This window comes from Chelonoidis abingdonii, chromosome 1 (assembly GCF_003597395.2).
Source record: "Chelonoidis abingdonii isolate Lonesome George chromosome 1, CheloAbing_2.0, whole genome shotgun sequence".
Taxonomy (NCBI): Eukaryota; Metazoa; Chordata; order Testudines; family Testudinidae; genus Chelonoidis; species Chelonoidis abingdonii.
In genome coordinates, this window is record NC_133769.1 from 59,993,726 (window position 1) to 60,065,814 (window position 72,089).

The 72,089-nt window shown below is 42.5% G+C and overlaps 2 protein-coding genes across 2 annotated transcripts; one reads left to right on the top strand and one right to left on the bottom strand.

The window, feature by feature from the left end:
• The first annotated feature begins 25,919 nt into the window (after positions 1 to 25,919).
• LOC116821697 (prolactin-like) lies at positions 25,920 to 34,554 on the top strand. Its single transcript, XM_032775062.2, is given in 6 exon segments — positions 25,920 to 26,030; positions 26,032 to 26,080; positions 26,172 to 26,356; positions 26,778 to 26,885; positions 30,550 to 30,729; positions 33,979 to 34,554. Coding segments are annotated over 6 exon segments (828 nt in total). The 3' UTR covers positions 34,174 to 34,554.
• An 8,052-nt stretch (positions 34,555 to 42,606) lies between these two features.
• Positions 42,607 to 54,986, bottom strand: DBX2 (developing brain homeobox 2). The gene is made up of 4 exons (XM_032775061.2): positions 54,977 to 54,986; positions 53,076 to 53,171; positions 48,038 to 48,225; positions 42,607 to 45,340 (listed from the first exon to the last, which is right to left on the bottom strand). Exons 1-4 carry the CDS (start codon positions 54,984 to 54,986, stop codon positions 45,011 to 45,013), a joined length of 624 nt encoding a protein of 207 aa, XP_032630952.1. The 3' UTR covers positions 42,607 to 45,010.
• Between the last annotated feature and the right edge of the window lie 17,103 nt (positions 54,987 to 72,089).

Below are 72,089 nucleotides of genomic sequence, written 5' to 3' on the forward strand. Positions count from 1 at the left end.
CTAAGGGTGATATTTTCAAAGACACAAAAGGCAATTAGTTCTCCAACTCCCCCTGAAAGTCAGGGGGAGTTGGAGCTGGCGACCTAACCCCCATTTTGTCTTTGGATAATCTCCTACAAATGTTATACTATACATGCCATTTAGTTGATTATACTACACACAAAACACGGAAATCTCTCCCTAAATATTCTCAAAATATCACTTTTGCTGGGATGAGGGACTCTACCAGTATAACCTTTAGTCAATATTATGTTTCATCTCTACTTTTATAAATTATTATTTAGACAGTAAAGTGGTGCCAAATTTTCAAAAGAGCTCAGCACCCAAACTGCTTTAGAGTGACGACTGCAACATGGGTGGTCACAGAAAGAATCAGGAGTCAGGCGAGGTCAGATACCAGGAGATCAGAGCCTGAGATATGCTAGTGGGCAGACTGAGAGTCAGGTGTCAGGCAGAGCCATGTTACCAGGTCAGAGGCGAAGACAGGCCAAAGAGCAAACTAAGGTCTGGTCTACACTACGCGTTTAAATCGATTTAAAGAGCGTTAAATCGATTTAACGCTATACCCGTCCACACTACAACGCCCTTTATATCGATATAAAGGGCTCTTTAAATCGATTTCTGTACTCCTCCCCGATGAGAGGAGTAGCGCAAATTCAACACATATTACATAACTCGGGATACGGTTAGTGTGGACAGAAATCGACATTAGGCCTCGACGGGATCCCACAGTGCACCACTGCACGCTTGGAACAGCAAATCTAATCGGATGCAGCAGGCAGATAAACAGCGAAAAGCCCGCGCAATTTTGAATACTTCCTGTTCTGCCCAGCGGAGCTCTGACTCAGCACGGGTGCGGATGCATCCCAAATCACAAAAGAGCTCCGCATGGACCGTACGGAGAGATCTGGATCTGAATGCTTAATGGAAGACAACTCTTCTATTCAGAGCTCCGTACAGAAGACGAAATCCAAGCGGTTTGAAAAAATTTCAGCACACAGCGCTGCAATGACAGTGTAAGGAAAGCCAAAGAATCAAATGGATGCTCATGGAGGAAGGAGGGGTAACTGAGGACTCAACTATTCCCACAGTCCACAACGCACTCTGAAAAGTATTGATTCTTGGCTGAGCTCCAAGTCTCGTAGGTCAAACACAGTGTCTGCGTGTCGGGGAATAGCTCCTCATTTCTTCCCCGCCACCACCATAGTGAAAGACAAGGAAATGAAATCAATTTCTTGACTTCCTTCATTGTCACCTCATGTGTACTGAATGCTGCTGGAGAACCGCGAGAGTCTGCAGCAGGAAGAGCTAATCTGCTCCTCTCCACTCCTGGTGTAGACGGTGCAATAGGACCTGGTAAACCGTCCTCATGAACCCCTGAGGCTCCATGCTTTAACTGAATAGGGGGCGCCATGGGTAAGAACAAGGAAAATATCCTGGTCATCTCCATAGATAGCAACATAACGCGCTATAACGTCTTCATCATAGCAACTGGGGCTGAGCTTCAATCAGCTTCCCGCCTTTCCTGTGTAAAGAAAAGATTCTGTACTGGCCTGGACTGTCATAGAGCAGCAGTGTGTCCCTCTCCCACTAACCGCGTATAGTCCTGCTGGACGATCATCGCGCCGGGAAGCGAGCCTCCCCTGCATTTAATCACCTAAACACTCAGTGTTCTATTCTGCATTCTTTATTCAATGACACAAATGCTGCCGAACTGCACAGTAGCACCAGAAGTTGGGGCGAAGATAGCAACGGTGGGTGTTGCTAGGGCATCCGGATACTGACACGGAGCAGCTGTGCTCATCTGAATACACTGCCCTTATCTCAAAGACGACTTATTTTTGAAACCATAAGGAGGATTGACATCGTGAGACAACCCAATTGCTTTTGCGTTGCGCCCGCCACAATTTCTAGCAGGGCAAACTCATGAAATAGCGCGCATACAGAGGAGGAGAGATAACACGTCCATATCATTGCCAGTTACCCGGCAAGTAGCGGTACAGAAGACTGTAACATCTCTGCTATCATGCAAAAAGCAATGAACTGCTGGTGTAGCTGAGTACGCCTCTCGTCGCGGCCATCCAGTACATATAACGGTGCGCAGAAAAAAAAAAGTCGTAGCGGCTCCAGGTCCGCTATAGCGTCTGCCAGTCAATTCCAGGGAACATGCGCACAAAAGATGTCTAAGCGTTCCGCTAAGAAGAAGAACTGACGACATACCAAACCACCCGCGACAATAATGATTTCATCCCGAGAATCCTAAGGCGGGAGAACTGCGGACTTATGGGATAGCTATCGGAAGAGCTCCCACAACAACGCTAGAATTCGACGTAGCCTCGACCAATGGACGCTACAATGCCGAATAAGCTGTGCCTATGGCCGCATGAAATCGAATTTATAATATCAGTTTTATAAAACCGATTTTAGCTAATTCGATATTATCTCGTAGTGTAGACGTGGCCTAAGAGTCAGTGACAGAAGGCAGGCAGGGTCAGGTTACCAGGAGATCAGAGTCAGGCAGTGGGAACAGGTAATGCAAGGGAAGCAGTTCTAAGCAGGGGAAACTCAGTTGCACGGACGGCTTCCTGTTCCTGTGCTTGGTTCCATTAAAAGCAGGGAACCAGTCAGAACCTCCAAAGTTCCATCAATCAGAGGCCAGCTCTAAAGTCCTCTGTCCAAGTTGAGCTGCTATTTCTGACCACTGTTAGCAGGTTGGAATATACTAGCTCCTCAGAGCCTTGGAGACCTGCAGTCCCTGACATTTAGCTTGGCTCTAGGGGTAAGCCCCAAGTCCAGAGATGAACTTTGAAAATCTTTCATGTATCTTTAACTGAATTTTGTTGTGAGGGCTGGGAAATGACGATACTTTCTAGAGTACTGATGATGGCTCTCTCTAGAATCCCCAGTTCCCGCCCCTCCAGAACAGTGAGACCACACAAACTGACGGATCTGGGACTCCCCAGCTGCAGAGGTGGGGATAGGTTCAGTCTCTAAGATTTCAGGCCCTGATTCAGCAAGCTGTTTAAGCAAATATAAATTTGAGCATACAACATCAGGGTACTCAGGGGGACTATGCATACACTTATAGCATGCATGTGTTTAAGTACCTGCCAGACCCTGAAACTTATATTTACTACTTTACTTGACAGTTGCGTTTTTCCTTCAGTGCATAAATTTTCATTAAGACTTGAGCTTTCCTCAGCAATGGAAGATGGCCATTGAATCATTCAGTTACATTATTTCAGCCATACTGAAAATGTTTAGTCAAATGCTTATTGTGTCTCCATATGGCTCTTTAATGTCTTAGTCTGTCACTGAAATGTGAATTTATAGTATAGATCTGTCAGTGACAGGCTCTGAGAAAAATATTAAAACCACCTCAGAACAAGAGGAATTCACTTTAATTTCAGGTGAACCATGAAACACTCACACCAATTTATATAAATACGAACACAAATTTAAAAATAACAGGACCGTTGTTTTTAATGGTCCTTTATTTTAGCTCAAAAGTTGTAGTATGATCATTAAAGAAACAATGGTCTTATTTAAATAAGAAAGATGGTCTGACAGTGTATTTGCCTCTAAAAGTCCTCCACTGTTTGCTTCAATAATTCTAAATACATTCTTGGCAATTAAGTTTCACTGTCAACATGTTCAGTCTGTAGTTTAAAGAAATGAACATTTGCTAATGAGCCTATCTTCAATAGTTTCTTCAGGGTTCACACGTTCCACTACCAACTCTATGACAATTTTGCTGATAGGCATTGTCTTTCTTACAGATCATTGATAGCTGGTGACACACAATTATCGCTTATTTCTTAATGACGTATATAGTTTTCCACATGATCCCATGGTGAATAATTCAAATGCGCACACGTCTAAAAATACCTGCTTTTCCAAGAATAACCAAGCAGTTTAACCATGCAAACCATGATGACGCATTGATCACACAAATTTAAGAAATGCATAGCCAAATAAATTACTGTGTTTTTCCAGAAAACTCCTGTCAGTTGATTATGCAAGACATTTAAAATCCTAATTAATATTGTAAATTGTGGGGTATTGAAAACTGTATTAAAATTACAAGCTACCATTTTAAATATAAAAAAGTTTACCAGTCCTGCTTGCTGGGGTCTTTAGGGAAGCCTGCATCTGAGTCTAGTGCAGACAGTCAGCAAAGAGCCAGCCTAGAGGAAATTTGGTTGAATTGTGCTTGTCTATCTTATGGAGCAGCCTGCTTTGTCTCTCTCTGGTTTTAGTTTTTATGTGCTAGAGTTCAGGATTCTCAGAAATAAAGTAGTGTTACATTGCAGCTTTCCAGCAACAGTATTTATTGTTTTTTATCTAATTTTTCTGTATGCATTCCATGAACATAACATGAATAGTAAATGCTGCCTGTGGAAAAATGGGGATGCCAGCATTAGCAAGATAATACCAAAATTGCCACCTACTCTTAAAATGAGACTCATTTTAAAATAAAAAGGAGAGTTTTCAGCTGTCTCTGCTATCACAGAAGCAGAGCCCAGTAGCTTCCATTAGGTCCATGCATACATTATTTCCCATTATATGAGCATGTGTGCAAAAGACAATTCTCCACGGAAGCTGCATGGAGGTGGCACCACTCATTCATCATCTGCTAGATAGTTAGATGCAAATCTGGTGAATTTTAGGTTATTTCTCTGTTTTCTCCTCCAGTTAATTAATAGGTAGCAACATTAATGTGGGTTAAAAATAACCCTCGCGTACCATCCTTGCCACAGAAACACAAGAGCATGAACGAGAGATGGGTTTAAGTTACAAAATTCAGATCCATTAGCAGATTTCAAACACCCAAATTTCAGAGTTTTGGTTTAGGATCATTATCAAAGGCAAGGGACATTTGGGAAATTCAGATTTCTACACTCCCACCACAAAGGTCAAGTGTGTTTGGATCCAAGGTTTTGAGTTTATTTCTAGTAAACAGACAGAATTAACTGACCTAAAAACCTAACTCTGTGAGACCCATGGTGTACAATGGCAGAGTGATCACAGCAGGAAACTAAAAGGAAGATGCACTGCAGAGCAGGGTTGTGGGGAACAAAGGCCCTCTGATCTCCCTAAGTTAGGCACAGACTGGTGGTAATTCCAGAGGGCTCAGGCAAACACAAATACACCTCACCCCATCTGATTCCTAGGTCTCTCGTTTCTCTCAAGGAAGCCTAGAGGGGCTCAACAAACTGTTTGAAAGTCAGAAGAATGCATAACTCAAATCAGAGGGAGAGGAGATCTAAACACAGCTAGTCTTCATGCTTTCCCTCACCTCAAAAGAACCTGATCCTGTTTTCCCACTTGCTGAATGGCAGAACAGTGTGCAGGCTGAGCTGCTCCTCAAGCAAGTCCCACCGCCCCTTCACACTCTTCTAAGAGGGCTGTAACTCTCAGACCCCTAGAGTCCTGTTCCTCTGGGGCTTTAACAAAGGAAAAGATCATCCCTTCACCAGAACAGCCAATCCTCCAAAGTCTCTTTCCTCCCTTTTACTCTGATTAGTCCTTCCAGGCTTGATATTTCTGTCTAGCTTTGGGGGATGAAGCCAGCTGCAGCCTTAGCAGCAGGTAAGACCATTTACCTCTTCCTGATTGGCCAATTACTCAGGCCTGATCTACATTTAAAATTAAGCTGAGCTATGGCTCTCAGGGATATGAAAATCATTACCCCGAGCACTGTAGCTATGCCAATGTAACCCCCAAGTAGACACAGCTAGGTAGACATAAGAACACCTCTGTCAACCAAGCTACCATCACTTGGGGAACATGGTGTTCCTGCTGTGATAGAAAAACCCCTTCCATCTCCATATGATGGGTCTGCACTATGGGGTTAGGCTGCCATAGCTATGACTCTGTAGCTGTGTCACTGTCAGGAATAAGGCCTTGAATGCACCTGTTCAGTCTCACCTGACTGTCTCATGAGCACAGTTGGGCTGCACCAGCTAGAGTGGGCAGAACACCCCTCTTGATTGGCTGAGGAAGATAGCAGGCTTTCTCTGCCTTTCTCTTGCTGCCCAAGCATTTCCCTTTGGCTGCAATAGCTCCTATACCTGCCTGGCCCCTGCCTTGTTCCAGTCTTGGGCCCAGCCCTGCTACTGCTTTGGCCCAACTTTGCCAGGTAACCCAACTCTAACCGTTGGCTCCTACTCCTGGCTACCAACTCCTGCTCCAACCACTAGGCCCGACTGCCTATGTCCTAGTCCCTGACAGCTTGAGCAGCACTAACAAAAAATGGAACAAGGACTGCTAAGGAGTCGAGCCCGGTGGCTAGAATGGATCCCTCACAGGCCAGTATCCCCGTTCAATAAAGTGGTGCCTTACAGACCCTGCTGGTCCCAGTCACCACCTTGCAGGTGCAGAATGCAGTGCTCAAAGGACAGGCATCAGTGTCTCAAATACCAATCTCCCCTTCCCTGAGCCGAAGATTCCCCTGCCCAACAAATGTAACAGCAATTGTGATAAATTCCAAGGGTTCTTAATCAGTGCCAGCTCCTATTTCTGCTCCGTCCACAGTCATTCCCCACTGACCAATCCAGAGTGAGACTGATTATCAGTCTGCTGATTCGGGAGGCTCTGGCCTGGGCAGCCCCATTCCTAAAGAAAGCAAGCTCACTCCTGGGCCAGCTTGAGAACTTCATTGAAGCCATGACTGTGATCTTCAATGACCATAACCATGAGCAGACAGCCGAGGCCGCCCTTCAGGTATTGCAGTAGGGGTGATGGCCTCTTGCTAAGTATGCTGTAAGGTTCCACTGTTTGGTGGCAGACACCAGGTGGAATGAGACCATGTAGCAATATCATTTTCATTTCGGCCTAAATGACAACATCAGAGGTGAGCTGGCACACGTGGTCTCCCCACTTGGCCTGGATGCTTTGACTGACCATATGTGACGGTTATATCAGTGTATGGCAAGGGACTGTGCAGTCCTAAAACCTTACACGCAGAAAGGAGCGATGGACAAGGTCCCTGCCCAGAGACAGGTGATGGATGGAGACCGCAGACATGACTGGGCATTCCTGGAGAGGACCACAGAGGCCCAGGGGGTAGGGCAGCTACAAGTGCAGTTACCCTGAAACTGTGACTGTTACAATAAAGCCTTAATGCTTCAGCAGAATAATTCTATAATATTTTTTTACACTAAATTAAATAGAAATAGACATGCATGTGGATAATACATTTACACTGATTTTATATACACATACGCTGCAATTTGTTTTATTATTTTTCATCCTTGTCAAATAAAGCATACAGCTGTGGAAGTGAATGCTTTGCTTTTATGTGGTTGTGTTTTTCCAATTAGTTTTCACACAGATACATGACATGCTTACAGAGCCTTATAGTCCACGTGACAATAAACAAATGATGAGAAAGCTGTCTCTCTCAGTGAACTATTTGCATCATACTATATAAGAAAGTTGAAAGTTGGCCACTTATTCCAATCTATGAAATGGTTTGCAGCAGTTTAGTAAGAAAACCTTCAGGCTTTCTCACTGTCGTTTGTCGTCATATGGCTGCAGTCTGAGAATAATGGAAGGGTAAAGCCCACCAGCATGTAAATATAAATGGAAGTAGATGTCAGTGATTTGAAAATAAATAAATAAGAGAAGCAGAATTTAGAGATAAAGATAATCTGACATATTTTATGGCTTCTAAATAGAAGCAACATTGCTGTTTTAAGCAACATATTTTAAAATTTATGGAGCATAATTCAGATGCTTACTACAAATTACAGAACAAACACTAGAAAGAGTATTGTATGCAACAGTCCTGCACTGGCAAGGAGATCAGTTGTATCTTTCAGGAAGGATGTTTTTTGGATTAGAACATAGGACCCAGAGTCAGAAGATATGGATTCTAGCCCTGGTACTATCCCAAAACTTCCTATATCGCACTGGACAAATCACTTTACCTCTGACTGGTTCAATTCTCCCATTGGTAAAATGATGTTTGGCAAACCCTTTCAAGCCTCTGAGTGGTACAGAAGTGTCCATTATTCAGTTTATTTTCTATTACAAATTTCTCTGAAAAGATGAAGGGAGGTATTTTCCCTCAAACTGAGGGTTCTGCACACTCCAGTGGTGGTAAAGAGGGGCCACAAAAGACCCTTAGCCAGGCCAGGGAAGTTACTTACCTGTAACTGTAAGTTCTTCAAGATGTGTGATCCCTATATGTATTCCACTGAATGTTTATTCATGTGCACCATGCATCCAGAGACAGAGAATTTGAAAGTAGTAATGTCTATTGGTCCATGCATGTGGCCTGATTAACCTCCTGGTTTCATCCAAGGTGATAAAGGGCAGGGAGGGCCGACCATATCTCCAGTTCCTTCTCCACCACAAATCCAACAGATCTGGAGCAGAGGAGAAGGAGGGCGGGAAGTGGAATACAAATAGGGACCACGCATCTCAAAGAACCTCCAGCTACTGGCAAGTAACCTCCTTTTCTTCTTCTTCGAGTGATGCTCCGTGTTGTATTCCACTGAGGCTGACCAGCAAGCAGTACCTAAGTTGGAAGGATGATGCAAGGATGAAGGCGGGAGAGATGATCAGAGGACAGCTGCACCGAAGGAAGCATTTGTCACAGAGTCCTGCACTAAGGCATAATGTATAGCAAAGGTGGGTAGCAAACTCCACGTGGACGCTCTACAAATATCCCAAAGCAATACATCATAAAGGGAGGCCATGGTCAAATCCTGGGCTCTCGTTGAATGGGCCCGCACCTCTGAGGCTAGATGATGATAGCAGAGCATAATGAACTCCAACATCCACTTACATATTCCTTGTGTGGAAATTGACTGCCCCTGAACTTTTTCAGCTATTGCACCACACAATCTGGGGGAATCTCCTGATCAGTTTTGTCCTCTGCAGGCAGAAGGCCAAGGCCCAACGGCCATCGAGAGAGTGGAGTCACTGTTCCTCTTCTGAGGCATGTGGCTTTGGAAAGAAAGCACGTAAGTGAATGGATTGGGTAACATGAAATTGGCTGATGTCATTTGGCCAAAAATTGGGATGCACGCATAGGGATACTTTATCTTTATAGAAAGTCATGAAAGGAGGGTCTGCATCATAGCCCCAAGCTCACTGACCCTTCTCATTGACATGATAGCAATAAGGAAGGCCACCTTCATAAAAAGCAGGGACATTGAACACAATGCCAGCGGTTTAATTTCATTAGTACAGATAGAAACAAGTTGAGATCCAATTGGGGAGCAATGGGTTGTAGAGGTGGGCAAGTTCTGACAAGGCCTTTCCAAAACAGAGCAGTCAACAGGTAAATAAAGATGGAATGTCCTTCCACTGGGCGGTGAAAGGCTCTAACTGCCAGTAAGTGGGCCTTGAGAGAGCTAAGGGTGAGACCTGATGCCTGCAAGAACAGGAGATAGTCCAGGAGGAAGGGAATCCCCACTGCTTCTGTATTCTGCCCAGGAAGCAAAGCGTGTCCACTTGACTCAGAAACAACGTCTAGCAGATGCCTTCCTGCTGCTGGAGAGGATATTGTGCACATCTAGAGAAGATGCCCATCCAAATACCAAGCTCTGATGTGACTCACCTGTGGATTGGGATGCTGATGCTGCCATTGTGTTATGTCAGCAAATCACATGGGGATTAGAGGATGGACAGACATACAAAGGAGGTCAGGAAAACAAAACTATAGTGGGCAATCAGAATGACAGTTGCTTTGTCCCATCTGATCTTGTGATGGAACAGGAGAGGAGGGAAGGTGTAACTGAGTTGGTCGGACCAAGGGACGATGAGAGCATCGCCCTGAGAGTGGTGTTCCAAACTCCCTCTGGAGTCAACTCAGCTACACCTCTGTAAGGGTCTAAACCAATGCTCACTGAAGTCTTTGAAAAGTCTCCAATATACTTTAATGGGAATTAACTCAGCTATGTATTTCTGCAGATATTAGGGCCCTGATTTATCTTCTTAATTACTTCAAATTCTGAGAGTTCTGGGTTGATCACTTTATCTGAAATTTATGTCCAAAGAATTTTTGTTAGGAAAGTAAAAAGCAGCTGTCCTTTATTAATAAATAACACACATTTTCCAACCTTTAATGGTCCCTTTAACAGATCATCATATAGAAGGCATGTTGTGTCAAATATAAGCATGCCCTTATTGAAGTTTAACACAGTTTTTGCAGGACTAGCTATGGACACAATTCTGCAAATTTCATGGATCACTGAAGTCAAAAATAGTTTCCGTGATAATCTTTTGTACTGCATAAGCAAATATGAGTGGACAAGATTGGTACGTATCTAGTTAGGGCGAAAGTTCTAGTGGGTAATGTTGGTCCCTGTTAAGGTTGTTTTTGAGTGCCATACAGCTCTATTATACTATATTGTACAAAATCTACAGTTGGTAGAATGTGACAATTGGCTATTTCATCTTTGACAAAAAGATCAATTGCAGATATTTATGGAGTAGGACCCAATCATATCTTACTCTCATTCTTTTAATTCTTTCCAGACTAATTTGATCTGATATTCTTAGGCATGTGGGACTGTCTCATCTAACTGTAGAAATCCATAGAAGTCCATGGACTTGCACTCATGCAAACCATAGTTCAGTTTGTCCTAATGATATGTGGAAAGCCTTTTATTTTATGCTGATCATGAAACAGGTTGTCATGTTCTGCTTGTTAACATAGGAGTGTAGTCAACCCTGCTCCTTCCATTCATCTTGTACTGGCAACCTCTCTCCCTCTTCACAATCTCTGTGAAATACACTATACATACCCATGTCCGAATGAAATTAAAATAACATGTTTTTCTACAAAAATCATAATTTAACATATCTACTTAAGATTACAGGTTTTTTTGTTTTGTTTTGTTTAAGTGGATTGATGCTCTTATTGGGGAAGGAGTTTTGTTTTATTCTTGGCCAAATCATACAGTTGGAGATTATGAAATCTAGTTAGGCAAATTCATCCCTGACGTAACTACATGCAATTCCACTGAAGTCAATGGAATTTTACACCTGAAACCAGTTTATCCAAATTATCTGTGGAAAGTGTTTGTTCCAGATCACATTTAATAATTTTATTATAGATTCTCTTATATTCAAATGCAGTCTTTTGTTTCTCAGAGCAAAAATATTTTTTAAAAACATTGTTGTAGACTTTAATTATTATACTCAAAGTCCCATGATAAATATAGGTGTAGTATATGATGCAGAATTTAGTTACAAGGCCCTAAAAGGGTCTTACTGTGGGACAGCACAATGTGTACATTGGGATAGCATACTATCCTTTCACCCCTGGTGACCAGAGTTCAAATTTAAATCTGGTTCACAAGCAACATAAATGTGCTGTTCTTACCCTAGTTTCCAAATACACACACAAAATAAGCTCATCACATTGTGCAGTGGCTGCTCTAAAACGTTGAATGCCAGTGATGTTACAATACAAGATTGACACAGTTTCCTCAGCACCTGCTTGTCCCTGTGCCCAATTTAATCTCTTCGATTCATTAGCACTAAATTAATTGATAAAATAGTATGAATTCTGCTCTCATACCCCATGCAATACCACTGAAGTCAATAGAACTGATGGTAAAAAATTGCTCCCCCTCAAAGAAAAATATAAAAGAAGTTCTCCTTCAGATGTGAAATATTAAGACATTGATCATCTCACTTCATTTCTGTGAAGGGCCTTTGATCCTTTCTCTGATGGAAATTATTGATCTAGGGCTAGGAATTCTTTTCAATAAGGCAACTCTCCCCCACACATTCCTACTTCCACCCCAACCTGCTCTACACAATTGATTCTATTCCCTTAGCAGGAAATATGTTGAAGGCGTTCCTGCACACACAATAATTGAATTTCACATCTGGCTTTTTAAGTAAAATGTTATTTACCTGCCATGTGCACACTCTTCAGCTCGTAAGATGACATGCCAGCTCTTTCTGAAAAATAAATGTCAGCATTTCAGCTAATGAATGGAAGTTTTCGTTTGTCCCATTGTTCAGAGTTCTCTAGAGAGTCAGAAGAGTGTGTTGATTCCAGTACAGTGTTTCTCTCCACAACCCTCTTATATTTTTTTCACTTTATACTACAGTCACCAGAGACAAAAAATGATTCTTTCATGGCTGCTGAAGCAATGTACTTGAGGATAACTCAAAGTGAGATAGATTTGGCATACCTACAACCACAGACTAAGTGATTGGATAAGTCCCGTGTTCAAACACAAGCCTCCTTCTTTGGTCACAACTGATACGCATGGTGCTTTACACAGATAGAAAGACAAGGTTCCTACCTTAAGGAGCTTACCATATAAAGGCTTGAGTCCATATCCTTAATGATTTCAACGCTAATTTGCCAGAGTATGGAAAGCAGGATCAGGCCCTATATTGGACAGCTAACACAGTGAGCCCAATCCTGTTCCCACTGAAGTAAATGGCAAAACTGTTACTGATTTTCCCTGGAGCAGAATCCAGCACAAGGACAATAGAAAATGGTGGGTAACAGGGCTGGATTGGAGAATTAAGACAACTGTGCTATTTTATTCTGTTGAATGGATTTCCTCCAACAAACATAAGAAAATGCACCTAGCATGTTCAGCCACATTGAATCCATCCTCACACAAGCATCTTTTAGAGAATGCCTTGAGTCTGATGTTATTCATCTGCAACCCAAAGCACGTACAACCCGCATCCATCTATTCCCCAAAGTCCAAACTTGCTGAGGAGATCAGAGACACACAATAAGATGGTTTGAGCTCCTTGAGGCAGGTTCTGCTAGCTGTGGAAGAGAGTCTAGAGCAGTTCTCTTTCATCCCCGCCCACTAAATTTATGCACTATTTGGCAATGTAGAATAATCTGTTGCTGCTGAGTCTTATTGCTCCTCTGATGCCAATACATGTTGACATTCTTCTCCAGACTCTCTTGTCCTCCAGCCATTAATAAAGACTCTACAAGAAACATTGTACAAATCAGGCAGCATAGCCCTTTTAGCAATGCTGGGTTTAGTCTCTACAATGGGAGAGGGGCCACAGTGGTCTTCTGCATACCAACCTCTTCTCAGCCTCTGGTGCTACCGTCCATCATCTAGTGGTCTGTTCTAGGGCCCTTGGCTTTCTGACTCTCCAGTACCATCATACCCAGTCCAGTGACTATCATAACAAGGCAATGGTAGTTCCTGGGCCACAGCCATTCCTCTACTGCCATCTTTGTTGACAGTTGGTTAACCAACAGTCCAACCTGCCAATAGAAGACGTTATTTAATAAGACAGACAGGATATTGGCCATGTTGCCATCTTGCAGGTTGGGAGAGAGGGCATCTTAGCCTCCTTTATACCTCTCTCTCTCACACATACACACACACGCACATACCATTCCCAGAGCCTTCATCAGGCACATGGAATACTAGTCTCAGCTTTCAGCTGTACAGTACCTAACATAATGGGGCCCTGGATGCTAAGCCCTGCTGTAATACAGACCAGCCAACCAACATTGTCTACTACTATGACTAGCTCTGCACATTAGTCTGCAACAACAAGCAAGAGATAAGTATAGTTCATACTTCAACAACTTTATTCATCAGTGGTGCAAACTGAAAGCCAGCTTCAAGTGTGCTCTCACGAAGTCCACAAGACATTCATTATTTGGATACAGACCTGGCCTTCACTGAATCATGATAGCTTTTATACATGGAACTTAAAGAAACACACACCCTCACATTGTGGATTTGTCACATCCCTAATAGACCCAAGTTTAGGACACATTTTGGGTTTTGCATTTAGTAATTCTACTTATCCATTATGGCCAGTCCTGCTTGCAATGCCACACTGTGTGGCTCTAAGTATTTTTTGTAAATGAGGTCAAAGAGCTGATATCCTCCTTTGAAACCATTTTATTATTTATTTGTATTACCATACCACCTAGGAGCTCTAGTCATGGAATAGGACCCCATTGCACTAGGTGTTGTACAAATACCGAACAAAAGGACAGACTGTGCCCCAAACAGCTTACAATCTAAGTATAATACAACAGACCACAGATGGATGCGGACAGACATGGGAGTACAAGGAAACTGAGACAACATTGGTCAGCTTGGTAGGCAGTGGTCTCAGCACACCAGCATTTTGTAGGCATCACACAACTCACAAAAAAGGAGAATTTTAAGGAGGGTTTTGAAGGAGAATAATGAGATTTTGCAGACGTTTACAGTGCATTCCTTCCAAGAGTGAGGAGCAGCACAGGAGAAAGCATGAAGATGCTTGTTTGAAAATGTAACAATTGCGCAATGGAGGCTGACATAGTTGGTTGATCAGAGATGGGAATCAACATTTCCATAGTCAAGGAGAGATGATTGGTAGGGTTCGGACAGGTCATGGAGGGGCCTGAAATTGGTGATGAGCAGCATATGTTGGATGCAATACAGAAGGTGGAGACAGTGGTGGCATTCAAAGAGAGCAGTGACATGGTCAAAGTGACAGGATTGGAGAATATTTTTTGCAGCAGCATTCTGAATAGATATGAGGGGTAAGATTCCATTGGTCAAGACCAGAGCCAGTAATCATGATGTGTGATAAGAGCCTGGACGAGAATTCTAGCCATGTGGATGGACAGGAAATACCTTATCTTAGAGATTGTTATGCAGAAAGAGACTCAAGGATGTGAGGATCTTGAAAGAGGTCAAAGTCAAAGACAATGAATGGTTATGGGCCTGAGTGACAGGCAGGAAGGTGTTGTCCAAAGGGATGGAGAAAGGAGGTTGGGGGGAGAAGAAAGGAGGGAAGATGAGGAGCTCTGTTTTAACTATGTTTAACTTGAGCTGACAGCTAGACATCCATGAGATGTCAGAGAGACAAGTTAAGATTTTAGTTTGGGAAGGAGGAGACAGGTCTGTAGTAGAGATGCAGATCTGTGAGACATCATTATAGAGATGGTAGTTGTATCTGTATGTGAGATTACCCTCAGATAAGGTGTAGCAGAAGAAGAGAAGAAAACCAAGGACAGAGCCCTATGGAACCATCAGAGAAAACTTGAGGGGAGATAAGGAGAATCTTTTGAAGGAGCAAGTAAAGAAATATAAAGAGAACCTGAAGAAGACAGAGTCACTGAAGGAGGACAAGATTTCAAGAAGAAGAGCATAGTAGACTATGTCAAAGGCAGCTTACAGATCAAAGTAGATGGGAATGGTATCGTGCACTGATTTTCAAATTTTTTTACTTTTGACCCCTTTAAGACAGCAAGCCTCTGAGTGAGATCCTCTTCAGAAAGAGAATTGGAGGCTAGAGGTGAGAAGGGGTTGAGGAGTGAGTCAAAAGTGGTGAAAATGTGACTGGGATTGTGGGTGTCAGATTCAGTTAAGATGGAGAGATAGAGTTGCTTAGATAGGAAGATATCAGAAATTACAGAGAAGAGAATAATTTTGTAGGGGAGGAAGTCATCCTGATCATGTAATTTCCACCAGAGATGCTCCACAGCATGAAAGCAGGAATGGGGAAGTGGATGCTGGAGGTGAGCCAAGGCTGGGGATTGGCCAGGTGAACCTTATGATGGGAGAGAGAATGGCAAGAATCAAGGACAGAGGGGAGTGAAGCATGAAGAGAATCAAAAAATGTATCAATGGAGGAAAGGGAAGAAAGGGGAGGGAGGAGAGGGCTGAGATCAGACAAGAAGTCATCAATGCTAATGGACTGGAAGTCAATGAAAAACCAAGTGATGGGGCATGAGGATGGGTGCTGATTGGTCCCTTTCAGCATTGCCAGCTGCTGGTCAGAAAGGGAGAGCTCTACAACAGTGAGAGAGCATTGCTTGGGGAAGACTATGTCAACTGAATGGCCCTTTTGGTGAGTGGGAAACTTGAACCAAGGCTGCAGATCAAAAGAAGTGAGGGTGAGGAACCAGGCACCTAAGGGTTAGGGTGAGTCATCAAAAAGGATGTTAAAATCACTGAGGATAACCCTGGGAGATTGTGAAGAGAGGAAAAGAGAAAAGCAACAATCAAAATCAGAAAGGAAGGCTGATGGGAAGGAGTTGGGTGGATGGTAGATGACAGCAACATGGATGGAAAAAGAGAGAAGAGTCAGATGCAATGCTGCTCAAAGGAGGGAAAAGAGTGGGAAGAGAGATGTGGGAGAATTGGGATGAGGCAGGCATGGGAGATGTGAAGATAACACCTCTTGTACAGTCCAATCCAGGATGGGGGAAGTGCTGTCCTCCAAAAGACATACGTATACATTTGTGCTAGTTAATGTCCAAAAAGGAAGTGGGATTTTAAAAATATTGAAATTTATTTAATGCTTTTGTTTTTTCCTCCCAAGGAGAGTTTGAGAGATGGGTAGCAATTGAAACTAACAGAGTTACTTCAAAATGGATTTAACCCAGTATTTTCCCTGCACATATGTACAGCATCTAGCACACTTTTACTAGTTACACAAGCAAACGGCTCAGGCTTCTGGAATCATCAGGCTAACACTGGGCATGCCCAGAACCTGAATGTATAATCACTCCCATACATCATTTCATTTGCATAGTTATGCCTGAACTTATAGCATGATATCTATCTTTACAGAATTATTGAGACTCCCAGACTGTCACTCCAACCATTAGAAAATGCTGCCTCCTCTAGATGGACAATTTCTCTTTTACTTAACTGCTAAGACCCATGTTCATTATTCTCTGTTTCTTATTCAAGAGCTGACATCACTGACATTTAGAGCAGGGTGCATGGAATGTATCTTCCTGTATTGTTAAATGTATATATCAGGGGTGGCCAACCTGTAGCTCCAGAGCCACATGCAGCTCTTCAGAAGTTAATATGCAGCTCCTTGTATAGGCATCAACTTTGGGGCTGGAGCTACAGGTGCCAATGTGCCGGAGGGTGCTCACTGCTCAACCCCTGGCTCTACCACAGGCCCTGCCTCCATTCCACCCCTTCCGCTTCTTCCCCTGAGCCTATAGTGCCCTTGCTCCTCCCCCCATGCCTCCCAGAGCCTCCTGCATGCCACAAAACAGCTAATACGGGGGTGCGGGGAGGGAGGGGGAGGTGCTGATCAACGAGACTGCCGGTGAGTGTGAGGCACTGGGAGCGGGAGCTGATGGTGGGCTTCTGACGTATTACTGTGACTCTTCGGCAATGTACATTGGTAAATTCTGGCTCCTTCTCAGGCTCAAGTTGGCCACCCCTGGTATATATCATTAATGGCTGCAGGAAAAATAAATAAATAAACAAACTCTGAAAGCAGTATAGACTGGAGCAAAGCCATCTCAGATCACCTTTAAAACCACTCAGCCTTTACTCATATAGGGTGTATGCTGTGAATGGGATTTGATCATGTGATAAAAATCTAATTGGTGTACTAATCCCGGGTTGTTAATATTATCAATGGAATTCCAAGAGTACAAAGCTGTTAAATAGACCTGAAAGATAACAGAATGTCTCATTGAAGAACCAGGAAAGAATTACATAAAAACATCTTTTTAAAAGCAGACACAGTGCATAAGCAAACACATCATCCATTTTATAAGAACCTATAAGTCAATACACTTACTACCCTATACTGGAAACCTACTGACCGCTATACTTACCTACATGCCTCCAGCTTCCATCCAGGACACATCACACAATCCATTATCTACAGCCAAGCACTAAGATACAACTGAATTAGCTCCAACCCCTCAGACAAACACCTACAAGAGCTTTATCAAGCATTCTTAAAACTACAATACCCACCTGGGGAAGTGGGGAAACAGATTGAAAGAGCGAGACAGGTACCCAGAAATCACCTACTACTGGACAGGCCCAACAAGGAAAATAACAGAACACCACTGGCCATCACATACAGTCCCAGCTAAAACCTCTCCAGTGCATTATCAACGATCTACAACCTATCCTGGAAAACTATCCCTCACTCTCACAGACCTTGGGAGGCAGGCCAGTCCTCACTTACAGACAACCTCCCAACCTGAAGCAAATACTCACCAGCAACTACACACCACACCACAGAAATATCAACCCAGGAACCAATTCCTGTAGCAAACCTTGTTGCCTACTCTGTCCCCATATCTACTCTGGCAACACCATCAGAGGACCCAACCACATCAGCCACATCATCAAAGGCTCGTTCACCTGCATGTCTCTGCCACGTACATTGGCCAAACTGGACAGTTTCTACATAAAAGAATAAATGGACACAAATTGGACATCGGCAATGGTAACATACAAAAGCCAGTAGGTGAACACTTCAATCTCCCTGGTCATTCTATAACAGATTTAAAAGTCACTATTCTTGAACAAAAAAACTTCAGAAACAGACTTTGAAGAGAAACAGCAGAACAAAAATTCATTTGCAAGTTTAACTCCATTAATTTGGGCTTGAATAGGGACTGGGAGTGGCTGGCTCATTACAGAAGCAGCTTTGCCTGTCCTGGAATTGACACCTCCCCATCTATTATTGGGAGTGGACTACATCCACCCTGATTGAATTGGACCTGTCAACACTGGTTCTCCACTTGTGAGGTTCTTCATGTGCCATCATATAATGCCTGCATCTGTAACTTTCACTCCATGCATCTGAAGAAGTGAGGTTTTTTACCCATGAAAGCTTATGCCCAAATAAATCTGTTAGTTTTTAAGGTGCCACCGGACTCCTTGTTGTTTTCACTGCAGACCATCTCCCTCCCAGTTGCATATCATTTGCTGCGTAATTAGCTAAACTGATTTTCCCTTCATGTAAACAAACTCCTCCTCCTAAACTCCAAAGTTCTCTTAAGATGTACAGGGAAACTGCTGAAGAGTAAGACTTGAACATTTCAGACCTACTATAAACAAAAGAAAAGGGCTGCTAGCCAGTAAAGACAAACTACATGTGCCCATTTATTGACAGGCCCCCTCCATCCCCAACACATACTAGCAGTGACCATCAGTTCCTGTCATAGGCATGACTGTTGCTTTCCCTGCAGTGACTGGCTGCCAATATTCAAACTAATATTTAGATCACATGCAACAAACAAGCATGATACCAAAGAAGCTCAATACAGTTACCAAAAGTTATTGTACCATTATTCCTATGAACAAATGGCAGTCCACTACTCTAACCACTAAAATTAACTGCTTTCAAGTGTATTCATTAGCAGGGATCCTAGAAATGTTTGCCATGGAAAAATGCAGAGAATCGTTAGTTTTTACGTTTTGTGAAACAATAAAAACTTGCATTAACTAAATTATACTGAAAGTACCCATGTCACTTATTCAATGTGTGCAACCTCCCCCTCTTGTGGTTGATTTTTTAATATGCTTTACATTTACAGTGGAACCCTGTTTATCCAATCTAATTGGGACTGGGGCCAGATCAGATAATCAAAAATTGGGATAATCAGGAGAATTGGCAAAGAGCTTTCTATCCCTTATTTTAAGCTAGGAGGGCTTGGGGTTCTCCTGCATATCAATAAAATGTGTTCAGCTGATAGCTATATATATTGTGGCTAGGGGAGTTAAAGTTCAGTGTTTCATTTGAATTGTGCAAAAAAATGTGGGTTTTATGTCTTTAGGAGAGAATTTTGATTTGTTTAATCGCAGAAAACTAGGATCCCTTTTCACTGCTGAAAGACACAGCAGAGCTAAGAAAGTGAGGGCAACATGTTGACTTTAATGATCCACTTTAAAAATTAACTTAACTTAAGGCCTCCCAACAAGGCACAAGTTCTTGCAACAAACTATCATGCGGACCTATGCCACAATCAACCCTTCCTAGCTAATTCCAAGAGCCATAAGTAAACAGATGGACTCAAAGATATGTGGATTTGTGTTACTAAATGTGGACCTGTTGGAGGGTGTGGAAAGGCAGCATGGATTAAGCATAGGTAGGGGATTTCTTATATTTACCCACATTAACTAAACCAATTTACCCCTTGCTTAAATCAGTTTAAGTCCATCTACAGAAGGGACTTGCACTTATTTAACTAAATCAATTTTAAAGCAGTTTAGTTAAACCAGAACAATATAGACAAATCCCAAGGACTATTCCATGTTCATATATACACCTCTACCTCGATATAATGCGACCCGATATAACACAAATTGGGATATAACGCAGTAAAGCAGTGCTCCGGGGGGAGGGGGGAAGGTGGGAGGGGGAGCTGCACACTCCAGCGTATGAAAGCAAGTTCGATATAATGCGGTTTCACCTATAACATGGTAAGGTTTTTTTGGCTCCCAAGCACAGTGTTATATCGAGGCAGAGGTGTAGTTCTTTCTCCACAGAGAAAAGTCATCTTCTTATAAGGGTAATGTGTGAGTGAAGTCTATATAGATAGGCATTTTACTATCCGTTTGTTCAAATCATACAGCTTGCTATCTTTCCAACCTTTCTTCAGAGTAGAAAGGAATCTAATTTTCTTCTTTTTTTCTCTTTAAGGATTTATCTATTAATGAAGAGACTAGAGCTTAGCTAAAGCTGGAAGGAAAATGTCTTCTAGTGAAAGCAGAGGCTCTTACTAGCATTGAGAATCAATGGTTGTTTTTTTCTCTATATGACCATCCAGAAAGAGGCTGAACTTGATTTCAGCCATTTTCTGATAATTGGTTTCCATTAGCCCCCAGCCAACCTAGCTGTGGCTAATTTACGTAAGTGACAGGTAAGCATAGGTCGGCAGAAACAGAGATAACTTGTAAAAGCAGCAAAGAATCCTGTGGCACCTTATAGACTTACAGATGTTTTGGAGCATGAGCTTTCATGCGGTGAGTACCCACCCCCTTGCGTCGGATGCTTGTGTGGAAAATTCTCAGAGCAGCAGTATATATAGCAACTGCAAGCTAGAGATACACAAGTTAGGTTCAATTAGGGAGGATGAGCCTGTTCTAGCAGTTGAGGTGTGAAACCAAGGGAGAGAAAACTGGTTTTAGTTGGCATGCCATTCACAGCTTTTGTTAATCCTAGCTGATTGGTATCAAATTTGCAGATGAACTGAAGCTCGACAGCAGTTTTCTCTTTGAAGTCTGGTCCTGAAGTTTTTTTTGCGGCAGGTGCCACCTTAGATCTGCTATAGTGTGGCCAGGGAGTTTCAAGGTTCTCCTATAGTGTTTTTTGTATATTGCCTCCTAATATCTGATTTGTGTCATTTACCTTTTTCCGTACGACTGTCAGTTTGGTCGATGTACATAGCAGAGGGGATTGCTGGCACCTGATGGCGTATACTACATTGGTGGACGTGCAGTGAATGAACTGGTGATGGTGTGGCTGATCTGTTGTCCTGTGATGGTGTCACTGGTGTAGATATGTGCAAGAGTTGGTCTGGGGTGTTTTCCATGGATTGGTTCTGAGCTAGAGTTACTATGGTGAGGTGTTGCAGTTACTGGAGTAAATATGTTTCAGTTGGCAGGTTCTATGGGCGAGGACTGGCCTGCCACCACAAGGCTGTGAAAGTGTGGATTGTCCAGGATGGGTGAGATCCCTGATGATGCGTTGGAGGGGTTTTAGCTGGGGCTGATGTAATGGCCAAGTGAGATCCTAGTTGGTATTCTTTCTTCGGTTTGTCTTGCAGTACGAGGCTTTGGGTACAGTCTGGCTCTGTTGATCTGTTTCCTTATTCTCTGTGGGTATTGTAGTTCTTTGAGAATGCTTGGTGAGATTTTTGTAGGGTTGGTCTCTGTCTGAGGGGTTACAGCAGCAATGCGTTGTACCTCAGTCTTTGGCTGTAGACAATGGATGCTGTTGTGCCCGGGATGGAAGCTGAGAGGAATGAAGGTAGGCATAGGCCGTCGGTAGGTTTTCAGTATAGATGGTGTTAATGTGACACCAACTTATTTGGCTCCCGTGTAGATTGGTCCAGGAGAGGTTGATGGTGGGATGGAAGCTGTTGAAATCATGGTGGAAATTTTCCAGAGTCTCCTTTCATGGGTCCAGATGATGAGATGTCTTATGTAGCATAGTAGAGAAGGGCATGAGTGGACGAGAGCTGAGTAAGTGTTGTTCCAGGCGGCCATAAAAATATTGGCAATATGTGGGCCATGCGGGTGCCCACAACGTGCCACTGATCTGAGGTATGTATTGTCATCAAATTTGAAATAGTTGTGTTGGAGGATAAAGTCACCAGAGCTCGCAACGCATTGTGCTGTGTCTCATCTCATGGGATACTGTTTCCTGACAGCTAGTATTCCATCTGTGTGTGGGAGTTTGTGTAAGAGCCTCTACATCCATGTGGCTAGGATGTGTTTTCTGGAAGAGTCACCAATGCATTGTAGTTCCTCAGGAAATCAGTGTGTCACGGAGATAGTGGGAATGCTGGTGGCATAGGGTCTGAGTAGAGAGTCCACCTATCCAGATGTCTTCAGTGAGATGCCATGCCCGAAGATGATGGGACGTCCAGGATTTTCCGGTTTGTGGATCTTGGGGTAGTAGATCAGAATAACCCTGGTCGGGGCGCTAGGGTAGTTGATTTGTTCCGGTGTTAGTGTAGAGTGTCGGCTGTGAGTATGTGTGCATTCTTAGTGGTATTTCCTCATGAACTGAGGGAAGTGGCCTATGAATCTTAGGTATTGGGATTGTCTGGGCCTCGTTGTGTAGTCACCTGTTCATTGAGTGACACGCACCCCTTTATCAGCTTTTTGATTATAATGTCAGGGTGTTTGAGGCTTGGTGGATTGCGTTCTGGCCGAGCTCGTTACTGAGGCAAGCCAAGTGTTGTTCTCACCACATTTCTGCCTGCAGCGGTCGGCCGGAACATTCGAATGTAATCCTAGTCCAGATAGCTGCGTCGATCTCCCGCCACCTCTTAGGTTAGGAGTAGTTTCCATGGCTGGGACTGTATTCTCTCTTGTGCTTGGTTGGCGTGGTGAGGGTAAACGTGTAATCAGTGAGCTGCTCACGTGTGTGTCTGTTTACAGATAGTTAAGGCCGGTTTTATGTCGGGTCTTTCACACTAGTAAAAGGAAGTTACAAACTGTAAGCCTGCAACAGGCTGAAGAGACAGAAACCTTAACGTAATGTTTATGACAGTGTACTGTGAACGTGTCTTTGAGTCGAGAACGCCCCGATCCCTATGCTATCCGCTCGTCGCAGAAGTATCATGGCTTGTGGGGTGCACCGACCGAGTAGTCCTGGGAAAGATTGTTTGTTTAGGACAGACTCTTGTCTCTGGCTGAGTGGGATGGTGGTGTGATAGATTGACGTAGTTATTCTCTGCTCTCTGCAGGTCCCCTCCGGTAGCAACGGTTGTGCCCCATTGGGCAGTAGGAGTTTAGACAGCCTTACGTCCTTTTTCCATATATAGAGAGTCAAAAGGGAGGGTAGGATGTAGATCTTCTGATCTTAATATTAGTGAAGCCACTTTAGTATGGAAGTTTAGTTATTAATGCAGAGTTTCCAGGTTGAAACTCTTCTTCTGATGCTTGCTCGTTTGCATATAGAGTTGGTGATCAGTGTTCCTCAGTTTCTTTGAAGATATGCATTAATCTTCCACTTGTCTGTGTAGTATGTAGATAGCAGATAGATTTTTACCTTTAGTCCATTGGGTATGATGCACACCGTTTTTTGCATTTGGAAAGAAAGCATGATATTGTCTGTACTTTGTGCGCAAGTTTCTTCATGAGGTTGATGGATTTCCACTCCATATGCTAATGGCATGCCTTGCATGGTGTCAAGTATCAGAGGGTAGTAGTGTTAGTTCTGGATCATGTAAAAGCCCAGCAAAGAATCGTGGAGCCTTACCAGAACTAACCACGTTTTGAGCTGAGCTCATTCAGTGGGTGAATACCCACCTCGTCGATGCACGTAGTGGAAATTTCCACGGGCAGATATATATGATGCAAGCAGCTAGACATAACGAGGTGCAGTTCAATTGGGAGATGAGGCCGTTCTAGCAGTTGAGGTGTGAAACAAGAGGAGGAAACTGGTTTTGTAGCTGGCAAAGCATTTCACAGTCTTGTTAATCCCTGAGCTAGTGGTGATCAAATTTCCAGATGAAGGAAAGCCTCAGCAGTTCTCTTAAGTCCTATCCTGAATTTTCTTGCTGCAGATGGCACCAAGATCTGTTATAGCGTGCCGGGCGCTTTGAAGTGTTCTACCTACAGGTTTTGTATAATTCCTTCCTAATATCTGATCCTTGTGTCCATTTTGGGTGTCCTGCGTCAAATGAAAATCCGCCAGCAGAGCCTCCCTGATTCTCTCAGTAGGCTTCCATAAGGATTAAATGCTCAGTGAAATGGTTAGATGATATTAATCAGGTCTGATTCTGACCATGTGTTATTCCTTTTTTGTCAGTAGAGTCTCTACTGTAAATAGAGTCGAACTGGTTACACCATGGAGACTCAGGAGGCCTGGAATACAAATGAACAACGAAATGAAGCCATGTTTCAGACGGAGATCTGAAAGGAATCAATGAACCACTTTTATCCCAGAGTAGTAAGTTTTAGAAAGGCGGATAACAAGTAGGTTTAATGTTTATTTTCTGTAACTTGGTTTGCACTCTTTAAGGGAATTATCAAATTGTTCAGAGAAAGACTCTTGGTATTTGGTATTTCTTTGTGTAACTAAATTGTGCCACGGAACTCCTCTTGTTTTTAAATCTGTTGTCGTGAGAGTAGCTGTCGCTATCTCTCCAGAGGTTTTCTTTGAACTTTCTTTTCTATTAATTTAAAAGGCCCTTTTCGAAACCTGATTGTTCTTTCTTGTTTCTTTAATCCAAGGGTTGAGATCTGGATTCCACCAGGAGCTGGTGGCGAGAAAGGAGGGGATGGTTAATTGCTACCTTTGTTGTAAGAATCAGGTTTGGCATCTGGTTCCACCAGTGGATTGTGAAGTCCCTCAAGACTACCCAGGGAAAAAGGTAGTACTTGGGGGTGGTGGCAGTGATACCAGATCTAAGCTAGTAATTAAGTTTAGAAGTGTCCATGCAGGTCCCCACATCTGTACCCTAAAGTTCAGAGTGGGAAAGGAACCTGCCCTTCAAATTATCTGGGAATTTTGAAAATCCCCTTCCTAATGGGGGTATTCAGAGCTGCCCTTAGGGGCAGGCAACATGGGCAACCTGCCAACCACCCAGGGTACCTTGGTCAGGGGGGCACCATCCAAGTTCTGCAAGCTGGTGGGCCTGGGCTGCCAGAGCAGGGTGAGTGCAGGCCAGCCCTGGGCTGGAGCACCTGGCCAGACAAACAGAGGGCAGGCAATACCACCCCGAGTTACCAGTCTGGTGGGGCGGTGCAGGCAGCAGGGCTTGCCCCTGAGGAGTCAGTGGGCCAGCCCCTGGGTTCCCCCTTCCTGTGGCAGAGTAGTCAGTGGCCGGGGGATCCTGCCTGTGCAGCCCTTCCCGTGGGTGATGGGAGGGGAGGGGAGCCAAGGGAGCCCGCAGAGGCCACAGGAGATGGAGGTGTGGCACCTGCAAGTGCTAGGTGCCAAAATACAAGCTTGCCCAGGGTGCCGTTTTCCTTAAGGCCAGCCCTGGGGGGGTGTTTGGGAGAGGGGAGTGGTATGGGGTTAGTATGGCTGCTTCCGTGCCAGCCAGAGGTAGCGGGGGAATCACCAACTTGCCAGCCCTGGTTCTCTGTGCTACCCAGAGTAGCACTGATGGAGGCCAAGGCCATAGTGTGCACCCCACCCTCCCCCATGTAGGCGCTATGTACAAAGGACCTATTCTCTGCCTTGTGCCAGTAGAGATCAGGCCTCATTCCACACTGAGTCAGGGAAGTGACTGGTGAGGCTGAGGAAAAACCAGTCCGGTGACCGTTCATTAGGGGCACACAGTCTGTGTGCGCTGGGTGAAATATCCAATACCCACGCGCAGTGCTTCCTGGCTCTTCCATAGGCCCCTAGTTACCGTTTCTCTCGGGGTTAACACTCGCGCCCCAGGGGAGCGCGCTCAGAGCTGCGGCGTTTCCCGGAGCCAGGGCCCCGCTCCGCGCCCTTTGCTAACCCCCGCAAGCCCGGGGCAAGTGCTGAGGAACCCAGCCATGACGAACAGCAGCCGCCCCGCACGCACCCGCGTGGCCTTAGCTGACCCTGGTGCTCATCGCCACGCGCGCATATATAGGGGCGCCAGGGACATCCCAGAGCAACCCGACCCCGCGACCGCCCGCCGCTCCCGCCTGCACCATGCGCGCCGCGCGCAAAGGTAAGCAGCTGAACCCCACCCCGCGCCAGTCGGCGCCATTAGCGTTGCCTGTCGGGTAGCGGGCTGGTCTTGATCCATCCGCTCTTCCCAGGTTACGCCTGGCTGTGCGCCCTGCTCTGGCTGCTGGGGAAGCCGCCAGGAGCCGTTTTCGTGGCAATTTGTGCCCGGCAGGGAGACTCGAGCTGCCGCTTCTTGTCCGTGTCTGATCTTTTCGACCGGGTGATCCAGCACTCGGACAGGCTACACAGCCTCTCCAGGGCGCTCTACGTGGACTTGGTGAGTGCCCTGTCCTGCCACGCCACAGGCTCCCCTGCTCTTCCAGGGATCTCCTCTGCTGCCCACCTGAGCGATCTCTGACCCAAAGCATCTGGCTTCCTCTCTCCTCCTGACAGTTCAAGCCCTGGGCTGGGTATGCGGTCGGTCTGTTGTTTGCTGTCTCCGTTCTGTACCGCTGATGATCTACGGGAGCCTGGCACTGCCTGCTCAGTGTTTATTTACTCATACCACGTGTGACATAGTAGCTCCATGGGCTAGCTCTGCTCACAAGTTTTCCCGTGTTTTGATTGTAATGTAGTGGTTTGTCGCCTAAATGGTTGCACTGGACCTGAAGGGGACAAAGTGGCTATTGAAAACCACTAAAGTTACAAACTACAGTTGTGGAACATCTGGTGTGTTGAGTTCTTTTTCTTCCCCTTAGGAAAAAAACTTTCTACCCAATGGAAACAAGTTGGGCAAATGGACAGGTAAATGCCACACCTCCAAGATGCTGACCCCTAATGGCAAGGAGTATGTCCAAAAAATACCGGTAAGGCCCTATTACCTTGCACTGGATTTGATATGGCATGCAGTGATTAAAGATACAGCCACAATTTGTATGGGGAAACTCAAGGGGACAGTTTGTCAAACTGAGCTGTGCCAGATTCTAAGGAGGGAAGGAAGAACAGAAGATCCTCACTGAAGAGGCAGGCCCAATCCTGCAAAGTGCTGTGCATCCTCCACTCCCCACGGCTTCAAAGGAAGTTGAAAACGCTCAGCACCTGCTGGTAGGAAGCCTCACATGGCTAATAGGTGAATTCTCACCATAGTCCCAGCCAGGGGAATTTTGTACTCTTAGAAGGCTAAGATTTTGTCATGGATATTTTTAGTAAAAGTCAGGGACAGATCAGGGGCTTCCAGGATTTTTTTTTTTTATTGCCCGTAACCTGTCCCTGACTTTTACTAAAAATATCCATGATAAAATGGGAAGGGACTGGGCAGCTGTGGGGTGGCTGGGAGCTCCGGGGCCCCCACCACCCGTGGGGACTCAGAGCTCCATGGTCCCCCTGCATGGTGGCGGCTGGGGAGCTGTGGGGTACCCTTCCCTGCGCTGGGTGGGAACTGTGGGGTACCCCCGCTGCCCATGGGGGCTGGGAGCTTGGGGGCCTAGTGCTTCAGGTGGAGGGGGTATCTTACAGCTCCCTGCTGCTGCGGGAGGTGGTAGAACCATGCAGCTCCCAGCCCTCGGGGCTGAAGTCACAGAGGTCTTTGTGGCTTCCGCGACCTCTGTGACAAAATCATAGCCTTAGTTATAGCTGATGCTTCCTCTTTAAAGTTCTTGCATCCTACATATTTGCAGAGTGTAAGCAGGGTAGCTGATGAAATTGAGATCTCACAATTAATCCCAATTTCCTTCTATATTGTAAGAAATAATGTTTGTGGGGCTCTATAAGATTAATTCACAATCATTAGTTATAAGAACGGCACTGAAATACTTAAACAAAGGTGAGACATCCCAAAAGACAAAGAGGGATACGTTTTCCCTTTAATTTACTCTGGCACAATGAAAGACAAATCTAGGAATTAGCTGTGACCTCTACAAATAAATTTGATTAATCAGTGCCACTGTGAAACTTAGAAAGCCATTATGAGAAAACCATGGGGCGGATGGAGAGAGAAGCAAATATTTTTAAATAGAAATGTTTCAAAGAGGAAAAAGTATAGTGAGGAACAGAAATCAAGCAAAGAAACTGTAGGATCTCAAAGCTAAGAAAAGTATTTTAAAAATAGTGAGGAAAAGCAGACATTGAAAAGCCAAGGACACACAGACAGGTGTGAAAAATATTGTAAAAGGGGGATGGATAAAAAGAAAAAATGGGAGAAAAGAAAAAGAAATCTACAAAAGTGTTATTTAGCAACTTTTCTCTTTGGTTTTGACATTAAAGTAATGGGGAAAACAAGTGAAAACAGATTGGCTCAGAATACATACAGCTGACAAGAAGGATAACAGTTTCAAAAGCAGCTAAGGAACTTTAGTGCCATTTTCAAAAGCAATTTAAGCATTTAGGAGCCTAAATCTCATGGAAAGTCAGAGGCTTAGGCTCCTAAGTCACATAGCCCCAGACCCAGAGGTATTTAGGTGCCTAAATCCCAGTTTTGACTCCACTACAATCCACAAAACTCCCACCAAACCCTATAGGTGTCTATACTCACTTGGTGCCTATGTTTTTCAGTGTAAAAATTCCCTAGGTATAGAAGTTCCTGCCTCTGAGCATGTGCACTACTGCCTCCCTAGGCACCCAGAGGCCCATCTCCTGCATAAACTCTGGAGCAATCCATGAACCAGGTGACACACAGGCATTTGGCCACCTAAAATGTGCTCAGAGGCCGCCTACTGCATTGGGTCCACTTCAAAAATCTCACCAGTAGAAGTGTTTCCAACCTTCCAACTTTTAGCCCAGTGGATAGAGCATTCACCTGACATTTGGGAAACCCAGCTTCAATTCCCTCCCCTCCCCCGCCTGAGGGGCAGTTAAAGATTTGACCAGGAGGGTGTCCCGCCTCTCAGGGGAGAGCTCTAACCACTGAATTACAAGATACTCTGATGTTGAGCTCCCTCAATCTCTCCTGTTAAAACTGTTCCACTTGGCTAACTAATGAAAGAGTGATTGGAACAAGGCAACTGCACCTGTGTCTCCCACCTGTCAGGTAGTGCCCTAAGCACTGAACCAGTCATTCTCGCACTCTTGCCCTGGCCCAATGACTATTTATTTATCCACTGTGGAAATGTAACTGGGCCACAGAGAAAGACTTTGTAATCTAGAGATTAGGGCACCTACATGGAAGGTGGGAGACCCAGAATCTAGTCCCCCGCTCCAATCACTCTTTCATTAGTTAGCCACAGCGGAAGAACTTCAAAAGGAGAGATTCAGTGAGCCCCCACATCAAACTATCCCATAGCTCAGTGGTTAGAATGCTCAGAGGTGGAGGCCTCCTGTTCACATCCTTTCTCCCACTCAGACAGAGTCGGGGGGGAACTGGAGCTGCATCACCCTCATCTGAAAGGAATGCTCCAACCACTGAGCTAAAAGTTAGACAGTAGGAACCAGCAACTCTTCCTCTGGGTGTTTTGTGTGGAGCAAGGCAGGTGCCTAACTTATTCCCACCAGAAACTACTTAGACGTCTAAGATGCCTGATTCCAGGCAAGGGATTTTCCTTTGTAAATTGTTAAGCACAAGATAGACACTTCCCCACAGGCTGGGCATAGGCACCTATCTTCCTGAGAGGGGCCAGGCTCATCACACACACCCCTCTCTTAGCCTCTCCATTGGCTAGTTTAGGTGGTTCTCCACCTAGCATGCTGGCTTTTGTGGATTGCAGACTACACTTATACTTCAGTAGTGAAACAGCTGCAGCTATGTCTCTTTAGCGCTTCATAGACCCTACCTATGCCAATGGGGGAGTTCTTCCATTGACATAGGCAATTTACCTCCCCGAGAGGCAGTAGCTAAGTCGATGGAAGAATTCTTCCATCGACCTAGTGCTGTCTACACTGAAGGTTAGGAAGGCATAGCTACATTCTCATGGGTGTGGATTTTCACTCCCTGAGAGACGTAGCTATGCTGATGTACGTTCCCAATGCAGAGGAGCTCTAAGCAACTATCTCTCCCCATTCATTGTGTAGGGAGCTAGGCACCTAACTCAGGCTCTGTGCATCTGAGTGTTTGTTCCTGTGATTTTCTAGGCACCTAAAAGTTAAGAGCAGCAATGCTTGGTATTGCAATGCCCGAGTCCCTTTGTGGATCTGGGCCTTAGGCACTTTTGAAAGTTTTCCCTTAAGACTTTTTTTTTCCATCTAACAACTCAGCAGTTTAGCATCTGATATCAATTTAGCACTATTTAAGGAAGTACCACCTCTTTGATGCAGAATTTGATTACAGAATGAGGTCCTAAGCAATTTGGGAAGAAGTTGCATGTGTAAAGTCATTTTGTTTTTTTGTTCATACTGATGTACAACTAGAGAGAAGAAGCCCATGAAACTTATTTGCTAAACATTTGAAAGTTAGTTATGAATTGTATGCATAGAGATTTTAAATGTGCCCAGATTTTAAGTATCATTATCTGTTTAAGTATATTGTGCCCAATGAGAACATCGTTGTTCATACACTTTGATGCCACTAATAGGAAAGTTCTTTCATATTTTGTTTTCAAGAGAGAAGAACTCACTCACTTGATACTGAGACTCTTGCAAGCCTGGAAGGAACCACTTTCCCACTTTGACCAGAATATTGGTCATCATCAAGAATTATCTAGTGACAGCCTGAGCAAAGCAAAGCAAATCAGCAATATGGTGCATGAGCTGAAGACTGGAATGGAGAAAGTAACAGAGAAGGCAAGATTTTCAACCTAATTTTTTTTAATACCAATTATACTGAAACACCAAAGGGTTCTCGAGGCCAAATTTGGCTCTCAGTTACAAAGATATAGCCCTAGCATGGGTGTTTACAGTGGAACAGATTCAACAGGAGAGACGGAGGGAGCCCCACATTACACTATCCAATAGCTCAGTGGTTACAGCATACTCCTGAGAGGTAGGAGACCCCAGTTCCAATCTTTCCCATGCCTGCCGGAGAGAGGGGAGTTGAACCTGTCTCCCCCACATCTCAGCGGAGTACTGGACTAAAAGTGATCAGGTGAGTCCTAGCATCATTTCTTTCTCAGGATGCTTTGTGTGGCACAAGGCCAGCACTGAACTCATTCCAGCAAGAAACTACCTAGGTGCCTAAGCCAAGGGAGCTAGGCAGCTCCCTGCATCCTGGACTGAGGCACCTATCTCTGAGAAAGGGGCATGGCCTTAGCAGGTCAGCATCTCCAATTGGCTAGCTTAGGCAGCTTCCTGCCTAGCATGCTGGCTTTTGTGGATCTCATTCTTAGGTGGCTTTCTCTCCCCATTCATTGTATAGGAAGCCTGGGCAATTAACTCAGCTTTGTGGATCGCAAAATTGTTCCTGAGATTTGCTAGGGGCCTAAAAGTTAGGCATTGCAACACTGAGGCCAGGTCTACACTGCGACTTTAAATCGGTTTAATGGCCGATATACCGATTTAATGCTGTACCCGTTCACACGACGTCGACATTAATATCGAGTTAAACGGCTCCTTAAATCGATTTCGGAACTCCTCCCAGACGAGAGGAGTAGCGCTAAATTCGAAAGTGATAACTCGGATTAGGGTTCGTGTGGACGAAACGAGCATTATCGGCCTCCCAGAGGTATTCCACAGTCCACCACTGACCGCTCGGGTCCGCAATCCGAACTCGGATGCGGAGTGCGTAAACAGGAAAAGCCCGAGACCTTTAGAGTGACATTTTCTGCTTTCACGTGTCCAGTCTGATAGCACGGTGGCGATGCAGTTCAAATGCAAGTAGCTCCTGCATTGAACTTACGGGAGATACTAGATCTGATCGCTGTAGGTGAGACAAATCTGTTTATCCAGAGCTCCATTAAAGAACAGGAAATGCCAAAGCGTTTGAAAATAAACTCAGGATACACAGCGGTGCTGACAACGTAACGGGAAGCAAGACTCAAATGGATGCTCATGGAGGGAGGGAGGGGGTAATGAGGACTACAGCTCCAGTCTCCAACAGCAGTCTCTGAAAACTATTTGCATTCTTGGCTGAGCGCCAATGTCTGTAGCTTAATACACGGTGTCTTGCGTGGTTCACGCAAACAGCTTGTCAGTCTCTTCCCCCCCCAGCACGTGAAAGAGAAGTAAACATAAATAATTCCTTGAGTACTGTAAATGTACCCTCTGGTACTGAATGCTGCTGGCAGAGAGTACGCGGGTGTTGAACGGTCAGGATACCGTTTGTGATCTCAGGTCCATGATTGCGTGCTATGGCGTTTGCTCAATGCACTCCGGGAAAAGGCGCCAAAGGGTTGCTGGCTGCCTTCACAAAGGGAGGGGTGAGGCTTACCCAGCACACCCGGTGGCAATGTTTTCTGCCCCATCAGGCACTGTGCTCTCAACACGGAAGTGGGAACTATGGGATAGCTGGGGAACAGCTACCCACAGTGCACCGCTCCTGAAATCGATGGTAGCTTTGGATCATGGACGCAAACAATCGATTTCGTGATCCCACTGTGGACGCGCTAAACCGATTTTATTAGATCTGTTTTGTAATATTGGTTTAAGCTAATTCGAAATAATCGTGCAGTGTAGACGTACCCTGAGTGTCACAACCCCCAAGCCCCTTTCTGGATTTCACCCCTAGCTACTTAAATAACTATTTTAAAGCCCTGTGACAAATGCTTTCTGGTAAATGTACATTGTGGCATCTGATTTATATTTGCAGCTCTCTCACTTTTAATTACCAGATAGTGGGCCTGATCTTCTATTCCATGTGCACTCACAACTCTCACTAAACTCAGCTGAAGCTGTGACTGAACAAGGAATGTAGAATCAGGCCTATTTTCTTTGTCTCTGACAATTAACATGTTTATTCCCATGCAGACATCCCACTAAATAGTTAAAAAATAAGAGAAAAAACCTTACTATCTCACCACAGGATGATACAAATTGAAACGGACATACTACTCAGCATATACAGCAGAGGGGTCATTTTATCCACTGCTGAAATGCAGCCACCAGTGAAGTGAAATTGAACAGCACCTCATAGGACAGAGCTATAAACGGGGAAGCCCAGTCTTCAGTTTGGCTATGAATATGGATTAACACTGCCCCAGAATTCAGGGGCATTTAAATATCTGGATTTTTGTTTAGTTTATCCTAGAGCTGGAGCCAAACATAAAATTCAAAAACAGATTGAAGCTTCGCCCAAGTTCAGGATATTTGTATCTAGGCTTGTAGCTCAGGCCCATTTCTACAACATGTCTTGGGGAAATTCTTGGATGGGAGGCTCTCTGAGGGAATGGCAGCTATGTCCATATTGTTCTGTGTGTGTTACCAAGGTTTCACAAATAGTAAAGTATAAGAAGGAAACAATATCAAATTGAAACTACCTGTTGCATAAACAGTGTCATGTGACAGTATTTGTCCATATTACACTGAATCTGGGCTTGATCTTGCCAGGTGGCCAGTCCTTCTGAGAGGTGGTGAGAGCCCTCATTTTGCATTGACTTTAACAGCTCTTGGGGGTGATCAGAACCTGCTAGAAGCCCTAGCACCTTTCTAGATGAAGTTCGTTAAATAAGGCTACAAGTCTGAAGAAAACTGATCCACTGTACTATCTTGAGATGGGGCAGCCATACTGAAGAGTGGCCTTTACCTAACTCCATGTTCAAAGAGTGTTATGTCCTTGATAGCATTGCCAAAGTTTTCTTTCAGAGGCAGAATTTCTAGAAACAATATGAGACCACTTCCAACTAGTCAGACTCTTATGTAGGCCCTGGGTAGTAGGAAATGCAGTACCATCGTTCTCTAGAGAACTTAGCACAAATTTTTTCAGTACTTGCATAAAAAACCTGGAGGTGAGCAGTCTACATTAGCTGATGATTTCATTAGTGGATATTCTATAAACCCTGATTTTGTTAGCTTCAACACTAGCACTTTGAGGATTTTGGTTCTACGCACGTTTATATCCATTGACAGGTTACAGTCATACATATTCTGTTTTCCGTACAGATGCAGTCAATGGGGATCATCAGCAATTCATTGAATGGAATGGGATCATCAGAGGCAGCTGGTTTATCCATTAGTAATGAAGCAAATTTGATGAGTGACTATGAGTTTATTCACTGCTTCAGGAGAGACTCCAATAAAGTACAAAGCTACTTAAAAATTCTTAAATGTAGGATTTGGCCAGGAAATAGTTGTTGAATTTTAATCTCTGACAGGCAATTTTCAGAATTAAAGCTACATGTTGTTTGCAAAGATGGAACAAAAATAATTTATAAGGGTTTTAGGACATTTACAGTAATAGTAAATTATTAACATAGAAAACTAGTTTTGAATGGCTTTGCCACTTATTTATTTTATACTGTTAACCTACACAGTTGAAATATTAAATAAGGCATAATGTGTGTATGTGAGTTTCACACACCAGGAAGAGTGGATTTCAGTGATAGTGCATAAATCAGTTTCTGTGTTTACTACAGTATGTCACACTGCAGTTTAAATAGCTCACACATTTTCAGGTGTGCGTATTGTCATTGAAGCTAAACATCAATAAATTAGCTAAGTCTTGGTACAAACATGCATAGACTTTAAATGAAGTATATTTTTACAATAAAAGTTGATTCATTTATCATGTGACAAAGTATTTATGTTTAAGAGTAAGCAATGTATGGTATTACTGATGGGTTTAGGAGGATACATGACCCTCTGACTACCCTTCTTCCCCATCAAACTTCTAACTTTTTTCCTAACTTGCTGCAAGCTTTTACAAGTATTGATGTAGTTTCAGGAGTCTGATACTCTGACACTGAGTAGCACCTTACTGCATGAGTAGTCCCACTGAGAACTCCTATGGAAAAAAGTACTATGGCACATAAGTAAGGGCCTAATACCTTCTTGGTAGTCCATCGATCCAATGATGACAAATCTGTGCAGATCATCTGTTGTTGGTCTCATGGTGTGCCCTCTGATGACTGTACAAGCCAATCCTAGAGGTGAACATTTTGCTGCAGATGGTGCATGGGAAGTTCGCGGTCAGTGGATTGTGCGCTGCTGATGCTCTATGACGTCGTTCGCGTGCCTCTTGTAGACACCGGCAGCGGTCTTCCTCAAAGGCGATGCAGGTATTTCTAACTGTTGCACGCCACTGTGTTCTGTCGCTGGCAGCGTCCTCAAGGTCCCTAGGTTTGATACTTGCTGTACTGCAGATTGGCTTTGATGGTGTCCTTGTAACGTTTCTGTGGACGACCTATATGCCGGATGCCCTGCGAGAGCTCACCATACAGAAGCTGGCGGGGGATTCTGTTGGCATTCATGCGGCTGACATGACCAGTCCAACGTAGCTGTGACTTCATGATCATCATTTCAATGCTTGTCATCTGGGCTTTCTTGAAGACCTTGAGATTGGGCACTTTGTCTTGCCAGCGGATCTTCATGACGTTGGGGAGGCAGCGCATGTGGAATGCTTCAAGCTGCTTGATGTGACACCTATACAGTGTCCATGTTTCGCACCTGTACAAAAGAGATGAGAGAACAACAGCTCTGTACACAAGCAGTTTTGTTGACATCCGGATGTTGTGGTGGTTTAAAACTTTGACATGCAGACAGCCAAGTGCATGGCTTGCTTTGGATATTGGTGCGTTGATCTCATTATCCAGTGATCCATCACTGGATATGACACTACCCAGGTAGTTAAAGTTCTCCACTACTTTAAGATGAGTGCCGTCAATGGAGATACTCGGGACAGAAGCATTTGATCCAGGTGCAGGTTGATGAAGAACTTCTGTCTTTCCGAGGCTGATAGTTAGTCCGAAGAGTTGTGAGGCCTCAGCAAACTTGTTGACAATGTGCTGAAGATCATTTTCAGTGTGAGCAATGAGAGCACAGTCATTGGCAAAGAGTGCCTCAAGAAGGAGTTTCTGCACTGTCTTAGTCTTTGCATTCAGGCGACGGAGGCCAAACCATTGTGCCAGTATTTCAAGTATATACCTCGGTCCAGATCTTTCATTGCATGGTTAAGGACGCATGCAAAGAACAGGTTAAATAGGACAGGAGTGAGAACACATCCTTGTTTCATGCCATTGGTGATGTTGAAGGGGGCTGATGTGGCTCCACCAGACAATACTTCGCATGTCATGCTGTCATAAAAAAGGCGTATAATCTGGACAAATTTTCTTGGGCAGCCAAGTCGTGTTAGAATGGTCCAAACGGCTTCAGGGGTGGGCAAACTAGGGCCTGTGGGCCGGATCCAGCCCGCAAGCCATTTTAAGCCAGCTTGTGAGCCACACCATGCAGCTCAGCCCCACTATGGTCGGGGGGCTGGATCGGCGGCCGGACCACACAGCTCAGCAGTGTTCCAGCTGGGGTGCTGGGTCAAGTATTGCATAACGCAGCTTGGCCTCACTCCAGCTGGGGCGCTGGGTCAAGTGTTGCATAACGCAGCTTGGCCTCACTCCAGCTGGGGTGCAGGGCCACAACATACGGCTCCCGGAAGCCGCAGCATGGGCCCATTCTGGCTCCTGCGCGCTCCAATGGGAGCTGGAGGGGCAATGCCTGTGGATGGGCAGTGTGCAGAGCCGCCTGGCTGTGCCTCCAGAGAAGGGACATGCCACTGCTTCCGGGAGCCACTTGACGTAACACCACTCAGAGCCTGCACCTCCTGAGCCTCTCGCAACCCCCTGCCCCAGCCCTGATCCCCGTCCCGCTCTCCAAACCCCTCAATCCCAGCCCAGAGCACCCACCTGTACCCCAAACTCCTCATCCCCAGAGCGTGCACCCCCTCCCACACCCCAATCCCAATTTTGTGAGTATTCATGGCCTGCCATACAATTTCCATTCCCCGATATGGCCCTTGGGCCAAAAAGTTTGCCCACTCCTGGCCTAATTACTGGTTCAGTCTGAGTGCCAAGTTTGGATGGTGGATAGGGGTGTGTTTCCTGCACACATATCCAGAGTCAGTGCCAAGATATGGGAGGAGCTATTTTATATTTTCCTAACTATAACAAATGAATGGCACATAATTTGAATTTACACTAGTCGAGAATGAAACATCTTTGCCTTCTGAGTCCAGATGATGCATATGAGTAGGCATTTATAACTCATTTGGACTCAGTGTTGGCATTCATGATTACCTGGGCCCTGATCTTGCAAATACTCATGCAAGTGCTTAACTTTATTACTGGGAGCAGTGCCATTTGCACTATTAGAGTACATTTTTGCCGGAATTGGACACAGTTTGCAAGCATATGCACATCTACTGTGGGAAACCATAGAAAATCAAAGAGATGACTTAGAACTGAACACCAAGCAGCAACTTGTCAAGTTATGTCTGAGCGTCCATAATGCAGAGCTGGCCTTACTTTTTCAGAGGATATCTGCAAGAACTCAGCACCTCTGCAACTCATCCCAAGTGATTTTCCTCAGGTTGTCTTCCAACAGCAGAGTGGAAAAAGTCACATTTCAGATAGCATAATGTTAGTTATCCCCAGAGAGCTAGATTCACAAAGGGACTAAGGCACCTAAGTCAAACATTTAGGCACCACTGGAATTCACAACCACCCTACTTAGCTGCCTCCCAACATCCCTAGGCACATAAGGGCCTGCCAAAGGGCCTAAATTTAGGTAACTGAGCATGCACACAGCCTTAGCCCTGATGCCACCCAGCAGGTTGGTGCCTAGGCCCCAGTGAGATTCACAAATGAGGTATTCTGCCTTAACCCACACAAAAAGGCCTCACAAGGTTGACCAGGAGAGCCCCCTTTTAGGCCAGTGGGTAGTGTATGCATCTGGGATATTAGAAACCCAGATTTGATTCCCTCCTTTGCATGATGAGGAAAATGGGGTTGAACACAGGCTTCCCACAACTCAGCTAAGGGCCCTAAGTACTGGGCTAACTGTTACAAGTACCTGCTTCTACACTTCTTGCAAAAAGTGGCTTAGGCACCTTCTCCAAGAGAGGGTTCACAGCTATGAGTCCCAAGCAGAGTTAGGAACCTAGTTCTGTGAGAGGGGCAGGATTTAGGCCACAGCCATCTGCTTGTTTTTTTCTAAGGGCTAGCGCAGATGGCTCCCTACTCAGTGTGCAGGCTTCTGTGAATCCCATAACTTTCCCCATCCATTGTACAGGGAGCCTGGGTGCCTAACTCAGGGTTGTTAATTCCACTGGCAACAGGGCATCTAAAAGTGAGGCATTGCAGCAGCCCCTAAGTGCCTTCGTGAATCTAGCCCAGAGTGCCTAAGCTATTTGGTAAGTTATTGCAAAACTGATGAAGGAGCCAAAATCCAAAGCTCTTACTGAGCCTATGAATATCCAAAACTTACAGCTAACCACAACAAATGTACAATGTCTTATACTACCGTAGCAAATACAATAAAAACGGGAAGAGACTCAACCAAGAAGTTCCCTGAACTTGCCACTTGTCCTCTTCTTGTAACAGTACAACCAAGGAGGGCACCTGAATGCTGTTTTTATCTACGGGTGGGATGTGAGTTGCTTGGATGGAGATGGTCTTCGTGAATCAGGTTTTCTATGGCTAAGCCCTTGCTCATCTACCTTTTCATGCTCTGCATTGTGTATCTCCTCTGATTGGAGAGAACTAGACAAAGTCAATTAATTCTCCTTTCCTATCCCATTCTGCTTTGCACAAGAACCCCCTTTGCATTTGCTGGTTAGACAGAGGTAGGAGGCAAGTCAAGCAATTTATTCGTGCTCTCATTTTTCACGGAGTTATCAGTAATTGAATGGAGCTCACATTGCAAGTTGCAGGGAGTATAGCAATTATTCTTGACTATTTATATTATATAAGCACTCAGAAGCCCCAAGCAGAACTGGGACCCTGTTGTCCTAGACATAGTACAAACACACAGGAACACATAGCTCCTGCTCTGAAGATCTTACTCGCTATAATTTCTTAGACAAGATGATATTACATATATATTATAGAATACAAAACTAATTATTTCTGATTTCCAGTGTTTTCTAAAGGAACTGAGGCTTCTTATAATAACGAAACTAGAGATTTGTGAGATCAACAAATGTAGGCATATGGAAAAACTACGGCTTGTGGCTATGCTCCTCATACTCCCAATGCCTTTTTATATTCCCCTCTCTCCCAACAGTGACATTGCCTCTGACACCAATCGGGAATAGCTATTTACTGATCAGCAAAAGAAAGTTAAAGGATATCCCATCAATTGCCATTTAAATCATCTCTCACTAACAATACTGTATCTATCACAATTAGATTTCGTTGTATAGATAACTAAATAAATCAAGATACCAGCATAAAACTGTGAAAACAGAAAAAAAGAGGAAAACCCATTGAAATGTTCAAAGTAATAGGCATCCAAACAGCTCCTTCTATATTAAGGCAATGTATCCTCAGAGCAAATGTTAAGAGAGGGAATTGGTGATGGACACCTACTAAATGTAGCCCTTATAGTGCAAAACCCATGTTACTGTCAAGATTCAGTAACAATTGACAAGGGCACCATCATTATGATTGTTTACAGTACAGATCTAGTGATTTCATTTCTTTTACCTGAGTAACAGGTCTAGAAAGCAATTCACAACACCCTCTTCTACATGCTGTTGACATCAAGCAAATATGAAAGTTGGTCATCAAAAATATGGTTACAGCTATGAACCAATACAGCAAATTTACCCTGTACTATGGGCAAAAATCACTCCAAGCTGCGGTCCAGCATTGCCATTTACTTACCTGTACTAGCACTCTAATGAATGTGTGGCATATACTGTGCCAATTAGGGATGATCCCATTCTCTGTGATGCCAATAAAGAGAGAGTACAACAGGAACACACATTGATTAAGGCAAAAAGATTTTCTCTGATGTAATCCACCCACTTACCAACATTCTCTCTGCAAAGTTCATGTCAGTCAGAGGCTTGTACTTTAGTACAGGTATCACACATCAGGTATCCAAAAGTAAAAAACACTATAAGGGTTAAATCATCAAAAATGGAACCAGCAAAGGTGCAGCATGAAGGAATGGCATACTTATGAAGCATATAATATGAATGTGTCAGCCACACACAGAAATATTTCTACTTCTTTGATCTTATTGAATCTTATGAGAAAGGAGGCTATACATTGTCTCACCTTTCGGAAGGCTTAAAGAATGCCATTCTTTTATTAAGTGGCAAAGCCCAAAGCCAACAGCCAGATAAAGGGATTAAGTACAAAGGACTCTCTCAAACCAACATGGGCTAATTAAAGAAAGACAAGATGTACACTGGGCATAGTGGGGAATAAATCTGATTTTCTCTTTGATGTGATGACCATGCTGTCTGTATTTGAATAAGCATTATTTAGAATGCTGTCTCCACTCCTCTGTTTACATCACAGATGTCAGGTGGGATTCATTTCCTGTTTCTTACTTAATCTTTTTGTTTGTGCTTCAGGTAATCCTTGGCTCCCTCTACTCATGCTGCCATTGCTGCAGGGCCAGAAATGTGTCAGAGCCAGGCCAAAATGTTTTCCCCTCCTTCACTTGTCATTTAAGTGCTCTGACCAGGTGGATTTTCAAAGTGAAATATGAAATTAGCTAAGACAGTGGAATTCATTCACTCTGATCTCTCCTATGCTGGTATTATACTCATGTGATTCCATTTGCTGTGGTCGAGTTACTATTTCATGGAGGTAAATGAGATCAGAATCAAGCCCAGGATGTTATTACAGGACATTGAGGAAAGCAGCCGGTGAGTGGGGCGAATGAGGCCAAGCCTCACCAATAACGCCACAGTGGCCAGATACACTATAGGTGTGTGTAGCAGTGACTGATGCACTGCAGGGTGCACTATCACGTGCTGCCACTAAGGGACTCCTGCAGGAGATGAAACCGTTCCAGGCCCTGAAGGCTGTAGGGCACCTGGCTGCCATGGGGGTCTCTGGGTCCTGCAGCACAAATACTGCAGGCAGCAGCAGCAGGAGGCTGTACAGAACAGGGAATACAGGCTTCTGTGGGGATGATTTCCTTCAGTTCCAGAGGCAGAATACCTGGCTCTCTGCACATGAATGCCACAGCATAGAGCCCCTCAAGTCCCTGCAACACAGGGCTTGCAAGGAGCCGAGGTAGAGTTGCCACCACTGAGATACAAAAAATCAAGACACAGATGATCCTGAGCCCATAAAACTGGACACCTGGCTGCGTACTAAGCACTTTTACAGATATCTCAGGATGGCTACCTCAGAAAAGGGATGGTCCTGGTAAAATCTGGCCAGGTGGCAACACTAGAAGGTATAGAGCAAACACTCTATATCCTCACAAAGACACCCTATAAGGTTCCCTGCACATGCACCCAGCAGCCAGTTTTTTCTTCCTACCTAGCATCTCCAGATCCAGCATGAAATAGGGGAAGGCAAGGCAGTGACTGTGGGCTAGTCAAGGGGTTCTCAGCTGGGTGATGTTGTTAGGTGCCAGCTAGGGAGGGGAAGGGTTCTGGGCTGGGGTTGGGTTTTGTGACATGGGAAGTTTGTGTGGCAGGGGTATTCTGAGCCTGAGTAGGGGAAGTTACAGAGCTGAGGAAGTGGTTTAGAGTTATCAAGATGTTTGGTAGGAATTGGAGGGGTTCTCAGCATTGGGGCTCAGGTGTGTGCAGAATGTCTATGAGCAAGGGTGGAAAGAGGCTGGGCAGGTTCTGAGCTAGGATGGGGACAAGATGAGTTGGCAGGGCTGAGGGTGAATTGAGTGGGGGAAGGCAGAGATGCAGCTGGAAATTTGTATTACCCATTTCCGTTCTCCTTTGTTCCGGCATAACTGATGTTTATAAATTATTTAAAGAAAATGCATGTATACTATTTGATCCATCGCTAACGTATGACATTTCAGGAGAGAATGGCAAAGTAAATGTCTTGTGATATTTACAACATTCATGATAAGTGGTGCTTCTTTGCTGAAATTTCATAGTGCAGGTTGAAGGGAAATTTCCACTTTAAATAGCATTAACTAAGAAGGATCAAGGTTGTATGTTTTACAGGTTTAACTTTATTTTGGTGTTAAGGACTCAGACCACTCTAGTTATGATCCAAAATTCACACAGTGTTTCTGGGGGACTAAAGAAAGTCAAATTCACATTGTACAGTACATTTAAAACCAACATGTTGCTTTTTGGAAGTCTTGTTACACACCTAGAGTATTTTATGGCCATATCTTCAAATATGTACTGAAGTGTTTAACTGCCTCTTTCAGCTGCTGCTGTCTAACTCTGTAGGTGCCTATGTTTCCTCTGATGGGCATGCACAAAGCCACCTAAGTCCTGACACCAACTCCACAGCTAACAAGCTGCCCAGAGCACTGGCACAAGACAGAGCCCCAGCAGCTCCAAACTATTAGGATTCTCAAACTAGGCATGCCCCTGCCTATCTCACCAGTGGGGCCTGACCCTTTAATTGTGCTCTGAGTACACTGAGGGGATGTTTAGACTGCAAAAAACCTCTGCAGCAATAAGTCTTAGAGCCCACGTCAATTGATTTGGGCCTGTGCTTCAAGGCTAAAAATGGTAGTGCAGATGTTCCCACTTGGGCTGGAGCCCAGACTCTTTAACCCAGCACGGAAGATGGGTCTTAGAGCCTGGGCTCCAGCCCAAGTGGGAATGTCTGCACTGTTATTTTTAGCCCCAGTACACAAGTCCCAAAAGCTCAAATCAGTTGACCCAGGATCTGAGACTTACTGCCACAGGTTTGGGGGGTTTTTTGTGTGCAGTGTAGACATACCTTTATAGGCTCAGGCCCTGCACAAGAAACATAGGCACAAATGTCAGAATAACCCAGTGGTTAGGATACTTGTGGCATAGCTGAGAATCCCAAGCAGAGATAGGTGCCTCCCACAGGCCCAGAAATCAGGCTCCTAAAGCTGAAATCAATGGGATTTGACCCTAAGACCTATCCTCTGCATTTCACTCCCAGCTGGCTTACGTGGCTCCCCACTCAGCTTGTTGGTTTCTGAGACTCCTACATGCATTAAATGGGGAACCTGTGCACCTAACTCAGAGCTATGAATTCCAGTCGGCAGCTAGGCGCCTAAGGGTTAGGTGTTGCAGTGACTAGATACCTTTGTACCCCATCTTGAGTGGCAATTCACCTGAGACTCCTCCTCCCTTCTCACCAAGCCCAGGGGCAGCTTGGAGTCTCTGGTTCCCAGCGCTGTACATATGAGAGGAGGAGTTTCATTCAGCTTGTGGGTTCAGCACTTCTAGTCCTTTAGGGGAAGAAGGGTGGGTTCAGGGCCGGCTCCAGGCACCAGCACAGCAAGCAGGTGCTTGGGGCAGCCAACGAAAAGGGGCGGCACGTCCAGGTCTTTGGCAGCAATTTGGTGGCAGGTCCCTCAGTCCCTCTCGGAGGGAGAGACTCACCGCCAAATTGCCACCAAAGAATGAAGCTGCTGTCGATCATGTTTCCCCCCCGTTGCTTGGGGCAGCAAAAATGCTGGAGCTGGCCCATGGTGAGTGGGAACTCTGCCTAGTCCAGGTGGTCCGTCCCTCAACACATAGCCTAGGTCTGATTGGTTACTCTTCCCCAAGAGGCAGGGTAGTGGGGAAGGCAGCCAATCAGAGTCTATGGCTATATCCCTGGTAAGAGGCACTGAAGACCTGCAAGTTATAGAGCAAACCACGTAGAGTTGGCAGCCCTGGATATAAAATACATGCTTTAGTTCAACCACAAGTTATAGGTGTCCAGGCAGGAATTACCAGGTGAAATTCTATAGTGTGTTGTGCAGGAGGTCAGACCATATGATCATAATGATCCCCTCTGGCCTTAAAAAAAAAAAAAAATCTATGAAGGGAGTCAAACAGCTGTGCCCTTTTATGTCCGAAATTTCTCCAAACAGGTATTACATCTGACATAAAATATCTCTAACCAGTCTCCTCAACAAACACATTCACAAAAAATATAAAATAAGAAAAAACATTCCTCTTTTTTGGAGCTAAAAAGCTTCTTAACTGAACAATAATTGATTCTTAAATCCAACAGAGTGATTTCCTTAGAGTGGATGAAACAAGCAAATCATTTCAAGTAACACTATTTTAACACTACTATTTCAGGCTAGTTATATACATAAAATACTGTACTGAATTTAGGAACAGATGATACCCACTGGAACCAGCTTAAATGAATAGTCAAGAATAAGTCTGGTATAGCATCTTAGCTGTCAAGTATTTTTTTTATATAGAGTAAGAGTGGCAGTTTGCACAATTACAGTGCTGCTGCCGATTCCATGTGGGTTCTAATTTTCCCTTGCGCTATCATCAATTTTAAATGCAAAACACGATACAAGAGACTTTACTGACAATCTGACAAAGGCTACTAAAGCTAAGGACCTTGTATTTTTCATCCCCAGGCAAAAAGAACTGACTCAGTAAATTGTATTTCCTGGCATTTCCCAGCTTGTGTCCAAATTAAAGTGAAGTAAACATGGAGATATTTTTTTAAAAAATTCAATTCTTTCATTAGGATAACTCATCTGAGTTTTTGCACTGTACTGTATACACAACTGGATACCGATATAAATGAGGAATGATGGAGAAATACCACTAAAAATACTTAGATGTTTTCATTATAAACCTATTGTGAATGTCACATGCTGTAAGCAATTTTAAAAAAAAATTATGCGCTTTAGAGAAAGGGTTTCTCTCTATACTATGGGCAAAAAGAGCTTAATGAGTCTGACTACAGTAAGAGAGAAAAAGTATGCTATCAGTGTGTTTTAATGAATATGTATATACAGCACAGTATGTAAATCAAAGCAAAATGTCAGTTTCATATTCTTCGCTTCATTTTACTTACCATCCCTTCCTAATTCATTTATAAGTTCAGGATAAGACCAGAAAAGACATGAGAAAAGATTGAATATTAAAGAATATTTCTTGCAGCATTAATTGTTTGTCATTTTAATGGCGTTAGATTTTAGTAAGTGATGAGGTATAAACTAGTTAGCTTTACAACGTTCAAACATTGTTAGTTTTTAAAAAACACCCATTTAAAGTCTATGTTCTTTGATCAATTGGCAGAACTCCATCATTCCCTTATACTGATAATGTAACTGCCTTGTCTCTAGTGTCTTGTTCAGGGTACAAATACAATGTGCCCTGAAATGAATCTGTTTCTTGAGGTGGCTGCACGCTATTTCTATTATTCAGTCTTTCTGAAGGTTCTGCAGAATTCTCCCTCCATCTCAGACTTGCCTGCTGTTGAGACACTTCCCATATAGACGGACATGGGGAAGTAAAATTCAGAGCGGATCTTGAGAGGTAGTTCTCTTGAAGACCCTCTTCTTGGAGGCACCTGTTTGAAAGCACTTCTTTTTCTTTGGAGTTTCGCCATTTCATCCTTCGGTTCTGAAACCAAATTTTCACCTGTTTCCAAGTTAATTGGAGGTTATTATTGTTTTCTTAAAATAATTTTACCTTAATCCCTTTTTTCTTGAAATCCCTTCAATTTTACGCACTCCTCTCTGGGCCTGACTGAAGTCAAGCACAATGTAGCTCCAGTGAAATCAGCAAAGCTATGCTGACTAACACCAGCTGAGGATTCAGATATTATTATTAACAACAGTCAGACCAAACACTCCCCTCTACTTCCACCAGCACAGGTGAGGTCAGGATTTGGCAGAGAAGACTGGAAAGAGGGCAGGTGGTGGCCAAGGAGACAACAGCTTTCCACAGCATAACTACAGGAGCTGTGGCTCTTATACCCACAAGAGCAGCTGACCACGGCCTAGCTGCAGGAACAACGTGGCTATTGACAGTGGGCTACAGGCCAGAAGGCAGAGTGGTGGCACTGCAGACTCCAGGGATCTCCTAGGATCCATGTGGCTCTCATGTGAGTTTGGGGACAAAATCCTCTTCCGAGTCTTTAGATGGCAAATCCCGCCCCCAAAGGGTACAGGCAGTCAAACTACAAATTGACAATCTCAGACTCTCCTGTGTTTTATATAGGAAAAACCTAGAGAGGAATGATGCCCTATTATTTTTATTAAATTGTTTTTCTTTTAGTATTAGTAGTAAACTCCCTCTCAGTCCATTTCCTATTCCCCTGGGCTCAACTGAATATCCAGAAGGCATAGGGCTGGCGCAACCCATTAGGTGACCTAGGCGGTTGCCTAGGGTGCTAACATTTGGAGGGCGGTGACCGCGGCAACCAGACCTTCCGCCACCCCTCTCAGGGGCGGCATTTCAGGGGCGGGACCTTCTGCCACCTAGGGCGGCAAAAAGCTGGCAGTGCTCCTGAGAAGGCAAAAGAATGCAGAAGGGAAATACCTGCAACGTACAGTATGTGAACACACACTGTGAGGATTTTAGAAAGCTCATTGCAGAGTGTGACTGTACACTGTCAGCATGAAAAGAAACAGTTTGTCCTACGGTGATTACTACTCTGTTTCAGCTAATAGACTGGAAAGGGTCTCAGTCTGTGCATTCTTTAAGGTTTGTGGCTGAAGTGTTCAAGTTAAAAATTACAGTAATGTACAGTGCTCTCCACCACCATTCCTAGCTTTTATATCCCACCAGTTATCTTCTCTCTCAAGCATCTCCGGGCTTTCTCTTATGCCCCTTATGCATGGAAAAAGCTCATTCTAAAAGTGTACTGCCACTATCTCTCCCTCTTTTGAACTCATCCTTAAGACTCATCTCTCCCAAGATGCCTTCAAAACCCTGCTTGCTGACTATGGCAAGGCAGGTGATATATTAGGACTGTTCCTCTTCCTATTCCCTTTCTCTCACTCACCCCCACCCAATTCCTGCCACTTCCCCTCTCCCTGACCATTACCTCCATGTAATTAACGAAATTGTACCAATCACACAAGCTTATTTTCTTGTGTGTTCTATTCCTGTACCCACCTTCTGTTTGCCCTGCAAGCCCTCCAGGGCAGGTACTGTCACTTTAGCTATATTTGCACAGAGATCAATGCACTGGGGTCTCAAAGCTCACAGGCACCTCTGGGTACCATCCTACTATGTGCATATGGTAAAAGTAACACTATAATGATATTAAACACTGAGCCAAATCCTGAAGTCCTAGTCTGGGACAGCTTATACTCTCATAAGGAAAAATCCCTGGAAGATGGCCAAGTAGGAGAGCTGGGAACCTCCAGTAAGGTTATCTCATGGAATTTTCATTCTAATGCTTCTCTCAATCCCATAGGTCTCCCTCTGCCTGGATCCAGGATCAGCTGAAAAGCTTCTGCCTCCACTGCCCCATCTCCCTAGATGGCATGAGTCCAGTAGCAGTTGCATTGCCACTAGCATAGTTCCCTGGTGGCTCTCAGTAACAGGTGCAAAAACAGAGGAAACTAAAACAGCTCTGAGCCTCGATTTCTGTGCACACACCTAGAAGCAGAGCAGAAGACGGTGCCCTGCTCCCAGATCCCTGTGGAGCTTTGTGCATACAGAGCCCCAAAGCAGCCATCAGTTAGGGCAACGGGGTTAGAGGGTGCTGGTGTTCAGAGGGGCCTTTCCTCCACACTTGTATGGACAGGGGTAGCTCCAGGCACCAGCATGCCAAGCACGTGCCTGGGGCGGCAAGCCACAGGAGGCGCTCTGCTGGTTGCCGAAAGGGCAGCAGGCAGGTTCCCTTCGGCGGCATGCCTGTGGAGGGTCCACTGGTCCCGTGGCTTTGGCAGACCTCCCGCAGGCGTGCCGCCAAATCTGCAGGATGGGGACTTCCCGCAGGCAAGCTGCCTTTGGCAGCTTGCCTGCTGTGCTTGGGGCGGCAAAATACCTAGAGCCACCCCTGTGTATGGAAATGGAGATATTAACTTTTGAATGCAGATCACTACAGGATGGGGACTCTCTTTTATTCATTCTTTACTCAGGTAAAACTACCATTGAATTCACTGAGACTTTTGCCTAAGTAAAGTCTTGGACTGGTCTTGGGCTGTTTATATCCCCACCCTTCTCCAGCAAAGCTATTTTGAAGATTTTTGTTTCAAATACAGAAAGCTGTGAATTATTATTATTTATTACTTGTCTTACAGTAGCACCTAGGAGCCCTAAGTCATGGGCTGAGACCCCACTGTGCTAAGTGTTGTACAATGTCTCCCCACCCCTCCATACCTGTGACTCTTTCAGACCCAAGTTAATGGCAAGTTTCTTTCTGTCTGTTTTGCTGATATACTTCTGTTTCTGAAACATCTTCTCCAAAGCTCTTCTCTGGTCTTCAGAAAAGACGGCTCTTCTTAAAATACCTCTCCGGGCTTTGTAGTTGGAGTCCTGGGTCAACAGAGGCAGAACACTTTCCTCTCCTAGAGGAAATGGAAGATAGCATTACACTATGTATAACATATATCAGAGGAATATTAAGCATTATACTTTACACCACTACCAGACTGGAGTCTCACTTTTGAGTTGTTGGTGTCACAAATGTGTCACGATGATTCAGTCATGTTCAATAAGGGTCAGATATGGCTCTGATCAACTTCAGTAACGCGGGGATCTAGATGTGTTATAGATGGCCAAAAGTCTGCTCTTTGGAGTGATAAAAAGCATAACCAGATGAGTCTATGTAGGGGGTTGAATATGGAGCTCTTTTTAGTGTGAAATCCAGATATGGTCAGGGAGAACCATCTACACTTTTACTTATACAATATGATCAGGGTGAGCAAACTGCAATGAGTTTTTCCATGAGTGCTCATTCTGCCCCAGTATAAAATGCATAATGGGATAAGAATAGTTTAAGGATGGGGCTAAGTAAGCAGTGCTATTTATATAATGTAATGACAAGGCTTTCGCAGTAGACTTTTCCATAGAAAATCACTGGCCATTCACATCTTGATTATTATGGAAACCATAGATTGTTTATTAAAAGCTTTCTGGAGTACTTGAATTTATTCCATTCAGTCTAATTTTTAATCCTTTTAACACATTTCAGCAAGCCCTAATATGGCAGTTTATTCTGGGCCTAGTCACACCCCTTTGATCTGTGCTTTGAGGGGACCTTCTGCTTATCCAACTCACGGAGCAGGGGCATTCACATCATCCCTCCACCAGCCCCAGAAAGATGATGATAAAACCTAGACCTGTATCACTTTTTCATGTGCCCTTTCCCCTACCTCCAAAGAAGGATCCATTTTCCACAGGAATCCACAAAGCAGCTGCTGGCTAGGAGTGCTCTGGCAGTGTACCTCCAACAGCACCAAATTCCAGAGAGCAGGGCTTGGGGGAGGTACCAGAGGCCCACTAAATATGTGCTGAACACAAAATATTATAAATGGCTTTTGGGCAAGAACAAATATACTCCATAATCACTACCTACAGGAAAGTGCTTTCTTTGAGTAAAAAGCAGTTTTCACATCCACAAAGCCTTAGACACCTGTGGACTTTCTGTGGGCCAGCAGCCACAGAGGTGGCTTTGTTTTGAAATGGCATTCATTTTAGACACTAAAAGGTACAATCCAAACATCTTAGATATAACCTTCTCTCTCACCGAAGTTTCAGAATGATTGCCTTCTTAGTGTCCCGATCATTCTCCCATTGAATTCAGTGAAAAAAATCCTATGTAGAGATGATTAAAATAATTTCAAGTTTTGAAATTTTCCAACAAAAAACTGAATTATTTGACAAAACAATTCATGAAAATGTATCCCTTCTTCTGACAACTTTTTTAAAAATTTCAGTGAAAAAAATTTCAACAGTTTTTTTCACAAAAAAACATGTCCCTATTGAAACACTAGTCAAATTCAGCTGCAGCTTTCACTAACCACTAACTAGGGGTGTATGTACTAATGTTTAACTCTGACACATTATATATATGGATTATGTGTGTGTTTTTGTAGATAGATACACACATGCACACTTTAGTCTGAATAGAGTCCTAACATGCCCCCATTGTATATATCACAGTTTATAAGATATTTTTGTGATGAGTGTCTGAGTGGTTTTAAAATTAAATGTTAGTATATATGAAGTTACAACTTGGTACAGCCACATTTCAACTGTAAAACTGATATTTCAAACCAGTCAGACACAAATATCAGAGTTTACCGGATACTTCTGTTATGTTTATGTATGTAATGCGACACAATAGGACTCTGTTCAGACTCAAATATGCTGACTATGGCACACAAGCCCCAGAAAGCCATATCTGAGACTTCTGAAGAAGCCCATGCTATTCTTGGAAAATTTCAACACAGTGAATAAAACCCCATTCTGCTGCTGAGAGCTTCTTGGGGGAAAGAACCAAATGTAAATCCACATGTTGCCTCTCATATATTACACCAGGGGTAGGCAATCTACGGCACACGTGCCAAAGGCGGCACACGAGCTGATTTTCACTGGTACTCACATTGCTCAGATCCTGGCCACCGGTCCGGGGGGCTCTGCGTTTTAATTTAATTTTAAATGAAGCTTCTTAAACATTTTAAAAACCTTATTTACTTTACAAACAACAATAGTTATTTATAATAGATTCATAGAAAGAGGCCTTCTAAAAAAAGTTTAAATGTATTACTGGCACGCGAAACCTTAAATCACAGTGAATAAATGAAGACTCGGCACAGCAATTCTGAAAAGTTGCCAACCCCTGTATTACACCTTCCTGATCAAGGATGGTCTCAATCCCCCACACGTAAGCATAGACAGCGGGGGGGGGGGGGGGTGTACAGCCTTAAAGCTGTAGTCAGCCCATACATGGCTGCAGTAGGAGGGAAAGAGTTAAGTCTGGGCTGCGGTTTAAAAAATAGCTGGGGTGGTAGTTCCTGGCCAGTCTGTACAGCCTCCAGTGAAACAAGTGGAAGAGATATCTCCTCTCAGCCCCACAATTGCCACAGGGGAGAAAGAAAATAATTTCTTAGCCAACAAGGCTGGTCCTCACCTCACCTCCCTTGCTGAGTTCCAAACTGGAACTCTCAGCCAAAGACAGGGTGTCAGATTATGTGACCCCTTTAGTTTTCTTTCCTTGATTATTGACTGGCAGTCACTCAGCTAAGACACAGCCGCTAGAGCACTGAGTTCATGCACCTACCTGCCATACACAGGAAGCAGGTAAGTGACTGTTTTAATACCAATATTAGAATTATATAGTAGGGAAGAACCCACCCAGTTTGGGAACAAACCTCTCTGACTTTGTAATGGATGTACTATACATGTCCAGCTAAACAAAAACTAACAGTGAGCAGAATCACAGACAAGCACTAGTGAAAAGTGGAGCCAGCCACTTGGTCAAATTTTAAAACTAACATTCTTGAGGAGGTGAATATTCAGATAAGAAGATAGTCTAGGAATTTTGTTTTAACTGCTCTATGTTAAACAATATAAAATACACCAAAACTATACACATAAAAGCCAACCTATGATCTTGTCGATGGAGTGAATACGCTAATCGTACAAGTGAAATCCACCGAGTGTACATTGTCTCTTTTTCTGATACTTGGAGGCATGAGCTTACACACACAGCACAACAGTCATGTCAAAATGAGTTAAGCGAAGCAAGTCTGCACTCTGTCCTGCTGAACAGACACTGAAAAGTTTAATACTGCATTGACATAAATGCTAATATGGTACCAAATGTTTGGCATGGGTTTTTTTGTTTTTTTAAGTCTTTCCTTCGTATCCTAATATATGGTGATAAATGTCTTCTTAATCTGTGGAACAATCTTAATTTGCCTTCATGGCAGAGACCACCTTGAAGGAGCGAGTAAAAACTTTAGTCATGGTTTCCATTTTTTCATTTGAATTCAATACATTCTAGTTAAATGGACAATTAATAGGTCACTTCCAAAATAGTAGTGTATCAGTCCTGGTTAATAAACAATCCCCACAGTTGATAATGGGCCCTATGTATTCAGCAAGTCCCTGTATACAAGCAACTCATCCACTAAATCCCTTTTCAGGTAGACAGGGTTATATGGGAAGATGAGCTAGAATGAGTCTATAAAAGTCAGTTTCATTCACTGCTTTATTTTTCAGTCAAGTGCTTTAAATGCTGTCCAGAAATTCTCTTGGAATGTGAGACAGGAGAAAAGACTGGCACATAGAGCATTGCTTTATGACCATACAAAAGGGCAACTGACCCTTGCCCAGGCCTTTTCAATGTGAAATTGTTCCTAAAGTTCATCTGCACAGTGAAAAATTGTGGTGAGGTCGCGTGTGGATGAGTAAAGTGAAAGTGGTGATTGGTCATGGTGCTGTCAACCATTGTGATGGAGCTGGGGCCATGTAAAACGCTCTGTGGGAAAGTGTCAACTCCCTAAAGAGGTGCTCAGAAACTTGCAGCTCATTAAACTGCTAGCATTTGCTGCCTCACTTGTCAGGAATCATTCGACTTAGCAACTGCCCTTCGGAAACATTCATACAACACATACACATAGTCCGCAGTGGTTTGAATTCAACTGTGATAAAAATATAGGCTGCAGAATGCATAACTTGCAATTTCCATTTGGACAGACACACAGTTCTGTGCTTTTTACTCAATTCTGAGGAATTAAAATGTATCCTCTGCTTGTCTTCCTTAGTCATGAACATCAAAACTCTTTAATAAAGAATCTTATATGATGCACAAATCTCAAAAATCAAGGTTAAATTTAGACTTGGATTAAGTGGTAATATAAAACAAAGTTTTCATCCCAAATGTATAATACTGGGACCAAATCATCTTCCACATTTCTTCCAGTTTAAACATTATAATGGAAAACAAAATTAAATTAATATAGGTGTTTATCTGCTATGAACAGAATGGCTGGGTTTTGAGGATTTTTTAAATGTTTCCTGAATCATAATTTATGCCAAGCAGACATTAATATGCAGTGTCCATTTTATGATCTTTCAATTCTTTTTTTTCCTGTTTGCAAATATGTATTGATACAGATTTTAAAAAGAGTTATTGACTCTTAAAGGATCTTTTCTAGCAAACTGAAAACAAGGAGCATTCCTTAGTTAGCTGTCTGGATGTCTCAATGCCATTAGAAATCTCTCACAATTGCTCAGTGTACTTAAGTTTGATAAATCTTTGGAAACCTTCTGAATAGGATTGCTGTGATTTTACTGAGAAATTAGCTGCTGCCATTGCATCACCAATTAGTTTTCCAGAACACATTAAATCCTGCTGCTTTGGTTTACAGAATAACTCAAGCATTACTGATGAAGCATAAAAACTTACTTGGAAAAGCAGTGGGGGATACAGGGTGCTGACAGGACCCACCGCAGCATTCTGAGTAGAATGGTGGGGCTCGGAGAAAAAAATGTTTGGAAAGAACTGCAAATAAAGCATAGATCTAATTGATTATCCATTAATCTTAAGTGATATTCACAACAAAAATTTTCAAAAAGTCAGCATTTGAAGTCCTGCCTCACAAACCCTGCTTCCCTTTTCTTAAGCAGAGATTTTTTATAACAAAGGACAATCAGCCAAGTAATCTTTAAGTAACTTAATCAAGGCTAGTTTTAACTCATTTATTGCTTCAATTATGACATACTGAAGCATCACAGTACATTTATCGCAAGACTGCAATTCCGAGAATTCAATAGTTATTTGTTTTAGTGCCACACTTCCTAAGTAATATATCTGAACACATTGGCCAAAATTCATAACTAACTGTAAATCCACCTAAAAGTTATTTTTATATGATCTTGCTAGGTAAAACGTACTGGGGAGAGATTAAAAAAAATAGAACTGACAGGCACTGCCTGGCAATAAGTATCTTATTTACAGGTCAGTTTTTGTACTTTTACTCACATGGAGTAAGGAAATCAATAAACAAGCTTTTTATGAAAAATGCCTGTAAAATGTGATCGAGATAAATCAACTAAGTTCTACAGAAATTATTCTAAAACGACACAGCCTGATTCTGCCATTCTTCTGTTAAATAGCATCTCACAACACAAATAGTCCCTTTTATTTGTAAGAAATTACAGAGGATGATTCTATTAAATACAACTAAGAGCTGCAGAACTGGGCTCGGAGGATTTAACATCTCTATAGGGGTTTTTTAACCAGCCTATAGAATTCTGTGTTAATTTCTACAGAATGCCAAAAAAAAAGCACAACAGAAAAGATCACATTCTGTAGTAAATTCTATAGGATATTTCCTTAAAGATAATTTTTTTCTAAGCATACTCTTGATTACATTCATATTTTTGCCAGCACCAATGAACTATTAAAATGTGGTTTTCTTTTTTTTTTCCCCTTCATGTTGAAGGCAGACATGCTGTAGTTGAAAAAATAATATTTTTTCAAAATTTGATCTGCAATGTAACCACCACACCAGTTGCTTGACTTATTGTGGGGGGCGGGGAGGAAATCCTCTGTGTTGTAATCTGTCTAAAGCTCCAGTGTCACATCTGAATAAAAAATATTTTGTAATAAACTGCTTATTTTAAAAAGACTTCAGACAACATTATTTTTACTATAAAGAAGCAGTGAATAATCAGAAGTAAAGACTTGTCAAAATGAGTGCATTTGTCTTATCAATCTGCCTCATTTATATGGTTTTTTAAAAAATTTTGACAAGATTTTTAAAATGAGCACTCACAATTAGGCCCTTGATTCCATATTCAGACACTTTCATAAGTAGCTTTGTCATAAACAGATAAGAAAAGTTAATAGCACAGAAGTACTTTATATCTCTTTGACTGTAAAGGGTTAACAAGTTCAGTAAGCCTGGCTGTCACCTGACCAGAGGACCAATCAGGGACAGTGAGACTTCAAATTCTCTTAGAGCGCGCGCTCCTTCTCTTGTGTGCTATTTAGTCTCGTACGTTCTGTGTTGTTGTTCCACCTCTCGTGGGGCGCTCAGAGGCCACCCATCGACGTGCACCAGGTTTCCTCTTCAATCTTCTTGATACAGGTTCTATAGATTCCAAATAGTATGAGATTAGTAAGCGGTTAGTGTATTGGTGTGTTCGTTTATTTGCACATGTGCATTTGCTGGAAGGAGTATGTGTGTAATGGCTTGACAAGGAGTTCAAATTTTGTTTTTTGCTGAAAGAATTTTTAATTTTGTACTATCGATACTTAGGCTAGGAGGGGTATTCCCCAATGCTTAGCCTAAAACCCTGTACCTATCTCCATTTTAATTTACAAAGATATTTTTAGACTTGTTTCTTCTTCTCTTTAATTAAAAGATTTCTTGTTTAGAACCTGATTGGTTTTTTATTCTTGGTGTAGACCCAGGGGACGGGCTGATTCACCCAGGGAAATTGGTGGGGAGAAAGGATGGACAGCGGAGAGAGAGTTAAGTTTCTCTCTGTGTCAGGATTTCTTTCTTCTCAGGAAGAGTTCTGGGAAGGCGAAAAGAGAAGGAGGGAGGAAGGTGAATTTGTCTCTCTGTTTTGTGATTCAAAGTTTGAATCACACTGATATTCAGGGTTACCAGGGAGGGGAACCTGGGAGAGCAACGGGGGTGGGGGAAAGGGTTTTCTTCCTTGTGTTTAAGATCCAGAGGTCTGGGTCTTGGGCGTTCCCCGGGCAGGTTTGGGGGGACCAGAGTGTACCAGGCACTGGAATTCCTGGTTGGTGGCAGCGCTACAGGTTCTAAGCTGGTGATTAAGCTTAGAGGAATTCATGCTGGTACCCCATCTTTTGGACGCTAAGGTTCAGAGTGGGGAATTGTACCATGACAAGCTTGATTTTCAAATGTGCTGCACACCTCCCATTGTAATCAAATATGGTCTTAGAAGCCTAACTTTAAGAACTAATTATTTAAATCTTGGCCTTTATGTTAAATTTATCTTAACACATGACAACCCTTATCGTAAATTTCTTCTCTTTTGATTATACAGCTACAAGGATATTAATTACACCTCTACCCCGATATAACACGAATTTGGACATAACGCGGTAAAGCAGTGCTCCGGGGAGGCGGAGCTGCGCACTCCGGCAGATCAAAGCAAGTATGATATAACGTGGTTTCACCTATAATGTGGTAAGATTTTTTTGGCTCCCAAGCACAGCGTTATATCGGGGTAGAGGTGTATTTTGTGCTTTGGAGGCATTTACAAAGAGACAGGATCATCAGACATGGAACCCTTTACCACCAGAAACAGTTATGGTAGGCAGTTTAAAGGACATCAAAAATATAAAGTCAAACTTGCCTACCTTACTCATCCAGATAATCCCGTTGGCATCACAATGACCTTAGAGTACAGGGCATCAACAGAACTACTGGGGCAAGTACGATGGGCAGGATTTGGCACTAATTTCAGAATCACAGAAGACTGAGATGGAAAAGACCTATTAGATCATCTTGTCCATCTCCCTGAAAATGCAGGCCTATTCCTTCCAGTACATTTGCTAATGTTTTGTCCACTATAGTTTTCACAGTCCCAAGTGAGGGGATTTCACTACTTTCTTTGGGAGACTATTCTACAGCCAAGCAGGTCTTGCTATTAGAGAGTATTCCCTGTCAGTCAGCCGAAATTATCTATTTCTGAATCACAGCCTATTAGTCCTCACTGTACCCAAGGCACCACACTTCCTTGGTGTTTAAATCATGCAAATATCTAATCTGTGGGCTGTTATCATGCCCTCCCCACCCTAGGCCATCCTATATCTATTTAAGGTTTTTATTTTTATAAGTCATTCCCTCCTGTCCCACGATCTTTTTTTTTTTGCTTATTTCTGAATTCTCTCCGATTTCTTAATATTTTCTTGAGAACATGGTGCTCAGAATGCCCTTGCAATATTATACTCCCATCACCTGGATATATCACAATTGAATATACCATCACTTCAGAGAAGTGGGTAGCATACTCCTGCATATAGAGTTCTCTCCATTCTCTAAACCTTTCTGCTTCTATATATGACTTGTAAACATAAAAGACCTGTTCCTTTTATGTCTATGTCCTTTTATGTCTATTGAAGTAAATGTTAAAATTCCCATTGACTTCAATGGGAGCAGCATCAGAAACTAAAAGACAATCCTGCCTTATAAAACCTGAAATAATCTATGCAGTTGCATGAAAGCTGCAAACAGCACCTGAATCCGCTGGGATTCTGCCATCATGCAAAAAGTGAAGATCTCTAAAGGCCTGCTCTCAAGTCCAACAAAGTCAGTGGGAATCTTTCCTTTGACTTCAGTGGTTTTTTGATCAGGCCCCAAAACTGCCTCTCTGTTATATTTGTGATGATGCACCCAGAAATAAGATGCAGATGACATCCTTCCACAGATCTCAAACAGGTGGCTTCTGGGGCTGTTTTTTGAGATTGATCTATTCCAGACCTTGTGGGATAAACAATGGTCCTGAGTTTCCTTATATGTATAGCCAATGGTCATTAAACATCTTTAAATCTTTCAGCTATGAGAAATCTACATGCAAATTCTTAGAGACACTGGGCCAGATTTTCAGGAGGTGTACATCAGTGTAGTTCCATTGAAATCATTGTGTGGGAACTACACAGATTTACATCAGCTCAGGCTCAGGTCCATTATGTAGATGTATAGCACTCCCCGGGGGACCATGGGTACATAAAAACATAGAATCATAGACTATCAGGGTTGGAAGGGACCTCAGGAGGTCATCTAGTCCAACCCCCTGCTCAAAGAAGGACCAATCCCCAACTAAATGATCCCAGCCAGGGTTTTGTCGAGCCTGACCTTAAAAACCTCTAGGGAAGGAGATTCCACCACTTCCCTAGGTAACCCATTCCAGTGCTTCACTACCCTCCTAGTGAAAGAGTTTTTCCTAATATCCAACCTAAACCTCCCGCACTGCAACTTGAGACCATTACTCCTTGTTCTGTCATCTGGTACCACTGAGAACAGTCTAGATCCATCCTCTTTGGAACCCCCTTTCAGGTAGTTAAAAGCAGCAATCAAATCCCCCCTCATTCTTCTCTTCTGCAGACTAAACAATCCCATGGATGGTTTATCTTGATTCAAACAAGTACATTTTTATGTATGACAGATATAATAAATAGTTTTCAATTCATTTCATTAAACTTTTTTCAAGTACCATGTGTGAAACAGTATAATAGAATGGAAACTGTCTGCGCAAAATGATGCAATACATATTGGTCAGATTCATTTAGTCCTGAATTTTATGCAGCATGACCGTAACTGTAGCTATCATGTAAAACAAATATTGGATATAAAGATGGGGAAAATATTATATACATTTTATTTCCTTGTCATATACGAAATGGTAAATCAATCTATTTGTTGGTCAAGCAATTTCAACCAAACATTTTTTAATCCTTACGTTAGGCCAAAAACAGCTGCAATGCTGGTTGGTTGCTAGGAAACCTGGGGGTTTTTTGATAGCCAGAATTAAGCATATAGTAGCCATAAAACTGCTTATGTACGGACCCATCTGTGAATTAAACATTAACCTTGGGCCAATCCCACAAATCTTTACTCATGTGTCTACTCCTCTCTCCCCTTACCATTGCCATAGAATTAAATGGGACAATATGCAGGACTAAGCAGCACTATACATAGGTGTAAGGGTTGCAGGTTTTGTCACACAGATCATGAAACTCAAAAGTCAGAATAAGGAATAAATTCCACTGCCCTGATTACATATGAAAGAGTTCAAAAATTATTGTATGCGCTTTTTTCTTGAAAATGACAATACCTGGTCCTAAATCTCCCAGGATTTAGTATTTGAAACGATGATACATTCTTGTTATACTGTAACAGGATGGTGAATACAAAATATAATTAATAATGCTTATTTATATTCAGCTTTATAAATCCAAAGCATTTTACAAATACTAAGCAATTAAATATACTGTAGTATACTTGTACATGTAAACTGAACCTTAGCATTCAGCAAAGGATAATGCTTAGACATTATCTCAGACATTGACATTCTAAAATGCTTTCCAAATCTGAAAACAAAATAGTTCTAAAACTGAAAATTCTGCCACACTAGAAACTCATGTCTACAATGCAGACAGAGGTCCCAAAACACAGTCCTTTCCATAGTCAAGTTTCTAAGTACAATTCACGTGAAATGAGTTTAGATTAAATCATTATGAAATTCTAAAGTGACTTGTTTTCAAGGGGCTTCTGGGGTAGAGTATTTTTTTAAAACTCTAGCACTTTGAAACACATTAGGAAGTACTCTAGGCCCTGATTCTACAATTCGCTGTGTTGGATCTATATGGAGTCCTAATTCTTTAATCATGCAGAAAGGAGAGTCTCAATGCTGCAGCTGAAAGACCTAGATAAATGTATTTGAAAATACACCTTTCCAAAATATTAGACCTGAATAAATAATTCATCTGATAAATTTAGCCTCTTTTTCTGCCCATGGAGTAGATACTAAAGAAATGTGATTTCCTCACATTTATTCATTCTTCAAAATAATTAAAACACATTTTCAATACACAGAGTTTAACTCTATAGAATAATCATGAACACATCTCTGCAAATATCCAATAGTGGATAGTCCAGGGGAATTGGTTAGTTGTGATTGGCCAAATAAGTCACACAGAGTTGTTTCTGTTCACAGATTGGATGAATGTTCAAGTCTAAGGGACCAGAGCTGCACACACCATGGTCATTAGAGGGGATCAATCCCAAGACTTTCAGCACCAAAAGTACAAGCTTTCACCACTTGACCTAAAGGTGAACTTCCTGTCCATGAGACAGTAGCAGATTGCCGCGTTGCTGAAATCTGCCACCAGAGGGAATCACAATCACATGCACTTGGCTAGTGTATTGTGCAAGCTATACTCCTGGGGGAATTCTGCACCAAAAAAATAAAAATTCGGTGCCAAAAAAAAATTTTGGCGCATATTTTAAAATACTGAAAAATTCTGCATATTTTGTCAAAATAACACTATATAATCACACCAATTTCAATTATTTTAGTAATTTATTTCAAAATACCTGTCAGCAAGTATGTCTGTGACAATACAGACACACATAAAAATTCTCCCAGGAGTAGAAAGTTAAAGAAACCCTTATGACAACCTAGTTCATGTTTCTCTGCCCCCTCTCCCCGCACCCCGCGTCCAGCTGCAGGGCCTCCCTAGTCCAGATACCCGCACCCCCTCCAGAGCCCAGCTGCAGGACACCCCCTTGCCCAGATACTTGCATCCCCTTCCCTCAGAGCCCAGCCGCAGGGGCCCCCCAGCCCAGACAGCCGCCCCCTCCTCATCCAGAGCTCAGCCATGCCCCCACTGCCCGGACACCAGCCCCTCTGTCTCCTTCTGGATCCCTGGGCTCTGAGGGGTAAACAGCTTGATGCTGGGTCCCAGATTTGTGTGGAGTTTCCTGCATGCCACTGTCTCCTTCCCTCAGAGTGTGTGGGGAACTGCAGCTGCCAGGGACCCTCTAGCTTCCTCCCACTCCCCCCGGCAGTGTCTTCTATGTATGAGCTGGGTTCTGCCACGTCCACTGGCCCCTAGTGGCATCCATTTCTGTGGGGAAAAGGAAATTCTGCACACATTATTTTCTGCTAAATTCTGCTTTGGGCAGTGGTGCAGAATTCCCCCAGGAGTAAAGCTCTACTGATGCATTTACTGTTGCAAATTTAAATTTGGGTTTCTGTGAATATTCACACATGCCTTTCTTTCCATGAATATTCAGGTCAATAAAACTTGATGTTCAGACAGCAAACATAAAAGCAATGCATGTGTGGCAGAAATAGATCTATTTAAAAATGTGAGCAAATATTCCTCAAAAGTATTTTGCAATTCTTTTTAAAAAAAAAACCCAAAAAATATTTTAAAATCCTGCATAGAAAGTTAATAGAAATAATTATGTTTTCATTTTTATTTTATTAGTTTTCAGTAGGGCTTTCAAAAATTAGCCAGTTAGACACTGTAAAAGAAAAAAAAGATACGTCACCCAAAAGGAGTTGAAATATGCAAGTAGCAAAATGATCTTTCCCTTGCAGCCACAAAAATCAGGCAGATGTTAAGGACACACCTAAAGTTAGGTGACAACATCTGAGGTTTTTACATTTTTGTAAGCTCCTTATCACCTTAGGCGCTTATGCACATTTTTTGTATATTTCTCTGTGCATTCTTTATCTTGGAGACAATCCATATGGCAAGAAGGGTGCACTGGAAGCATGCCATGTGGGCAGGCTTTGGTCAATGGCATAGCTGGCATGGATTTCACATGTGGGAACTAGAACCACTTCTGTGCCAATATTAGGTACTCTGCAAATTTTAACACCACATGTAGACTGCAAAACAATAGAAAATATAGATTTTGTGGCATGGTTTAGGCAAACAGTCTCAGCACTGTCTGCTGATACTCATGAAACTACCGCTTTTAGCGCATTAGAGACCAATCACGTCCATTAGAGTAGCTATGCTAGAGTGTGGCCAGATGTCTGAAGGAAAGGAAACCTCCAGCTCTCAAGCCACAAAACAAAGCTGTGGCAATGCTCTGTGGAAGCTATTTCTATCTATTGGCTGAAATTAGGATTGCCAACAGGCCCTTATTACAATGGACATCCTTTTATTTTATTTTTTAAATCTCTGTATAACAAGATTAGGAGTTGCAGAGTGCTGCAAAAGCCGCAAGAAATATCCTTGGTGAATGTAAGTGAGTACTACTTAATAAATAATCAAATTTAAAAAATAACTAAATTAAATTAAATAAATAATATCAGGAGGAGGGGTGAAGTGGTGGTACTAAGAAAACAGTCTCTTATTTTTGAAATGCAATGTTGGCAATTCCTTTTGCACAGCCTAAACAGAAGATCTACATAGTGGTGGATCCATTGGCTTTGTCGCCAGGCCCATCCTGCCCTTGTTCTTCTCCCGCATGCTACCTATGTACGGCTGTGCCAGGGCTCCCTGCTGCTTATCTATTGTCTTATTGTGACACTAGAGTTCTCAGTGGGAATGTTCCTCCTGCCCACTCCTCACCCACTCTCTCTCTCACTCACACAGGCACCCATGTATAACAGCAAAAGAATATCCTTCTCTTGTAACTACTAAGGACATCATAAGAGGCAAAACAACAGAATTCAGCCATAAATGGACTGACAGATTTTCCTTGTATTCTTCATAGAACGTCTTTGTTTAAAAAGAATTCCCTGAACCCCAGTGAAATTGGGGTTATGTGGTACAACTGATTAGAGAACTTGCCTTTTGCTGCCGCAGACCTGATTTAAAATCCTGCCTTGGGCTATAACTGAAAGTAAAGGAGTCTCACCATGTGCAACTGAAATGCATCTGTTATTCTAGTCCTGGGTTTCTCTTGGTCACAACTTGCCAATAGGCTTAAAAATCATGAGATTTTAATAAATAATAAATAATAATAATAATAAATATTGGATTATTTTTATTTGCCTTGTTTTAAGCCTTTATGGTTCGTGTTTGCAAGCTTTTCGCTGCAACCACAAGGGCTAGTATTTACACCTGTTAAAATGAAAACTGAGATTCTCAGCATAATCTCCTGACTTCGGGAACTGGGGCTTTAGGAAAAACACCAAATATCACAAGACTCATGATAAAATGGTGAGATCTGGCAACACTGTAAATGTTGTATAACAACCTAGGTAAACCAGCATAATTTGGTAGTATACAGAAATAGGCATCCTGTTGATGGGAGAATTGTGGGAGTAAGGACTGCAGGATCAGGCCCTTTCCTATTTAAAACCCACTCTCCTACCCCAATAAGTAAATGTCTGATGTTTCAAAAGCCTCCTTGTGTCTAATATATTGGCATATGTTTTCATTCTTAAGGCTGTCAAGGGTTATTAGCCACAAAAGTGCCACTCAGAACAGTTAAAGCAATTGTTAGCTTGCAGAGCTGAGTTCTCCAAGGAAAGTTTCCTGAGGGCCTCATTCGGCAAGCAATACATGCACAGAACCCCCAGTGAAATCAATGAGAGTTTTTCACACAAAAAATCATGGCATGAAATAGCCATAATTTCTCAGTCAGGAATTTAAGCAATTGATGATGAAATGCTAAGGGAAATTAGAGAGGCTATCAAAATTAAGAACCCAATAATAGTGGGGGATTGCAATTATCCCCATATTGACTGGGAACATTTCACTTCAGGACGAAATGCAGAGATAAAATTTCATGATACTTTAAATGACTGTGTCATGGAGCAGCTGGTACGGGAACCCACAAGGGAAGAGGCAACTCTAGATTTAATCCTGAGTGGCGTGCAGGAGCTGGTCCAAGAGGTAACTATAGCAAAATCGCTTGGAAATAGTGACCATAACACAATAACATTCAACATCCCTGTGGTGGGAAGAACACCTCAACAACCCAACACTGTGGCATTTAATTTCAAAAGGGGGAACTATACAAAAATGAGGCAGTTAGTTAAACAAAAGTTAAAAGGTACAGTGACTAAAGTGAAATCCCTGCAAGTTGCATGGGGCCTTTTTAAAGACACCATAATGAGCCCCCAACTTCAATGTATACTCAAATAAAAACACAGTAATAGAATAAAAAAGAGCCCATGGCTGAACAACCATGTAAGAAGCCGTGAGAGATAAAAAACTTCCTTTAAAAAGTGGAAGTAAATCCTGTGAGACAATAGAAAGAGCATAAACACTGCCAAATTAAGTGCAAGAGTGTAATAAGAAAAGCCAAAGAGGAGTTTGAAAACAGCTAGCCAAAAACTCCAAAGGTATAACAAAATATTTTAAGTACATCGAGCAGGAAGTCTGCTAAACAACCTGGGGCCCCTTGATGACAGGTACACAAGAGGGCTTAAAGACGATAAAGTCATTGGGAGAACTAAAGGATTCTGTTCAGTCTTCACGGCTGAGTATTAGTGAGATTCCCAAACCTGAGCTGGCTTTTATAGTACAAATCTGAGGAACTGTCACAGACTGAAGTGTCACTAAGGAGTATGGAATAATGATAAACTCAACATTAAAATCACCAAGACCCAATGCTTCACCCAAGAGTTCTGAAAGAACTCAGTGAATTGCGGAATATTAACTAAGTATTGAACGTCCTCTTTAAATCGCTTGGTACCCATGACTGAATTACTAATGTAACCACCAAATTTTAAAAGGCTCTAGAGGTATTCCGGCAATTACAGACCGTAAGTCTAACGGTCACTAGGACCTAGGCAAATTAGTCGAAACAATGTTAAGAATAAATTGTCGACATATAGAAAACAAACTGTTGAGAAATAGTCAACATGTTTCTGTAAAGGAATTGTGTCTTACTAATCTAATGAGTTCTTTGAAGGGTCAAGAAACATGTGGACAAGGGGGATCCAGTGGACATAGTGTACTTAGATTTTCAGAAAGCCTTTGACAAGATCCCTCACCAAAGGCTCTTACTAAATTAAGCTGTCATGGGATAAAAGGAAGGTCCTTTCATGGACTGAAAACCGGTTGAAAGACAGGAACAAAGGGTAGGAATTAATGGTAAATTCTCAGAATGGAGGGGTAACTAGTGTGTTCTAGTTACCCCTAGGGTCAGTCCAGGACCAATCCTATTCAATTTATTCTAATGATCTGGAAGAAAGGTAAACAGTGAGTTAGCAAGTTTGCAGATGATACTAAACTACTCAAGAAAGTTAGACCAAAGCAGATTGTGAAGAACTTCAAAAAGATCTCACAAAACTAATGTATTGGGCAACAAAATGGCAAATGAAATTTAATGTGGATAAATGTAAAATAATGACATTGGAAAAATAACCCCAACTATACATACAATATTGATGGGGCTAATTTAGCTACAACAAGTCAGGAAAATATCTGGAGTCATGTTGATAGGTCTCTAAAGATGTCACGCAGTGTGCAGAGGCAGTCAAAAAGCGAACAGGATGTTAGGAATCATTAAAAAGGGATAGAGAATAAGACTGAGAATATTTATTGCCCTTATATAAATCCATGGTACACCTGCATCTTGAATACCTGTACAGATGTGGTCTCCTCACCTCAAAAGATATTCTAGCACTAGAAAAGGTTCACAAAAGGGGAACTAAAATGATTTAGGGTTTGGAGAGGGTCCCATATAAAGGTTAAAGAGGCTAGGACTCTTCAGCTTGGAAAGAGGAAACTAAGGGGGATATGATAGAGGTATATAAAATCATGAGTAGTGTTAAGAATGGATAAGGAAAAGTTATTTACTTATTCCCATAATAGAAGAACTAGGGGTCACCAAATGAAATTAATAGGCAGCAGGTTTAAAACAAATAAAAGGAAGTTCTTCTCACACGCAGCGCACAGTCAGCTTGTGGAATTCCTACTTTAGGAGGTTGTGAAGGCTAGGACTATAACAGTGTTTGAAGAAAACTGGATAAATTCATGGTGGTTAAGTCCATAATGGCTATTAGCCAGGATGGTAAAGAATAGTTCCCGTCTCTGTTTGTCAGAGGATGGAGATGGATGGCAAGAGAGTGATCACTTGATCATTGCCTGTTGGGTTCCCTCCCTCTGGGGTACCTGGCATTGGCCACTGTCGGTAAACAGATACTGGGCTAGATGGACCTTTGGTCTGACCCGGTACGGCCGTTCTTATGTTCTTAACTTACGTGATCAGATTAATCTTTATCCCTTTTCATTCTTCTATTTCTTAATAAACATTAGCATATGCCCTGAGGTTCCTGTTTCAGAAGCATCTCGTGCAATATAAAATTGATGTTACAATAACTGATTTCACTAAATTTAGTGAAATGACTAACTCCATCATTTCGCCCCTAAGAACCTGTTTTTTCTCCTACAGACCCAGATCCTTGGCCCTCCTAATGCCGCTTTGTGCTTCTCCAGCAGTGCTTAAACCCTGCTTAAAGGACCAAGTCCAATACCAATCCTTTCCTCAGACTGCAGGGCAGAAGACATGGCCAGACTATCTCTATGCTCTGATGATCTCTGCTGCAATGGGCCCTGGGGGCTGTAATTAAATAGCATCATTAGGCTAGCCTGGCAGCCCCAGCATAGGGGGAAAGCAAAGGTCGCATAAAGCCACCTTTGTACCCACTCTGCTGCATTATGCTGGGTACCTAAAGACCTGCCTTTAGGAACTGGCCCACAGATTGCAAAGGGAGCAAGAAGAGGTCCTGAATAATGTGAACATTAATGTTACATGTACCTAGTCACCACAGAATCCTTTGCATGTCCAGAGAGAATCCTGGTTGCAATACTGTGTCTGTGAGAGTCCCTAACTCTTATAACAGAGAGTCTACATTACCTAGTGAGAATCTAGAGAGTTCTGATAGTTAAAAGCACTTGATTCTTTTCTTCTTTTAATTTCAATGAAAGCTACAGAGTTACATGTCACTTGAGGACACGTTCTGATTGTCAGCCAGTTTGGAAGAAATAATAATGCTTTTATTAGTGTAAATCATAAAAAGTGGTATGGACTGAAAAATCATTTAATTTCAGTAAAACATATTTACCAATGGCTAGATTCTAGAAGGAGTGAAATGTAAATTTGCCACAAGCTTCCTATATGACCTTGAGCAAGTCACTTTATGCCTCAGTTCTCCATCTGAGGAAACAATGGTGCTGGCACTTCCCTATCTTATAAGGGGTTCTGAAGATAACTGCATTAAAAACTGTGAGGTACTCAGATACTATGTTAATAGAATCCTGTAAGTACTTTAGCTAGATTTGTGTTAGTATATGTCTGATTTATTATTATGTACTTATATATGTTCTGTCTATATACATGTTTATATTTTACTTTAGGTAAAATTCCAGTGTGTTCAGTATCCCAGCAAAGTTTGTAATGCAAGCATGCCTGCTGTTGCATTTTATTTATTTATTTCCTTCCAATATATATCAGATGTGCTTAGCATTACTCTAGGCACATTACAAAATGTAAAAGCACAGGGCCTGATTTTGGTTACATTTACCCTAGTGAAAATTCATTGTCTCCAATGGATTTGCTGTCATTCTGCAAGGTGTGGATTACTTGAGAAGTACACAGCTTTCTAGTGACTAATTTTCACAACTGTCGAGCAACTGCAACATTCACTGAAATCAATATGAGCTGTGGTCACTTGGCCCTTCTGGAAATTAGGCCATAAGAAAACCTGCCAAACAGACCTCCTAAAAGCCTTCCCAGCCCCAAAACAAACTACATCCCTTCAGCCCTTAAAGTGACTCTCTCACTCCAAAAAATGCTTGGGAAAACAAATGAGTGTTGCAGTATAGTCTAAAGGGAACTACACGCAGGTTCTGGTGGACTAGAGGCAGAAGCAAATTCCAAGAGCCAAGGAACACCTTCTCTTACCAGCCCCGTCCCATTTAAAGCAGGACTGGTCAGAAGAACCAGGATCTTAAATTTCACCCCCATAGTAATGGATAGTGCATAGCTATAAAGTGTTTCACTGGGTAAAACACTGCTTAGTAAGCATGTCACCAGGTTCTACAACAGCTGTAATTTGTAATGGTTAGATGGTATAGCCCCACATAGCACACACTGCAGTAATTCAGTGTTTTAAAGAGGTGGCATGATTCTTCACTGCCTTGCACTTTGTGCAGTCATTTAGACTTGTGAGTGCAAAGTGGATGTCAATTTTAACCAGATCAGAAGGGTAGCATTTTATACAGGTGTAAACAACTACACAAAACAGTGGAGCATCAGGATCAAGCCCATAGTATACAGATTAGGACAAATTATATCCTCTGATGTTTCAGAGTAAGGTGTAAGAAACCCAGCAGTAGGTGGTTATGGGATAACCTACCTCCAGGGAACGTACCCTCATAACTCCCAGTAGTTAATGGCTGGCTTATGCCCTGAAAAATGAAGGTTTATATGCCTCCAAAACTCCTCTTTATTATTTTAATATTTACTGGGATAACTCGAGATACTCTTGTTATTAATATAAATGTTTAATCCTTTTTAAAATCCTACTAAGTACAAGGTCACAACTATATCCTGTGGTAATGAGTTCCAAAGACTAATTAGGCCTGTCATTCCAGAATTAATGGCCAGGTGTTTAAGCAGTCAGATTCAACAGTTAAAATATTTTTTCTTTACTAATTGTGGTGAAAGAGATCCTCAGCTGGTGTAAATTGACATAACTCCATTGAACTCAATGAAACTACAAGCAGTTTACACCAGTTGAGGATCCCATTGTGTTTGCCTTTACGGTTTAACTTTTATATAGTATACTATTTGCACATAATAGTAATAATTAAAAACCAAAATAATTTAAAATAAGCTTAAAGTTCCATAACTCAGTTGTACAACTATATAATCAATACAGCGAAGGCAAGCATTCATTTTAACCCTTCAATGGCCTCACAGCCAGCAAAGGGATGTCTCTTTGAACATTGTTCGCTGTGTGACATATCTCATAGTGTGATGCTTTGTGGATGAGTGTTCATCATCAGCTTTTCACTGGGGACATTTTGGCGCTATTATTAAAGTACACATGGGGTAAAACTATGGAACTATAAATGTAGACCCTTTGTAACTCACAACAGGAATGAAAAGGCACACGATAAAGCACTGCTGATCGAGAGTCACAATGGCTGAGGCAGTCAATGACCAAGCTTTAATGCAATCAGATGTTGCCATGGCCAGATGTCACAGATAAAGAGTGTCATCCTGCATCCCTTGCAGGCACTCATGGGAGTTTTATGGTTCAGATAGAACCCAAATCCTGGTTTCTTACACAGTATTAAAAGATTTTATAAATCAAGCCCATTTGTTAATTTTTTTACAGAAGTTGTGGATACTTGTTATTTTCAGAACTATAGCAAAGGTTCAGTTTATTCAGATTTTCAGTTTCCAGACTGATTGTGCATTCCTTGCTCCCCTAATACTCCCATTTACCTCACTGGAAGTTTTGGACACATAAGCAACACAGGATTAATACAAGATTTATGATACATTTTAGTTTCCCTTCATTGAAAAGTATACTTTTTTCCTTTTAAATATAACTGAATGCTAAGAAATTTTGCGACAGTAACTAGCTCAAAGTATACATAAAGCTGTAAGAGTTCAATTTGTTTTGTCATGATCATTCATTTTAGTTAAGACTTGGGCCAAGATTTTCATCAATACTGGTTTTGAGACCTGAACTTGAGATAACTTAAAGGGGTCTGATTTTCAGAGGGTGAGTGCCCAGCACTTTCTGAAAATCAGGACCTTTTAAGTGACCTCGCATTGCATATCCAAAAACATAAAATCAGAGGTCATTTTGAAAATTTTGACCTCTGAGAATTATCCTGCTAGGATATATAGTAATGCTTCCATGCACATTTACTATGTGAAGAAAAATCTTACAATAATCATTGTGACATTACCCAAGCATATAGCTTTTTAAATGGAACAAAGTAAGTACCTCTAGATACCACATAAAAATCAGTCAGTAAGAATACTATATAGTATAAATCTTCTAGTTAAAACATCTTTATTTTGCTCCTACCATCATTACTCTGACAAAATTCTTGTCCTTCTAACGGTTGCATCAACAAGAAAAATAACATAAGTGCCTGATCCTGGCATCTTTACTCAGAAATACAGCCCATAATCAAGTGAGTAGTTCCATTGGGATTAGTCTAATGCAAAAGGACTCCTTACCTGAATATGCGCCGTAAAATCCAGAAGTAAAGACCAGTTTCTGAACTAATTTGCAATTATTAAAGTTCAGGGCACCTCCTACAAGGCAACAGCTTCTGCATTTACACTGATGTAACTGAGATCAGAAACTGTCCATATAATGTTTACGGCTTTTTAAAAACATTAATGGGAATTTTGCCTGAGTAAATAAGGAAGGATTGGACCCAGCATTCCTTGTTTCAAGTAATAAGGGACGGATCCTTCAAACCAAGGTTCTTACTAAAGTCAATGGAAACTATGAGCTCAAGAGAAACTTGGATCAGGTCCATTGCCACTTGGAGAGTCTCACCCTGCAACCCTTTACTCATTTGAGTATCCAGAACTCATGTCCCCATGGCCTGCTGGCAAGAGTAAGAACTAATCATGCAACTATTTGCAAGACTGGGCACTCAGTAACTTCCACCTAGTTTCTAACAACTAGAAATAGTGATGAGATGATCTTTGGGGAATTCATTTCCTTTTTTAATATAGAAAACATTTACTCAAAATCAGGTGAAATGTGCATCCTTTCCCATTTTCTTAACTGCTTTTAACTGAGTTAGTATAAAGTAAGGGGAAAAAGTAAGTTGAAATAGTTTTAATTTTTTTTTGATTATTTGAAAATTTAAACATGCACCCACCTGGCCCAGTCCTGCTAAATTCTTTGAGTAGACTCATTGAAGTCAATGGAACTACAAGTTGGAGCTACTTGTAGGATTTCATTTAAAATAAAATAAAAAATATTCCAGAGCATTTTAAAAGAATATACCATGTTTTTGATTTTAGTTTTAATACACACCATTTGCAGTGCTAGTTTAAGGTTGTACTCCAAGTAATATTTTTGTTTGTTTACTTTGATTTTAAATACATATTTTTTTTATTTAAATATACTCCAAGACTCTGAAAATATTTTATTGGTCTAGAACAAGTAGGTATGTTCTAGTGGGAATTTAAATTAATAGATATACATTTAATTCATTATAATGAATTAATTTCTAACCCAGCTGTGAACACTTCCATAACTGGACAAGGTATATATTCCTCAAACCTATTTTTCTTTTAATTTCTAACAACAAAATATACATGTAAAGTAACACACTAAAGAAGCATAATTTGTCTGGAAAAGCTTTGTATAGTTCAAACTTGCAGTACAGTTAAACCTGGGCATAAAAAATAAACTATGATTGCCAAATAGTACAGCAAAACTTTGCATGGTTCAGATTACTGCCAAGTAGCATTACCAGTTTAAGTGACAAACCTTTCAGTATCTCTATAGTCTAATAAAACAGTGGCTTTTATTTTAATGTAGAAGTGACTATAGTATTAGACATATTTTGCAAACTTCTAATAAAGTTTTTGTGGTGAATTTTGCCTCTAGTGTTTTGTCAGAACTTCAGGAAAATTGTAGCTACATCTCAATTCAATTTCCTTTTGCTACAAAAGGCCCAATCTTGCATCCTCTGTTGTACCTAAGAATCTGATTTTTCTTGTATTTCCTAAATTCAGAAGGATTTCAGGTCTATCATGTGTGTTTGTTCATGGTTAACCCTCTGATATCATTTCAGATTGCAATCATTTAGCAGCACTGAAAGATCAACGACTAAGGAAGATTTAAAGTCCTTATTATAGTGTCAAAAATTGTTACACATTTTGCTGTAGTTATTAATCCACAGGCATGCAGGACAGTAACCTTTTTTAATCAGATGTTATATGAGGAAATGGGTCAAATATGACAGATTAATGTTTACTGGTCATTCTGTACTACCCTCTTGAACAAAGAGAAAGACCACAACAGACTTTCTTTCATAACCCTGCCATTCAGAACTGATTTAAAGAACACTTTGGTCTTGTACAGATGGAAATTTTCCTTAAGAAGATTTAAACCCCTTTATAGTTGTATATTCTGTCATATAACAGCAGATTCAACCTTTTACTTTGAACACAAGGCTCTGTTTTTAATCCATCCTGGTAGACAGTGCTGCCAAACTGCCATTGAGATTTCAGTGGGAGCAGAAGCAGCCCAATGAATAGTTCTCAATTTTCATAGCATAAATCCTGATTTCCCCGAGGTGTTTGAAAACACTAAAAATATGAATAGAAGAAAAAAATATTTAACATAACCTCATTGATATAGCCACTCTGGTTATAAGACAGTTGTCTTTTTGGGGAAGCATATTTTTTATAAATTGCACTTGAATATCTATCACCCCCTCTCTATAATCCATATAGATAGTAATTTGAGGGCAGAAACTACAATTCCTTTTACTCAAGAAGTAGGACTCTGCCTAAGGAATAATATTTATTTAGATATTTCTAAGTGAACAACGGGGGAAAGTTACTGCAATTGATTACTGATTTTCCAATCGGTGCAAAAAATGCTTTTTAAAATGCAGCTGCACTTTTTTTGAACTGTATAACTGTATTTACCAGTACTTTGGAACTGGCCAACCACACTCCGCAAACGCTTCCAGCGAGGTGTTTGCCACACAAGCAAATCACCAGTCATCCGCATTAGCAGCTAAATGGAAGACAAGGGCTGGGCAATTACACAGCCGGGCACAAGGGTCGGGGGCTTTAACGGAGCAATTTAAAAACATTAAAGCAAAGCTTATTCTGTGCGGGGGGGGGGGCGGTGATGAAATTGCGAAGCACCCTCGGGAACATCCCAGCCTCATGGGGTGCGGAAGAGCCAGGCTTTCAGCCTCTGGACCGGGCTGGAGTCAAGGGTG

Excerpts from the sequence above, each read along its gene's own strand:
- DBX2 (XM_032775061.2), bottom strand. Across the intron at positions 48,226-53,075 it reads ATCCCCCACTGCTTTTCCAA|GAGAGGAAAGTGTTCTGCCT; the intron begins GTAAGTTTTTAT and ends CATTTCCTCTAG. Across the intron at positions 45,341-48,037 it reads TGGGTCTGAAAGAGTCACAG|GTGAAAATTTGGTTTCAGAA; the intron begins GTATGGAGGGGT and ends ACTTGGAAACAG.